The sequence below is a fragment of the Quercus suber genome, unplaced genomic scaffold, assembly GCF_002906115.3.
Source record: "Quercus suber isolate HL8 unplaced genomic scaffold, Cork oak 2.0 scaffold_21, whole genome shotgun sequence".
NCBI classification, from domain to species: domain Eukaryota; kingdom Viridiplantae; phylum Streptophyta; class Magnoliopsida; order Fagales; family Fagaceae; genus Quercus; species Quercus suber.
Window position 1 is genome coordinate 1,240,049 of NW_027069486.1, and position 60,948 is coordinate 1,300,996.

A 60,948-nucleotide genomic window follows, 5' to 3' on the forward strand; every position below is an offset into this window, starting at 1 on the left:
TTGCCCTATATTACTACTTAATTAGTCTACATATAACACGCCACATGCGCACACACTTGCAGCAGCATTGATCATTATCAGCCAAGTTTCTCAAAAAAAAAAAAAATCATTATCAGCCATTGAGCACCCCTTTTTCACTCCACCATTTACGTGTTTTCAAGGATCACAAATCAACCAACTTTTACTCATGTCAGAAAATTTCGAGTCTGAGTCGGATCCAATTTTGCGAGTCTATGAAATATAGGCAACTATAACATAAAATGGACCTAGTAGTAGGTACATTTTCTTCCCTTTTGCTACAACATAAAATGGACCTAATTATTCAAATCCTCAAGGATAAATGGGCCTTCAAAGGATACTTCTTGTGAACCCGATTGTAGGTGCATTTTTTTATTTATTTTGTAGTCGTTGATAATTCCATAATTATAACGAGGACTGAGGAACTCCATGAAGTGCTCTTCTAATCATGCTTGATTGTTTTATTTCTATTTTATTTTTTGATAGATAAAGATAAATATATATAAAAGAGAGCAAGCGAATCTCTCAAAAAAAAAAAAAAGATAGAGCAAACGAAGGACAATCATACTTGATAGTGACTTCAAAGCTTAGCAGCACCATTTAATACAAATACCAAGTACAATATATTTTTATAATATTTTATAATAAATTACATGTTGCTAATTGATATTGGTTTAAATTTGAACTTAAATTACATTTTTGCTTCAATAATAACAACTAATAATAATTACCACTTAAAATTTATTGTAAAAATATTAACATATTATTTCTCTTCAATACCCGAAAAACATGGTAAAAGAAGTTTATGCAACAAACTCACTTTACTCCTAGCTAAATAGAAAACATGACTAACCTTGACATATCCCCCTCGTAAGAACGAAGAGCTTCAAATGACTGACAACAAATCTCCCTCAGCAACAAGAATAACACCAAAATCATAAATTCATTACCATTTCGTTTCAAGTATATTCACTATACTGTACTGATTACCAAACTAGTACTTCAAATGAAATCGCTTAGAAACATTTTACTGAAAATTCAATAAATACAGCGATAGTCTTTATTTCGAAAGAAACACTAGCATCTTATCTATTGATTTTTGTACTGAAGTCTTCAACTAAACCTTTCAAAGCCTTAGAGATAAGTGGGCCTTGAGAGGATTCTTCATCACCATAGTGAACTCCTGCTTCTCTGTCAAATCAACATCACCACCCTCCACAGCTTTCCACTCAAAACTCCAAACCAAATTGGCCACAAAATACTCCAAATGCAGCATTGCCAAACCAGAACCAGGGCAAATCCTCCTCCCCACACCAAATGGCATCATCTTAATCTCTCTACTTCCAGTTATATCAAACACTTCTCCTCCACCATCACCGCCACTCCAGAATCTCTCAGGCTTAAACTCCATAGGATCCTCCCACACTTTTGGATCCCACCCCATTTCTGCCACCATGAAATTCAAAGTAGCATTCTTTGGCACCAAATAGCCATCCAAAACCACATCCTCAGTCACTGCATGTGGCAACACAAAATGCCCAGGTGGGTGTCTTCTTAAACCTTCCAAAATCACTGCTTTCAAATAAGGCATCTTGTTCAAATCTTCCTCCTTTACTGTTTCTCTCCATCACCAACAACCCCTTTAATCACCATAAAAAGCCTCTCTTGGATTTGGGGGTATTTCACCAAATTCGCCATAATCCACTCCAATGCAGTCGACGTAGTATCTGTACCCGCGTTGAGAAACTCAGAGCACAAACTAACCATTTCCCCATCCCGGAGTTTCCGCTTCTCCCCTGGTAGCTCCAAATCCAACAACGTATCCACATACGACACCACAAACTCATGGTCATTATCAACATCTTTGTCTTCTTTCGCTTTGCTCTGTCTTTCTTGCTTCACTTTCCTTCTCGCTTCTATCAAAGGCCTTAGCACAGCTTCTTGGTCTCTCCGAAGATCAAACAACTCTTGCCAAAGCTTACGAAATATAATCTTCCCAACACTCCCACAAACATTAAGTATATTAAACCGAGGAAGCTCCAAAAGCAAGCGACGCTGGACATCTTCGATTTCTTTAATCTGAGTCTCACCAAGCTTGTCACCGAAACACATAAGAACCAACAAACAAAACATGGAGTATTGGAAATGTTCCTTAACGACGATTGGCACTTCACTGGACTTGGACTGAGAATCACGAAGACGATTGCAGAGGATATTATAAACCCAGCTGCGCGCGTGAGAGTAGGATTTCAAGCGCGAAGGGTGAAGAATCTCAGAACTGAGATTGCGGCGAAACAGGCGCCACGTGGGACCGTACGAGGCGGAGTTGATGTTGGTCGAGTTACTTGTGAACACTTTGTTGGTCGGAGGAGCCTGTGGCCGGTCAGCAAAGACGGCGCCGTTTTGGACGAGAGCTTTGTGAGCGATAGAGCGGTTGGCAACGAAGATAGCAGGGCGGAAAGCGATGTTGAGGGTGACTATGGGTCCGTACTTGGAATGGAGTTTGCGGAGAATGGGTTCGAGGTCGGAGAAAGATTTGTGGATCCATAGGAAGCTGTTTAGTTCTGAGATGGTAAAGGGTCCAGGAGGAAGCTTATTGTTTTTCTTGTTGATGAAAAGGTTGAGAAGTGGTTTTAGGAGAGCTGAGATGCAGAGAGAGATAAGGACGACGAACCAGGTTTCCATTTTTCCTGGTTTTTGTGGAAGAAAAAATAGTGACCAAGTAAAACCTATTACACTGTATGCACTTAAATAACACTGAAAGCGTGAGTTATACCCACGATTTTTAAGTGTTATTACACTATTGTGTGAATGCGCACTAGTGTATAAGNTAGGCAACTATAACATAAAATGGACCTAGTAGTAGGTACATTTTCTTCCCTTTTGCTACAACATAAAATGGACCTAATTATTCAAATCCTCAAGGATAAATGGGCCTTCAAAGGATACTTCTTGTGAACCCGATTGTAGGTGCATTTTTTTTATTTATTTTGTAGTCGTTGATAATTCCATAATTATAACGAGGACTGAGGAACTCCATGAAGTGCTCTTCTAATCATGCTTGATTGTTTTATTTCTATTTTATTTTTGATAGATAAAGATAAATATATATAAAAGAGAGCAAGCGAATCTCTCAAAAAAAAAAAAAGATAGAGCAAACGAAGGACAATCATACTTGATAGTGACTTCAAAGCTTAGCAGCACCATTTAATACAAATACCAAGTACAATATATTTTTATAATATTTTATAATAAATTACATGTTGCTAATTGATATTGGTTTAAATTTGAACTTAAATTACATTTTTGCTTCAATAATAACAACTAATAATAATTACCACTTAAAATTTATTGTAAAAATATTAACATATTATTTCTCTTCAATACCCGAAAAACATGGTAAAAGAAGTTTATGCAACAAACTCACTTTACTCCTAGCTAAATAGAAAACATGACTAACCTTGACATATCCCCCTCGTAAGAACGAAGAGCTTCAAATGACTGACAACAAATCTCCCTCAGCAACAAGAATAACACCAAAATCATAAATTCATTACCATTTCGTTTCAAGTATATTCACTATACTGTACTGATTACCAAACTAGTACTTCAAATGAAATCGCTTAGAAACATTTTACTGAAAATTCAATAAATACAGCGATAGTCTTTATTTCGAAAGAAACACTAGCATCTTATCTATTGATTTTTGTACTGAAGTCTTCAACTAAACCTTTCAAAGCCTTAGAGATAAGTGGGCCTTGAGAGGATTCTTCATCACCATAGTGAACTCCTGCTTCTCTGTCAAATCAACATCACCACCCTCCACAGCTTTCCACTCAAAACTCCAAACCAAATTGGCCACAAAATACTCCAAATGCAGCATTGCCAAACCAGAACCAGGGCAAATCCTCCTCCCCACACCAAATGGCATCATCTTAATCTCTCTACTTCCAGTTATATCAAACACTTCTCCTCCACCATCACCGCCACTCAGAATCTCTCAGGCTTAAACTCCATAGGATCCTCCCACACTTTTGGATCCCACCCCATTTCTGCCACCATGAAATTCAAAGTAGCATTCTTTGGCACCAAATAGCCATCCAAAACCACATCCTCAGTCACTGCATGTGGCAACACAAAATGCCCAGGTGGGTGTCTTCTTAAACCTTCCAAAATCACTGCTTTCAAATAAGGCATCTTGTTCAAATCTTCCTCCTTTACTGTTTTCTCTCCATCACCAACAACCCCTTTAATCACCATAAAAAGCCTCTCTTGGATTTGGGGGTATTTCACCAAATTCGCCATAATCCACTCCAATGCAGTCGACGTAGTATCTGTACCCGCGTTGAGAAACTCAGAGCACAAACTAACCATTTCCCCATCCCGGAGTTTCCGCTTCTCCCCTGGTAGCTCCAAATCCAACAACGTATCCACATACGACACCACAAACTCATGGTCATTATCAACATCTTTGTCTTCTTTCGCTTTGCTCTGTCTTTCTTGCTTCACTTTCCTTCTCGCTTCTATCAAAGGCCTTAGCACAGCTTCTTGGTCTCTCCGAAGATCAAACAACTCTTGCCAAAGCTTACGAAATATAATCTTCCCAACACTCCCACAAACATTAAGTATATTAAACCGAGGAAGCTCCAAAAGCAAGCGACGCTGGACATCTTCGATTTCTTTAATCTGAGTCTCACCAAGCTTGTCACCGAAACACATAAGAACCAACAAACAAAACATGGAGTATTGGAAATGTTCCTTAACGACGATTGGCACTTCACTGGACTTGGACTGAGAATCACGAAGACGATTGAGAGGATATTATAAACCCAGTGCGCGCGTGAGAGTAGGATTTCAAGCGCGAAGGGTGAAGAATCTCAGAACTGAGATTGCGGCGAAACAGGCGCCACGTGGGACCGTACGAGGCGGAGTTGATGTTGGTCGAGTTACATGTGAACACTTTGTTGGTCGGAGGAGCCTGTGGCCGGTCAGCAAAGACGGCGCCGTTTTGGACGAGAGCTTTGTGAGCGATAGAGCGGTTGGCAACGAAGATAGCAGGGCGGAAAGCGATGTTGAGGGTGACTATGGGTCCGTACTTGGAATGGAGTTTGCGGAGAATGGGTTCGAGGTCGGAGAAAGATTTGTGGATCCATAGGAAGCTGTTTAGTTCTGAGATGGTAAAGGGTCCAGGAGGAAGCTTATTGTTTTTCTTGTTGATGAAAAGGTTGAGAAGTGGTTTTAGGAGAGCTGAGATGCAGAGAGAGATAAGGACGACGAACCAGGTTTCCATTTTTCCTGGTTTTTGTGGAAGAAAAAATAGTGACCAAGTAAAACCTATTACACTGTATGCACTTAAATAACACTGAAAGCGTGAGTTATACCCACGATTTTTAAGTGTTATTACACTTTTGTGGAATGCGCACTAGTGTATAAGTAACACTATAATTGGAGTAGCATGATTGGAAATTAGAAACACGCGTGAATGCGCACTAGCATGATTGGAAGTAGAAACATGTGAGTTGTGCTCGTGGGTGCACAAGCCAAAAAGATCTGAAAAGAATACAAATATATATATATATATATATATATATATTATAGTGATTCATCAAAAAAATATAATTTTATTAATTATAATATGTACTATAATATGGTTCATCAAAAAAAATATTTACTATACAGTGAGAGAGGAGCAAGAAAGATGTTTGAGTTTGAGGTGGACCGGTTGGATTCCGCATCTTGTCAGATTGGTTTTCTTTTTGGATGGAACATAAGATTGTTTTGAATATGAATGAATGGATGATGGATTTATCTTAATAAAAAAAATTAAAAAATTAAAAAGTTGAGTAATATAAAACTCTCAAGTTGGTTGGTGGGTGTTAATATTTAGGCAAAAATTTGTTTTATCTTGAGTTTTTTTACGCACACAAAAGATTTGTTTAGAATCCGCTTATTTTGTTGAAAATAAAAACTTTTTGTTGAAAGTACTGTAGATAGAGGTAAAAGTTAATTAAAATAGTACGGTGAGACCTATGAAATAATACCAAAAGTGCAGTGGAACTCATGAATAAAAGTAAAAATAAGTTGAATAGTAAAATAAGTTGACAAAATTATTCATGACAAACAGGTCCCACTGCACTTTTTGGTACTATTCATGGGTCCCACTGTTCTATTTCAGCTAACTTTTACCTTTATTTACAGTACTTTTAGCAAAAAAAAATTCCAGTTTCAGCAAAATAAGATCATCTCAAACGAATACTAAGAGTTAGCGCATTTGCATCAACTCATACAAATTTTTTTGTCTATTTTAGTATAAGAACTATAGTTATAAAAATTATACTAAACACCAATTAAACCTCTAAAATCGTGAACCAAAGCATTATTCATAATGATTTGGTGTAAAATACTCAATATGCAATGACCCATTATCAAATCATGTAAATCAATGAATTGCACGGGTTAATTCTTTTAACCACGGATTAAAAAAAAAATAGCGTGTATATTTACTAAACTACTGAAAATTGAAAAGATAACTTGATAAAGACTGTAGAGAGGGAAAATTCCGACATATCACAAGCTAACACATCATATTACAAAGTCCATAAAGTACAACCAATTACAAAGCGCAAAGTGCAATGTACTACTACTAGGTTCTGCTATCACTATTCAGAAATTAACAAAATTTGCCAAGTGTCATGAAATAAAAACATTAAAAAAAATGCAAAATGTCAATCACACATTGGCGCATATTAGCAATGACGTAAGCAGTTCGACGCATGTAAGCAATGATATAAGCAACCTGGCATGTGTAAGTAATGACATAAGCAGTCTAATCGGGTGCTGACATGTAACGCCCCAAAATCATAAATAATAAATGTCTATTCAATCTAAATAATCCATAAAAATATTAAATAAATGTAACCAACAACCTAAAATCTCATCACAATCGTCAAAGCTCTAATTTCACCAACTATAAAATATCCTCAAAATAATTTTCCATTACAATATTCAATACCATAAAAATAATAATGAAATTCTCAGTTTCATAATATAATTTGTACCAGTTGTCTTCCAAGAATCTCTATTCCAATGATCCCTCTAATGTATCTGTAAGGGGGAATAAAGAGGGAGGGGGGGGGGGGAGGGTGAGATAACTCAATAAGTAGAATTCACTAACATTGGGGTGTGGGAACAAACCTTTTTAAATAAATAATTCATATAGCAAATTCATAACTTGTAACCCATCAATATTTTAACATCAAATATTTCATATAAAAATATCATTATATTGTGAGCCATCATAACATACCAACACTATCATATAAACAATTTCCTAAACTTTTCTCGTGGTCAACGTTTACGCCCCGTTGATAAGGTTGTGATATCCCCTTTTAGGACTGGAACCCCCTTTTCTTAAGGGTAGTTCCTTTGGAATCTGAAGGTGCACTCCCTTGCTAAGGAGCTCCCTTTTAGGATCCTTAATGGTATACTCCCTTGCTAAGGAGTTACCAATTGTGCACTGTCCCCCTTTTCTGGGACCGTCCCTTACTAAGGACTAGCTACAGCATGATTGTCTCTTGCTAAGAACTAAATACAATACTAAGCTTTTAATCACGACTTGCCATAGGTTTTCAAAACATATTCAATATGCTCACAAAAATAATTCATTCATAATTCTCAAAAATATAAAGATATATTCACACATACAAGTTTAAATAAATTTAGGTTCTCCACAAGTTTTTCATATAACAAATAGTCAATGTTTCCACACAATATGCACATCAAACATTTATAGGATATCAATATATTTATAGAATATCAACATATTTTTTTGATATAAAATAGTTTAATAATCAACATTTAGTAAACACCACTTACCTCTTATTTGCAAAAATATGAAACTAACCTCCCTTGAATCACAACAAATCAATAGAATTAGAACCTAGTAACACCAAACATAGGTCCATCAATACACAAATTTCCCAATTATAATTCTGTTCTCACACTTAAATGGTTTTATCTATCTATATAAGCCTACGGAGATGTTAGATTCTTTGAGATACACTTCAGCTTTGTTAGATTTTTGGGCTTACAAATATTGTTGCATAATCAGATTTTTCCCATTAATTTAATCATAGATATTCATGAAACTCCAATATAGCAAAATGATAGATATTTGATCAATCTAATATATAGTTGAAGCTAATATTATATCTTAATTTATCAATCCCATAGCTAGCCCATTATTCCCTTAATACTGCCAAACTTAATGATAGAGCTGGACAAGTTTTGAACATTGGCAAGCCCATGCGACAATACATGAGATGGAATTGGCTTGAGCATGGTCAGCCAATCCGAAAGAAACAAAACCAGCATGGCCATATGTAGAAACTAGAGTTACAAGTGCTTGTCACTTATATCTTTTCGTTGGCAGAGTAACCATACTTCTAAGGTACTATATTTTATCTATCAAAATTAAAAGCTACAAAGTACCCTTCCTGCCATATAACTATTTACATCATTCCTAATCTAATATAATAACAATATAGGACATCTCAGTTTCGGAAGAAGGCAGAGCACAGGTAATAGAGGAGTGTTCTCAAAGCCTGATGGGAAAGCTTTTGTCAGACAGAAAGCAAAATCTGCGGGCCCTAAAGAACACCTTAAGGACTGCTTGGAAAATTGGCCAGGACTTGAAGATTGTGGAAGTTGGGAATGATATCCTCCAATTCAAGTTTGCTAATGAATACCAGCTAAGGTGGGTTGAAACAAATGGGCCATGGAACTTTGAAAATAATCTTTTGTTGCTCAAAAGATGGGAGAGGGGAATGACGGCAGGTAATATTTCTTTTACTCATTCTCCCTTTTGGGTACAAATATGGGGTTTGCCTTTTGATATGATGACAGAGAAGATAGGTAAGGAGATAGGCAGCAATTTGGGAATTTTTATGATAGTGGATACAATATCATGGATGTCAGAGCAAGCAAAATTCATGAGAATAAAGGTGAATCTTCCACTGGAGAAACCTTTAAGAAGGTGTGGTAAGGTTGCTAGCCCAGAGGGGAAGAGTTTTTGCATCCAATTTCGGTATGAAAGGTTGCCGGTTTTCTGCTTCAGATGTGGAGTAATGGGGCATGATGAGAAACATTGTAAGAAAAGTGGCCAACCAAACCAAGCTCTGCAATATGGTGAATGGTTAAGGGCTCAAGGTGGAAGCAAAGCCTGCTGGACAAAAGAAAAACAAAGAAGGAGTCCTTTTAACCAACAAGTTGATGATATGGCAATGAAAGAAAAGATGCAGCTTGAGGCGGAAGACGGTGGCTACTCCACTTACCTTGGCGGTGCACAAGCCGAGGAAAAGCTTGGAAATGCAAAAAGTGGAAGTCTTGTCTCAGTGATGTCAGTGGAAGGTGAGCAAAGCCACGCAAGAGGTACGTCAAATTCATTTTCAAATTCAAAATATTAGACCTGATGGGATAGAAGCAAGGAAAAAAGGGGAAAATGTCCACGGTGAAAAGGGGAAAGGAGAAAACCAAAATATAGGGCCGGCCCATAACTCTATATCAACAGTAGAATGTGAAAGTGAGGTGAGTGAAATAGCTCACATGGGCCGTGAAGAAGTTAAAAATATGGAGCTTCAGGAAGTCACTAGCCCAGTTAAAATGGATATTGGGCTCAGTGTAGAGAAGAAAAATAATGATGAGGAAAATAAAGCCCAGAAAAAGAAAGGTAAATTGAAGAAGCTAGCCTGGAGTCAAAATAAAGAAAATGAAATGGGAGGGGATGTTGCTAACAGTATGGTGGGTGTAAAGAGAACTCTCTTGGCAGATGAGGAAGAAGTTGATGCAAGAAGGAAAAAAAAGCTGTGTGGTAGTAACTCAATTCCTTTCGACCTATCGGCGGTGTCTGCAGAGCAGCACCGCCGGGAGCCATGAATACCTTAAGCTGGAACTGCCGGGGGCTGGGGCACCCCCGGTCAGTTCGAGCGTTGCGCGAGCTGGTGCAACGATGGTGCCCCAAACTGGTATTTTTGATGGAGACAAAAGCTGGTATAAGTAGAATGAGGAGAATAATGGTGAAGGTAGGCTTATTAAATGGAGTTATAATTCCTAGTAAAGGAAGAAGTAGCGGAATAGCAATGTTATGGGAAAGGGATCTAAATGTGGAGCTTAAAAGTTATACTAAGTATCATATAGATGCAGTTGTGACTGATCCTACGTCTGGTTTTAAATGGAGAATTACGGGCTTCTATGGCAACCCGGATACAAATAGGAGGAAGGAGTCTTGGGAGCTACTACAATTTCTAAATGCTCAATTTCAGATGCCATGGGTCTGCATGGGGGATTTTAACGAAATTTTATCAAGCTCTGAGAAATGGGGAGGCCCAGAGAGACCACAACAGCAGATGGAGGGTCTTAGAAGAGTAGTTAATGTTTGTGGTTTTCTAGACCTTGGATATGAGGGTCCTGAGTTCACTTGGTGTAACCAAAGGTCAGCTGGGGAAAGAATTCAATTAAGACTTGATAGGGTGTTGACTACAACAGATTGGAAAGATCAATACAGAGATGCTAGGGTTATCGATGTAGTGGATTCAACTTCAGATCACTGTGCTTTGGTGCTAACACATCTAAGAAATGTCAAAGGAAGGGAAAAGAGGAGATTCCATTTTGAGGCAACATGGGTTAGACACGATAAATGCAAGGAGATAATTCAAGATGCTTGGAAAGATCATTCGGGGTTTCATACGGCTAGTGAATTTACCAAGGGTTTGAGAGTTTGTGCGGAGGGATTAACAAGATGGAATAATTCAGACCTTAGGCATGATGCTCGAATGATAAAGGAGAAGAGAAAGCAACTGCAAGTTCTAGTCCAAGCTGACAGAGATGGAAGCAGGGGAGAAGAAATTAATGCACTAAGGAAGGAAATTAATGAAATGTTAGATGATGAAGAAATCAAGTGGAATCAAAGATCCAAAATACAATGGTTGACCCTTGGTGATAGAAACACAAAATACTTTCACTTCAAAGCATCTCAGAGAAGGAAGAAGAATGAAATCTGGGGGTTGCTGGATGGAGAATGGAACTGGTGTGAAGAGAAAAAAGATATAGCAAACATTGCTGTGAATTATTTCAAAGAGTTGTACTCTACCTCTTCTCCAACCAGAGTGATGGAAGTAGCAAATTTAATACCAAGAAGGATCACTAGGGAAATGAATGAAGACCTAACAAAAGAGTTCCAGAAGGAGGAGGTTATTCAAGCTATCCGACAAATGCACCCAACAAAAGCACCGGGCCCTGACGGTATGTCTGCTATCTTTTATTGAAAGTTTTGGGATATCATTGGGGATGATGTGATAAAAACTGTCCTAAATATTCTTAATTTCAATGCCCCCATAGCTGAGCTAAACCAGACAAATATAGCTCTCATTCCTAAAATAAATAATCCAACAAAGATAAGTGAATTCCGACCAATAAGCCTTTGTAATGTTTCATACAAAATTGTGTCAAAGGTTCTTGCAAATAGATTGAAACCCCTTCTCCCTTCTATCATTTCTAAAAGCCAAAGTGCTTTTGTCCCAGGTAGGCTCATAACTGACAATGTCCTGGTTGCTTTTGAAATCATGCATTATCTAAAGAAAAAAAAGGAGGGCAAAGAGGGGTACATGGCAATTAAATTAGACATGAGTAAAGCCTATGACAGAGTAGAATGGTGTTTTCTTGAAAAAATCATGTCAAAAATGGGCTTTGATAATAAATGGATTAAGTTGATTATGAGCTGTATAAACACAGTATCCTATTCTATTCTCATAAATGGGGAGGCCCATGGCTGTATAACTCCTACGAGAGGGCTTCGCCAGGGTGATCCCTTATCTCCTTACATGTTTCTTTTATGTACAGAAGGGCTAACAGCTTTGATTGTGGAGGCAGAAAGAAGTAGGCTGATTTCTGGCATTTCTATCTGTAGGGGCAGCCCAACAATAACCCATCTCTTATTTGCTGATGATAGTGTGATCTATTGCAAGGCAACGGAGCAAGAAAGCAGAGAAATCTATGAAATCCTGCATAAATATGAGGAGGCAGCAGGCCAACAAATAAACATGAAAAAATCATCGGCTTTTTTTAGTAAGAACACTAATGAAGAGACAAGAGAAAGGGTGAAGGTTGTGCTAGGCTCTATGCAAAATGTTCAACCAGGAAAATACTTGGGCCTACCTTCGATGATTGGAAGATCAAAGAAACAAGTATTTAATGAAGTCCGGGAGAGAGTGGGGAAAAAGAGGGCTGGTTGGAAAGAGAAGTTGTTATCGATTGGTGGAAGAGAAATCCTTATAAAAGCTGTTGCGCAGGCTCTTCCCACTTACACAATAGGGTGTTTCTTACTTCCTGAAGGCCTGTGTGATGATATTGAGGGGATGATGCGGAATTTTTGGTGGGGGCAGAAGAACCAAGAATAAAAACTGGCTTGGGTTAGCTGGTCGAGAATGTGCAAATCAAAGTTAGAGGGCGGAATGGGGTTCCGTGATCTTTATGCTTTCAATTTGGCTATGCTGGCCAAGCAAGGATGGAGGATGTTGGAAAACCCCACATTGCTTATGGCGCGCATGTACAAAGCAAGGTATTTTCCCAATGGGGATATTTTAAATGCAAGCATAGGCAGCAACCCATCTTATGCTTGGAGAAGCATTCATAAGAGCATAGAGATTCTTTAGCAAGTAACAAGATGGAGAGTAGGAGATGGGAAGATAATCCATATTTGGGATGATAGATGGTTACCTACCCCAACAACTTATAAAGTCATTTCTCCAAGGAAAGATTTTGGAGACTTCCCTATGGTATCAGCTTTAATTGACCATGACGCTAGAAGATGGAGAAAGGACATTCTTGATAGAGTCTTCCTTGGCTTTGAAGTGGAGAAAATTCTAAGCATCCCAATTCCTCACTATCCACAGGAGGACCGATTAATATGGGTGGGAAATAAAAAAGGAATCTTCACGGTGAAAAGTGCATATTTTCTGGTTAGGGAAATTATAGAGAAGCATGAAAGAGGTGAATCCTCAGTGGGAGACGTATGTGCTCCACTTTGGAAAAAGATGTGGCACTTAAAAATCCCAGCCAAAGTAAGAGTTTTTGCCTGGAGACTATGCATGAAGGCTATCCCATCTATGCTGAATATGAGCAATAGGGGAATTCAAGTGGATCCTACTTGCCCAATTTATGGTGGGGAACCTGAGTCAACTGAGCATGCAATCATCTATTGTGCAGCTGCTAAAAGAGTGTGGAGCAAATGGGATGAATGCCCAATCTGTTTGAATGAAAGCAACAGGGAGATAGTGGATTTGGCCTTACTTTTGTTAGAAAAGGGAACTCAGAGGGACTTGGAGATTCTTTTTGGTGTTGCCTGGATGATTTGGTATAATAGAAACCAAATTGTGCATGAAGGAAATGGTGTTTTTGAGGATCATATTTGGGAGACAGCAATCCAAATGATAAAGGATTTCAAGGAGACTAAGAGCTAGGATATAAACAGTCCTCAGGGAAACGAGAAAGCTTGGACACCTCCACCTGTGGATTTTTTCAAAATAAATGTGGATGGGGCCATTCCCTCTGTTGAAGGCCATTCTGGAGTGGGTGTGATAATTAGAGATTGGGAAAGGAAGGTGGTAGCAGCAAAATGTCTCCCTCTATCAGGTCGAATGGTTGTGGAGGAAACGGAAGCCATAGCTATGGAACAAGGAATGATCCTAGCAAAGAATCTGTGCTTGGAAAGGACCATTTTTAAGGGGGATTCGTTGCTGACAATTCAAGCTATTGAGGCTAAGGAAGTGAGAAGTGTGATTGGCCATATTGTGGGGAGCTGTCTGCAAATTATTCCTAGTTTTCAGGAGGCAAAAGTCAGACATATCAGTAGGGAGGGCAACAAAATAGCCCACGAACTTGCACAGCTTGCTAAACAAATTGATGAGGAGCAGGTTTGGACGTCATCTTTTCCTGATTGGATTGAAGACATGGCTAGAGCTGAAGGAACAAGCTAAAGATTGCTAAAGTCGTGGTCTAAGTTGTTGCTGTTTTCCTTTTTGTTATGCCCTGTTTTGTCTGTAGTTGGTTTCTCTGTTTCTTTCAGTGTATTTGCTTAGCTGCTTTGAATGAAAGTTCAGTTTGCTTTTCAAAAAAAAAAAAAAAACAATATAGGACATCTTTTCCCTTAATGTAAGGATAGGTGGAGATTCATGAGATCAACGTCTCTTAGCTCCATTCCATGACACATGCCTATATGTACTTGCCTAGTCAAAGTATGATAACAAACATAGGAGTCCTTTTTCCATTAATATAGACATAGATTTAGATCCACAACAGCAACACCTATTTTCTATCAGGCACACAAATAATAAATGCTTCCTATAAGAATGGGAATAAAAGCTGGCCATTAAGTATTTCAACTTTCCTAAGTTTAGAGCAGAAGAGAACCGTACCTGTAGTCTCCACTCACAGCCACAGTGAAGAAAAGCAAAGTTCAATAATGTGTTGCAGCTGAAGCAAAAGGAAGCCTCATAAGTATATATACGTATAGCTTAAGAGGTAAAAGACTAGGGGTTTTTTTTTTTTTTTTAGCTTATCAAGGCCCATATATATATATATACTTATGCCATCTCACTTGAGCCTCTTTTTCCATAACAATTATCAAATTTAAATATCTTATGTCCAAACCAATTAAATCCATTTAATTGTGGGCCTCCTTTTTAATTTACGTATAAGAATTAAATTGGTATCAAAATTATGGGGTGTTACATGACATGTGTCACCTTGAAAATCAAGACATTTCGGCCAATCAAAAGACACCACGTGTCTTGGAGAGAAAGTCTTAAAACTCCTCTAATCAGACTATGACACATGTCATCAATCAGACGTCACCACGTGTCACTTACCCTCCCCCAAACTCCTATAAATAGAAGCTTTCCTAAGATATTTCTACAAACCAAAACACACCAACACATCTTGGGACACACACCAACACATCTTGGGAGAGATCTTGGGAGACACACCAAGACATCTAGTGCATAAGCAACATCAAATAAAATTCAGAAATACAAAAGTTCTGCTGGAATCAAGCCCTGAAGCCTCCAAGAACTTCAAGATCTTCAACCTCGAATACGAAGAACATTCGAAACACAGAATTGTCCAAACTACTTGCCTAGATCTTAAAGTTTGTTGGAATCAAGCTCAAAAGCCTTCAGAAACTTCAAAAACCCACAAATTAGCGAAGCTCTAAGGATTAAGCCCCGAAGAACTTCCACCACAAACCTCCAAACACAAAGAGCACACGAAGAACACAAAGAACATGAAGAACAAAGGATTTCTAACAAGCTTATAGCCAAAAATTCGTTGTAATTCTGTTTCAAAGACCTTCGATCCATTCTTCAGCCAAATTGAAGTATATTTGGTGTTCAAATCAAAATCACATTACCATAATTCCAATCAACAAATCTTTCAAGGAAATCGAATCAAAGGATCACTCTTTTATAATCATAGAGAATTGTACCACATATTCATCAATACAAATACGTATTTATGAAACTATTTTACTTGTTTGACTTTATTTCAAACTCGAAATTTAGCCTTCCACAAAGACATAAAGCAATAAAGATTAAGACTAAAAGACTAAAAATATAAAGTAAGAATTGTGCCACGAGATGAGAGTTGAGATTGACATTGCTAGAGATGGAGATAATTTATGGACTTTGGCACTAATGGGTCTGCATGGAACACAAGCAACCAATAACACCTGATTGATTTTAATCATCAGTTGTATCTGGAAATTTAAATAATTTTCTTATGCTCTAGTGTCTAATGATTAAGCTAAAAATTTATTTTGAATTTCTATGAGATATGTTGTGTCAAGACTTTTGGACTATATAACTTGGTGTTAAGGTCCAAAATATTACAAGTATTGAAATCCAAAAACTAATGGGCCCTCAAGGATAGAAAAGCCCCAATCCATGAGCCAAGGCCCATTTAAAATTGGTAAAAGGAAGCCCAAGCTCATGAATGGGTAAGCCTTGGGTCTTAGAGAAGGAAGAAAAAACAGAGGAAGCTTGGCCCGGCCTCTGTGAGAAGAACCCCCAAGGAGCTCAAAAAGAGACTGGACCAGGATACCTAGGAGCTGCCAGAACCAGGGAGGGGATCCACGGGCATTGCAGGAAAGAATCAGCTGGGAGTTGGACAGCTTAGGAAAGCACGCTCATGAGCACAAGGAATGAAGAAAGACATGTCCCATTAGCCGCCTACAACTCAGAAGAAAAGGATTTGGAAACAAATGATGACTTAGGAACCAACACCTATGAAGGGAAGCCTGGTACCTCGGGAAGAGCAGCAAGGTGAACCATGAAGGAAGGTGGCTAGGGATTTTTCAGCTTGACAGGGGGGAATCTACCTATTTAGAGAAAAAAGACAAAGGATGAGGCAGCCAAAAGGGGGGGGGGGGGGGGGTTCTAAAAAGTCTCTCTTCAAGCCAGGATGAGGCAGCCAAAAGGGGGGGGGGGGGGAGGTTCTAAAAAGTCTCTCTTCAAGCCTTGGAAAAAGATATTACAAGTCAGCTCTTAGGACCCCCTAAAAGAGAAAGGTCAGCTGGGGACTTTTTGGAGGGAAACCTCAAAAGAAGAATATAGTGAGAAAATGAGGAAAGGACCAGCCACCAATGTTGCTGACACAACATTGGTTCTAGTACTTAAAGCAGCAAATGGAAGGAATCAATGGCAACTAAAAACCCTAGGAAGGTACTATAAAAGGGGATCAAGTCATTAACAAAATTCATTCAGCAATAATTAATCAAAGCAAAAAGAGCCTTTGAAAGACTTATTTAAACCTCAAAAAAATAGAAAATAGGGAAAACACTGTAAGAGATCCTAAGATAAGTACTAGAGGATACACTTGAATTTAAGGAGATTCAAACCTCACAAGTCTTGGAAGCCAACAAAGAGATATCTAAGTCTGTAATGTTTAAACTTATTTGAACCTGGTGACATATCCCAGTGAAAAGTAGGGTCCAATGTATTAAGAACTTAAAATAATAACATATCACTTTATTTTCTGAGGATCCCTAACGTCCTTACTTGCTTTTTCTTTATTTCTTTACTATTCCTCAGCCATTTACTTTACAATATGTATATATTTGTATGTATGAATATGTATGTGTTGTAGGATCCATGTTTTGTGCACAACTTGGTTCGTAATCAGCTCAATATAAAACTCTTTGGGGCCCAGGATCCTTGATTCCACTTGAGCCTGGGTACTGTCCAAAAATAAGAACCCACACTTGGTTACTGGATGATTTATTTGAATAACATGTTTATTTTTTATTTTTTTATTCTCTAACTTTATGTCATATGATGCAATTTTTTTTATAACTTATTAATGTACCTAAATGGAGCATTTTTATTTTAGTTTAATTGATTTTATAATTATAAAATATATTATTTAATTAATTAATAAACCTACAATTCAACCAATGAACTAGTGAACCAATTCTTCAACTAAGTCAACCTCTAATACAGTTTTGATAACTATGATTAAGAACATACTTTTTCTACTTTACATAGCCACTTAACAAAACACCCCACATCATATTATCTATTTTACACTACATTTCATTAAAATATCAAATTTCCTTAATTTATTGTTTCTCTTTTTTCATAATAAATAATCATCATTCAATTTCTTCCTTCATCTTTGAGATACGTAAAGAAAAAAAAAAAAAAAACTAAATACCAAATGAATAGTGCCAGTGTAAATTGACATGGTTATTATTTTTACACAAATTTGCATGACCTAATTTAAGTGAATTTGGGGCTTGATTAGCTAAAATATAGTCATTTTTAATGCAAGTGCTCTAATATCAGAAAACATGATTTAACGTCATGTTTTTAAGTTATAAAAATAGGGCATATATAAAACACACCATGTAAAATAACACCATCCTAATATTCAATACCATCATTGATATATCATATACGGAGTATAGAGTAAAGAAATTATTTTAGTATGGATTAGAATATGGCTCTTTTGACATGGTGAAAGTAGAGACCGCCCATCCCTCTTCCTATTCATGGGCTCACAGATCTCTCAAGAGTCAAGACTGTTATGATAAAAAGAGTAAAATTAGAAGGAAAAGTAAAGGAATAGGATATCAAGTTATCACTACCACCTCTTAAAAAATAGGGGAAAAAAGTTTATCACCATCAAGTCGAAGTGAAAGCCATAAAGCACTACTAAAAATGAGCTTTATAGCCACGTTTTTTTTAGTCGCATTATCAAAAAAAGCGGCTACAGCTAACCTATAGCCGTGTTTTAAAACCACAGCTATAGGTTAAGTTGCATTTCTTAAAAACGCGGCTACAGGTTAAGTCTATAGCCGTGTTTCTAAATGCTTTTAGCCATTTTTTTTCGAAAATGGCTATTGCAGCGTTCAAGAAGCGCGACTATAGATCCATCCAAAAATTTAAAATCAAAATCAAAATAAAGACTACCTATTATGGCGCTTTTGAAGCGCTGCAATAGATCCCATGGAATTTTAGACCTATTAGAGCATCCACAGCAGTGGAGCTAAAAATTTAGCTTTTTAGCTCCACCAAAAGTTATTTTATCTATTTTACCTACATACATGCTACAGCAGTGGATCTATTTTAGCTTTCAACACAATAAAATAATATAAACATCACAATAAAATAATATAATCACTACAATAAAATAATATGTTCCACTACCAAAAAAACATCCACAGCCACAACCACCTCTACCATCAGCCACACCCACAACCACAACCACACCCACAACCACCACCAACACCACCACCACCACCGGCAGTAGTCCATAGCAGGCAAAAAAAAAAAAAAAAACCCAAATCTCCAAGTCAAGTACCCAATATCCACAAAGGGGCTTAGAAAGTGCCACAATAGGTGCTGCCCAAAATATATACATATATATATATATATATATATTTTTTTTTTTTAAATTGGAACGAATCTACCTATTATGGTGCTTTCTAAGCGCCACAATAGGTCCCTTAAGGATTTTTTTGTTAAAACCTATGTTTTCTTGTCTAACCCATATTTTTTCTTCTCTCTAACCCGCCGTTCACCCTCTCTCTAACACCATCTCTCACTCTTTCTCTCTCACTAGCTCCCACCTAGTGAGGTTACTTTTTCCAGAAGCTAGAAATCTGTGGCTTCAATTTGAGCATAAGAACGAGACAATTCCGATCAAAATTGAGTAAAATATGATTTTTTGAATTTGACTCTACAGATTGTTATAGTATTTACTTGAAAATCGAATTTTGCTTGCTCCTCACTCCTACCAATCTCTACATTTAATGCACTATATTTCCTTAAAGTCTAAAATAAGGTCTGGGTTCATGATTTTTTTTTTATCCTTTGTCAACCCTCATTAAATGACCTTCTATTCATATTTTTTCTACCATTACTATATAAACCCTCCCTTTCCTCCATTCCAAAGCACACGGAGACACCCTTTCTTCTCTTCTCTTGAGTTCTAGTGAAGTTGAGTAGTCTTGTCATATCTTGGTCTTCTAGAGACTTAAGGTATTGAGTGAGACTTACTCTCCCTCTCCTAGTTCTTCTTTTCTAATCCATTTCTTAGGACTTCTACCAAGAGCCTCCTCCTCCACTGTGTGGATCTTGCATGCAAGTATAATCTCTATCCTTAACTCGTTTTTCATGTTGCTATAATGTTAATTTAAGATTAGAGCATGCTAGTGTTTATTAAAATTCCTTGAATATGTTTGAATGTTCTTAAATGTTCTTATGTGTTCTTCACATGTTCTTGGTTGTTCATCACATGTTCATGCATAACACTAGTTTTGATCTTAAATCCATATAAATATATATATATATATATATATGAAAAAGATGTTTGTTTCATAATTTTTTCAAATCCTTGAATCTAGGATATCACCATCCACACACATTCACTAAAATTTATTTTTCAATAAAAATGCAATACTTAATAAGTTGAATTAGGGTTTATCACATGCATACACATTAAATTCAACATGCAAATTGATTGACATATTGGATGATATGATATGAATGTTGCCTATCATAATCTAGATGACCGGTTTCACCGGGCAAGGTGGGTGCATAACACCTTCTCACCTTGTAATATAACCTCCGAGCTTGGATCAAGGGTTGATAAATCAATGTTTATCTATGTAATTTACAATTTCTAGATTGTAACTAGGAAACAAAGTCATGTACTTTATCTTAGATTGTATTTAGGACCAAAGCCATGTAATTTCCTATGATCAATGTAAATTCAATTTCAAATTAATAAAATAATGAATTTTTCAATTACGGTTTTCTTATTTTTTCTAATAATTAAATAAGTGGCAACTTCATTGTAAAACTCTTAATCTAAAGGGAAAAATATAATCAGTTGAACCTCAATTTTGAGAGGCAATAACATGACTCCACCCATTCATGTGGGTTTGGCCTACCACCAAAAAGAGGGCTGGGGGCGTGGCCTCTTACACTATTATAATAAAAAGAGTAAAATTAGAAGGAAAACTAGAGGAATAGGATATGAAGTTATCATTATCAACTATCTTTAAAAATAGGGGGGAAAAGTTTATCACCATCAAGTCGAAGTGAAAGCTTGAAAGCACTAATAAAAATGTGCTCTATAGCCGCGTTTTTTTTTTTTTAGCTAACCTATAGCCGCAGTTTTAAAACGCGGCTATAGGTTAAGCTATGTTTTTTAAAAATGCGGCTACAAGTTAAGTTTATAGCCGCATTTTTTTGGAAAGGGCCTATTGCAACGTTCAAGAAGCGTGACTATAGGTCCATCCAAAAATTTAAAATTAAAATTAAAATCAAAATCAAAATCAAAATTAAAATCAAAATCAAAATCAAAATTAAAACTACCTATTACGGCGCTTTTGAAGCGCCACCACAATAGATCCCATGGAATTTTAGACCTATTACGGTGCTTAGAAAGCGCCACAATAGGTGCTGCCCAAATTTTATTAAAAAAAAAAAAATTGAAACGAATCTACCTATTACGGCGCTTTCTAAGCGTTGCAATAGGTCCCTTAAAAAAAAATTATTAAATCCTATGTTTTCTCGTCTAACCCATATTTCTTTTTCTCTCTAACCCACTGTTCACCCTCTCTCACTCTTTCTCTCTCACTAGCTACCACCCATCACCATCAACCTCTTCACCGTGGATGATATTCTAATCTAATCTACACAAATGTTGATGAATCCCAAATCTTGGAATTTTCACAAAAATACTAGAAAATAAATTAACTGTATTAATCTTATTTAGCATGAATGCTCAAATTTTTTTTTTTTTTTTTTAAAATTTGTGCATTTAAATTTTAGAGTGTCTCAAATTATAGGATTGTGTGTCTATGTGCGAGCCCGTGAAGGCTACCAAGTTAGGATTACCTAAATAATGAATGATTGCAAATGATATATTTTTGGTCTCTCTGCATAAAAAAATACATGGTCATCCAATGAATTTAATTCTTTGTTAGTAAGATGTTGTTGGTTCATTATGAACATTTTAATATTTTTATTTTTATTCTTCAAAATCTTTACATTCGCTTCCAAATAAAGTGAGCTAATTATAATTAGCTCGAGCCTGGCTCATGAAAAGAATTATACATATAAAGATTAAAAATATACACTGGATATTTTTATTTATATATGTTTAAAAATATACTTATACAAAATTGACATTGGATAGTGTAAGTTTGTAAATAAGCTAATAAAAATATTAAAATATTAATTATAATTTATTGGTAATATAAATAGTCAATTTTATAGTAGAAATGATATATAATAGCAATATAAGGTTGGTAGAATGTAGATGTAATTTTTATAAGTTTATAAATAAAAATCATTCTGTATGTTATAATTTGGTTATTAATTATTAGAATAGATTTATGGTAAGTAACAACTTTTGGTCATGGTTTTTCTAACATATGATAAAAGAATAAATTAATAAAATAGTTCATGAATAAATTTGAGCTTGTTTGACAAGAAAATTAACAAACTTTGAATATATAATCAAATTTTGGTGATAAGTTCGAGCTCTTCTTGTGTTTAAAATAAGATTAAATTACATCAATCTCATTTTGTGTTAAGTTTGTGTAAATAGAGAGATGCAAGTGTTCTTGCTAACAAGGCAACAGAAAAGAGAAAGTTTGGCTTGTTTGTCCCTCTTTCTCTAAGAGTAATGCTTCAGCCATAAACTATTTTACAACATTCATTTTTAATTAAATTGTTGTTATGGACAATTTTTTATTATTTTCTTCTAGACTCACTATTAATATCATTTTTTCATTTATTAATAATCACTCACCACATTAACAATTTATAAATTTTTTTTGTAAAAAAGTTTGTATCTCTATTATTATTCTTCCTCTATATAACATTAAAAAATAATAAGAAGAAGAACCATGAAGAAGTGGGATTTCTTTCCATTTTTTACTTTTTTGTTAGTTGGGGGTAAACACGATGTATTGAGTTTAAGAATGTGAAATAAGTAAACGTGGGGACAAAAATGAAAATATGTAAAATTACAAGGACAAAAACGAAATAAAGCAATAAAAAAAATTCAAATTTTATATAAGCTTGTTAGCCTTGTTCCCTTGAGATATTGTCATATTGAGAAAGAGAGAAACAAAATTCAAAATTCAAAAATTTGAGAGAGAGAGAGAGAGAGAGATGGCAACGACATCAGGAAACATCAAGGAATTCTACAGACAGAGGAAGAAGAGCGGCGTTTCAAAGCCCTCCAACTCCAAGATTTCCACCAAGAAATCGCTCAAAAACGCTGCCACTTTCGGCTCCGATATCACCCAACCTTCGGCTCTCATTTCTCACGGCTCCCCTGATCTCAAAGGTCTCTCTCTCTCTTTCTCTCATAAATTTATAGGGTTTTGTTTCAGATTCTTATACAGATTCATTCTTTCGTTAGGGTTTCAAATCTGTTTTTTTTTGCCCCCGAAAACCCGAAGAATCTTCTATGTGATAAAAACTTAGTACGACGTCGTTTTGAAAAAAGAATAATTAATTTGATAAATACTGAGTAGTGAGTAATTTTTTTTGGTTTCCTAAATTCGTTTTCCTTATGTAGGATTATTAATTAAGCAATGTGTTTTGCTCTCAAATGTACTAATGTGTTGATGTTTTTGGTTTTTGTGGGGGGTGATAGATGACCATGACGAGAATGAGGACATGTTGCGAAAATTCGACATGAACATGGCATATGGACCGTGCCTTGGGATGACTCGACTGGCCCGTTGGGAGCGCGCTCGGAGTCTAGGTTTGAACCCTCCTGAAGAGATCGAGGGCCTTTTGAAAGCCGGGAAAGCCCGGTCGGATTGCTTGTGGGATGGCCGCATATAGATATGATTAGTATGTTGATATAATGTGTTCTTTGTGCTACGATGGTATCACAGTGTAGTTGGTAGTGTATTGACTGAAAGTAGTGGTGCTGCTTGTTTCATCTCAAAGTGTTGAAGGTTCAGCCTCTGGCTGTGCTGTGCTGTTCTGTTCTGTTCTGTTCTAGATGATGTTTGTGTGCTTTGATTTGCTAGACAGTTTGGTAGTGTTAATTCGGGTTTGTTTTAGTTCATGTTTGTGATTATGGTTTTCATTGCTTTTGCTAGTTGTGTGCTGCATTGAGTGATTGACAGTTTGAAGCAATGCATAGAATGTTGCAAGTTTTGCAATTGTAGCCTGGAATATATGCTTATGCTTTGCTTGTGTGTGTGTGTGTGTGTCAAAACATTTGAGAATATGTCTATGGATTAAGATGCTTTGGGTAGTTTTGGCTAGTTTGCCATTTCGTTGTATGTTATGTTGTTTGATTAAGGTAACCAAAAAGGGCATACCTAAGTTGATGCTCTTTACTTCACAAGTTTAAAACATAACAATTCCAATTGGGCAATAATGGTTAGCATTATGTCACTAATTCATAAAGCTAAAATATGTTTGCCTTTACTTTTTGATGATGAGATGCTATATCAATTTCTGCTGTTTGTTGAGCAAAATAGACATTGAATGTTTAGGCCAATTGTTTTATAGGTCATGTTAACAGATAACCTTAAGGCATTTGTTAATTGTTAATAGACCATTTTAAGAAACTTTTAATACTACTTTTATGATAAATATATAAAACTGTCAAAAAAAGCTATATATATATATATATAATTTCAAAAAATTTATCATAAACTAATAAACCAATATTTTTAGAACATTCATTAATTTTTTCCCTTGCTATATAAATTCCTTTGGAAAAAACAAAGACGAAATAACTTATGTAGCTAGACCATTTTTTCCCTATTAAACTGTGTTAAGGATTAAGGATATCCTGGACAGATTGGATGAAGTTTTCATCTACTGCTGCAAAAAGCATGACATTATTATCTGTGAGAGAGTGCCACCTTAATCTAATCACATCTGATGCAATTTAAATACTCAATATTTTTTTATGTAATTTCCACAATTACAATAAAGATGTAGAGTGATAATTTAAGGGTTCACCCTACCCAAGGCCCCCTACCACCTCAAATTATTTACTAAATAATCATAAATTACTACTTAAAAACTTTGGAGAAATGATGCAAGATACAATCTAACCAATCAATCTTTAAAGGAATACCAACAACAGCCAGTATTATAGCAGAATTTTCCAATTTATTCAGTCACATGCTTTCACTGGGTTCACTTCAATGGTGGACCTTAGTAATAAACAGCGTTTTATCATCTATCATCTATTTTGTTCTTCCATTTCAATTATACACGCGTAGCTAATTTCCATGTAATTTTCATTTGATCCTTACAGACATACCAGTAGTACGAATAATGACTATATATATATATATTGAAACAAATGACAAAGAAATAGTTTTACAAAAATCATACTAATAACAGATAAACCCCCCTAAAATAGAAATAATTTTTAAATAGCTGCTAGGATAAACCTCCATCTCTTTTCAAATCAAGTGTTTACTCCTTTTTACTCCTCGATTTGGATTTCACATCATCAGGTATACATGATGACCAATAAATTGGCAAAACCGTGCACACAGCCTGTATTAGGAGGCCAACTGGAAACCTTGAAAAATTATTTCCTGTAACCCCAATGTATGATGCAAGTGCTACACCAAAGTATCCACTCGCTATGAATGCAAGGGCTATGGCAGACATCACAAATGCCATTAGAGATCCTTCACATCCTGGAGGGCAGTACTGCGCTATCAGAACACTGAATGGCAGAATCTTAAAAAAGAAGAGAACCTCCAAAAAGCCTGAGAAAATCACAACATATAGAGAGTCTGGTACACCCATATTTCGATAAAACCCCTTTACAAACAAGACATCAGATATCATAAGTACCGCCATCAGCACCTGAATGGCTGAAATCAGTTTCCTCGGTGGGACCGACTTCAAGTGACTATTATAAATGATGCTCCATAGAAGCATTGCTGCCTGACCAAACACCTTAGAGAGACCCAATACCGTTGAGTCGATCTTCAAATGTTCTATCTGGTAAAAGAACATGGTGCCTGTTAATGCTGGAATTATGGCATAAGATGCTGCAAACCATGCTATTGGGTAAGCAATCTCGGGTTTTTTTAATACAACTGCAAGCTCTGAAAGTTGTTTTATAATCCCAGCATTAGCTGTGCTCTTGGGAAGGTTAAGAGAGCTTTCACGAACTGTAAGTGTTATAAAGAACTGGAGGGCAAGGAGAAGGCCAAAAAACAGGAACATAGTTTGGGGGGAGGTTCTATCTATGACAATACCACCTAATAGGTTTCCAAGGACTCCACCAGCAGAGGAAGCCATCCAAACATATGCTTGGAGCTCTCCTGAGGAAGATGATTGAGAGCTTTTGGAAGAGGAAGTTGGTTGTTTACCTACCTCTGCAACTATAGCATCATTTGCAACCTCAGCTATTGATGCACCAAGGTTACTAAGAAGAAGAAATAGGGAGATCGTGTAGATTGACATGCTTGATGGGGAGAGGGTTGCTACAGCTAGCCATGACACTACTTGTAACAAAGCTGCAACAGCAAAATTGTGGGATTAGTAAGAGACCAAATAAGAATCATATTGCACTGGGGAAACAAAAAATAGACACATTAAAAGAGAAATAAAAAATTCAAGTACATCCATCTAGAACTCTTTAGTTCTGAATTATAAGGGATCATAATATTAATCAGACCTTACGTCTACAAGCACAAGCAAATTAGCTGGGTGTAAGTTCAGAGAATCATTTTTAAAGGTAATAAACTTTATCTCTTGCAAACATCCCTTTCTCTCAGTGTCAAACTCTAGCTTTATAGAAAATTTATAAGGTTGCTTTTGGATACTTGAATTTGGATTTGAATTTTCAAGAAATAGATTTGAAATGTCTTAATTCCAAATCCAAATATTTAAGTATGTTATACGGATTTTTAAAATTCTATAGGTTAAAAAGTTATTTCAAATTAAAGGACTTTAACGGATTTGTCAAATACTTCCTTGACCCTTTGCAATCTATCCAAACAAGGTATTTGGATTTTAATCACCCAAATCCTAATCCTAATCCATGTGCCCAAATCCTACCATCCAAACACACCATAAAGAGAGCAATGCAGCTCCAAAACTCACCAAATTCTGACCCATATTGCTCAATTTCTCATTTCCTCATAAAAGGAAAGGCAACCAACAAGTCAAGCCCAAAATAGCTTTTGAATGTGTCAAAAGTTGACTGACTAAGAGTTCTCTTTCTCTCTCTCTAATGACCGAATTCTCATTTTCCTTTAAAAACAAAAGTAGATCAAATAGCTTCAGTTGTAGGGTCAGATGTGGATATTCTGGCTCTTCTGGGCAGCTGGTTTATGGCTTAATTTCTTGTGCTGCCTATTTGTTCTATTCTCGTTTTTCATGAGTGTCCTTAATATACTCCCTGTGTACTTCAGCTCGGCCTTCTTTTTCTTTTTTCTTTAATAAAGTTCTTCACTTACTGATACAAAAAATAAAAAAAAAATTAAAAAAAATTCTGAGTGAGACTTTTAAGTTGACACAAATTTGGGGATGTGTAAAAGTATAACTCATGCAGACTTTCATCAAATCTTTTTTGAAAGAAGGAAAGACTACATAAATTTGTACTTACTTCACATCAGCCAGTATAGTACTGAAACCAAGATGAGTTAGCAATATTAAACATGTGAAATAGGCACAACAGTACGTTAACTAATTGTTTCATGTTTTTATGCAACAAAAAAATTAGCCTAGGAAGCAAACATGAAAAATGCCAAGGATACATGAGATTAATTGTTTCAAGCAAGAAATTTATTGGATTGCTTAAAAAACTATGGACAGTGAAAAAGAAGTACAAATTGAACTAGATATTAGAGAAAACACATGATAACTTAAGAGGAGATAAAATTTCTTCGATAAGTTCTAATGAAATTTGTTTTTGTTAAGTATTAGACAATGCTATGGCCCAATCAATGCTGCATAAGAAATCAAAAAAGTCATTTTTATGATGATAAATTAGGCCTGCTTATTTTTACTAATGAATGGAATTACAACACAATCAGTTGAATGAAGTCAGTCTCTCCACCAAAAAGTTTCCTATATTGTTAAAAAATGGCTACCCAAGAAGTACTCCATTAAAGAAGCTTTTACGCAGCATGTTGAACAAATGCAGGCATCTTATCAATAAAGTATTGTTCTGCTGCAATAAATGTGGTAATGTGTTTTTTTTTTCCTTTCCCATTGTTATGAATTCCAGGATTTTCTTCATCCAAGGGCCAAAAAGAGTATACATGTTGTCAATGAGCTCTAGCTCAAACAACACTCTCTCTTTAATAAGAATGGATAGAAGGTAAGGTGTGGGTTTAATCCTCAGTGGTGCGTGTGTAACTTACTTAATTTAATCAACCTTGCTTCTCTAAACATTAAAGAAAAATTATTGTAATGTCCTATAGAACATAATGGTATCCAATCCTTTGGCTTAGGAAAATTATTCATAAAATAGATGCTTACAAAAATGTGAGCTAATGTGGCTCTTAGATTTTTGCAACATCATGCACTCACATGACCTTGCATGCAAGTGTCCACACAATGGGTTGATTGAATTATAAGACCCTGATAATAACTACCCTAATAACTTGATATGTCAAAGGAACCATAGAACCAATAGCCAACTCTACTCTGCTCTCCCTCCCTCCAAATTGGCCATAAAAGCAAATGAAAATTTGAGACAAATGTTGACTAAGATTAAATAAATCAGACATAGACATTACAAACAACAATTAAAGAGTTAACAACTAGTATACTAGATAAACGATTAAGGCTTATGAGTTAAGAAAAGAATAATAACAATGTGCTTTCCACAAATAAAGCAAACAGCTTTCAGGCATTATCGAATCTCTACTACTTTTGCTTTTGCTCAGAGCAGAAAATACAAACTTTAAAAAACATTAAATAGCATTACATATGAAAAACCCTCCACCTTTTTAAAAAAAAAAAAAAAAAAAAAAAAACCAAGAACATTAAGAATTCATAGAGTACTAAAATTCATTTTTATCATATCCAAATCACCATCACTGTTTCCATTATCTTAAAAAATGCCACCACTTTATTAGTGTCAGCACAAAAAATATTCAAAGTCATATTGGGAAATTCAGAATAACAAAATAAAGTAGAACTTAGTCAATTTACATTCACTAATCTCAGCGATTCGTAGAGGTATTACCGTAATAACAAGGCCTCAACAATGGCAAAAATAATAAAAAAATATATTTATATTTTATATTATATATAATTTGGTGTACCTACCTCCAATGGCGATGTAGGGAATGCGATGCTGACCAGAGATATACACCGCATCAGAAACGACGCCGTAGAAGGGCTTAGCGACCATGGGAAGATTGGCCGAGTTTTGAAGAAGCTGGAGAGTAGAGGGTCCACATTCAGCCCATCCTTGAGAAAAAAGTTCACAGCCATCCATGGAAAGCACCTGAAACCCTGTACAAAGAACCCGAACCCAGAATTTTCCGGGTCGGGTTCTCGTTGTTACGATCCGACGAGACCATGAATCTGCTGGTGAGACCTGTATAACGTTAAAAACTCGAAAGGGGGTTCTGGAATCTGGGACTGAAGGTGTTTGTAGTTTAGTTTAGTAGTAGCCTTTATAGTGCTTTTTTGGTGGAGTTGTTGAGTGCCACGTGTTTTTTAGTACTGGTGACGTGTCTTCTTTTTGGCTTGTCCTAGAATTTTTGTTTTGCTTATTCTTTCTTCAGTCTGATTCTTTTGCTTTTATTAGTTTTTTTTTTTTTTTTTGTCAGTTGCTTTTATTAGTTACGTGTAGAAGTAGAATATGTAAAAAAAAAAAAAAAAAAAAGGAAAAAAAATTTGGGTGTAGAATATTCTCTAGGTTCGATCTTTTACTGATATTTTTTTTTTTTTTTGTTTTAATAAAGATTTTTATATGATAATGATATGTTGCAAGGAAATGATGATTGTAGATGAGAATGAATTTGCTGATTTTTACATGACAAAAGAAATTGACTCAAAGGGGTCACCCCCAAATACACTTGAAAGGAAAGTTAGAAAGAGCTTTGGGCACTCACCTATAAAAAATTGGTAAAAGTATTATATCTATAAAATGTATTTAATTAAATAAATAGATAACATTTATTATGTATACTTTTTTTTAAAGGAAATTTTTTAATTTTGAGCATACTTATTGAAAATATTATATTTAATTATTTTTTATGTGCTTTTTCGTAAAAGAAAATTGGTAATAGAAGATTTATGAAATAGAATTGATATCATAAAAAATATTATTATTACTGTGTTAGTCTTTGAACTTTTAAGTGTATTTTATTTTTTTAATATAAAGATAGTTGGTGTTGAAAGAATTTAGATTTTGAATGCTTCATTTGGAAACATCAGGAAATATTTGTTGAATTACAAGACTCAACTATAACGAGAGGTTAATTATTCAACTTTATGAAATGAAATATCATGATTTTCTAAAAAAATTAAAAATTAAAATTAGATAAAAAGGGATAGATCTGGATTTAAGAATATTCTGTCACATGTATAAAAAACATAGGAATATCCCCTTTACAATGGTGGTACAGCTAGCAATCCTTGGTGATTTCCACATTAAATTAGGAGTCTAAGAATGCAATAGTCACAAAGATGGATGATAAAAGGTGAGGTGAAGAGTATAATATACAAGTCCAAAGGCCCCACAGAACTTTACCCAAAGCGATATTCCTATCTTATTTTTCTTTTTCTGTACAAAACAAAGAACTTTACTCAATGTTCAAGAAAAGGTAACAGATTGGCGATTCCATTGTAGCCATGTGACACGTCCAAGGTCCACCTTATTAAGTTCCAATATTCATACACAGATTGAATTTACATATGAACCATACCTAGTCCATTCCGACTACTAAATAACAATTGTCCAAAACTGATATCTATGTACATCCACAAACACAGGCTATATGCATGGATTGAGACTCATTGTTTGATTCGTGATCTAATCAGATTAAAAATAATATTTCGGAATTAAAAAACATAGGAATATCCCCTTTACAATGGTGGTACAGCTAGCAATCCTTGGTGATTTCCACATTAAATTAGGAGTCTAAGAATGCAATAGTCACAAAGATGGATGATAAAAGGTGAGGTGAAGAGTATAATATACAAATCCAAAGCCCCCACAGAACTTTACCCAAAGCGATATTCCTATCTTATTTTTCTTTTTCTGTACAAAACAAAGAACTTTACTCAATGTTCAAGAAAAGGTAACAGATTGGCGATTCCATTGTAGCCATGTGACACGTCCAAGGTCCACCTTATTAAGTTCCAATATTCATAGACAGATTGAGTTTACATATGAACCATACCTAGTCCATTCCGACTACTAAATAACAATTGTCCAAAACTGATATCTATGTACATCCACAAACACAGGCTATATGCATGGATTGAGACTCATTGTTTGATTCGTGATCTAATCAGATTAAAAATAATATTTCGGAATTAACTTTTTCTGCTAAAACAGCAACACCGACATCCAAGCAAAACTTTCCGAAATTTGTTCATACTCACTTTACTCTCCTAAAAATAATAATTATTGGAACCTCATTTCAAAATATGAAACAAGTTTGCTCAAGGCCATTAGTAATACATATTTCTATCCATTAATTAAAAAATAATAATAATACTAGAGATACAAATTTTTTTACAAGTTGCTGATGTGGTAAGTAGTTATTGGTAAATGAAAAAATGATGTTAATGGTAGGCCTAGGTAAAAACCAATAAAAAGTTAATCACATTAACAGTTTGTAAAAATGTTATAATATAGTTTATGCTTGTAGTATTACTAAAAGAAACACATTTCTAGCTCAATGGCGTTGTCTCTATTTAAATTATTCATCACGTTATTGTAACTTGTAACTATTAAATTATCAAAAAATAATAATAATAATACATATGCACATGTTTTACAACTTACGTGTGATTGATAGGTGAGCCAATTAACATACGATCATCCATAATTAATGTTAACAACAAATGATCTTCCAGCCAAAAAACAACCGATCATCCACGATGAGTGTTCGTGTTTACAAAAACTAAAGCTAACAATATCCATATTACTTTACCAGGCATTTTACCAAGAAACCAGCTAAACCTCCTGTTGCCTAAATCATTTATAATTATTTATCCCCAAGGTCTGAAAATTTCTTGTTCTGAGGAAATTAACTAGCCTAAAGTATTATTAAAGAATGCATTGTGGGTGTAGCTGCAAAACATTGTATCTGGAGAGTTCTTCCTGTTGGGAGATTCAACATGGCAACATGCCTTTCAGAACTTGATACTCAAATAGGCTTTTTAAAATTTCCTATTGAAAGCCTACAATTTCAATTTAACAAGGCCTGTGCTTAATGATATTTAAAAGGTATCTTAAAAACGCACTTATAACCATTCTGACATAGTTACATATAACAAGAGTGATACTATTAAAAATCCAAGTTTTTTGAAGGAAGGGTAAGTGGGGGAAGAAAGATTTGAAAGATTTCCCCAAACATTACCATTCCTAGCTTATCTAATGAGGCAATGAATACTATTCCTGTTCTCCATTTCCAGGAAAATTACATTTTATTACCTTTAATTATACTTTATACCCTAAATTTTTCGAATATATGTTTTGCATCCTAAACTATAACATTGTTACACTTTACACCCCGACATCAAGTTTACCATTAACTTGGATAGAAAAATACAACACCACGTGAAAAGACCTAATTGTCCATCTTCTCAATATTTTAAAAATAAAAGATAAATTATACTTTACCACTCTAAACTATACTCATAAATTACACTTTGCACCCTAAACTTTGAATTTCCATTAAAGTTAACAACGAACTTAACATCATGGTGTAAAGTATAACAAGAGTCATAGTTTAAGGTGCAAAGTGTACATTCAAAAATTTTAAGGTGCAAAGTGTAATATAAGGTATAGTTTAGGGTGATAAAGTGTAATTTCTCCCATGTGATATTACATACACTAACCAAATCATATTCTTTTCAATTTTGCAGGATGAAGTTAAAATTGAGTCTATTATCATTTTTTTTTTTTGGTAATTTGAAAATTTTATTCAACTAGCAAGAAGGAACAAACTCAGGACAACGCCTGTTACAAGAAACACCATTACGCTTAGCTTCAACAAAGGAAATCAATTCCTTGGAATGAACATAATGAATACTAAAATCTAAGTCTTGGGAGTGGCCAAAATTAGCTAAACGATCCGCACTAATATTGGCCTCTCGGTAGATATGCCTGATACGAACAAGGGAGAATTGGAAAAAGAGAATCTTATAGTCATCAAAAATAGGAGAGATCACTGAGTTACTGTAGCTGGTAATATTGCTTAACACATCAACAAGGGCTTTAGCATCAAGCTCAACATCAATAGCAGGGAGCTTCATTTGGTGACATAACATCAAACCATCACGAAGAGCCCAGGCTTCTACCGTAAAACTGTTCACACTACCCATTTTCCTTGTAAAACCAACCACCTAGTTACCCAAACCATCTCTAATCAACCCTCCCCCTGCTGCCTTTCCCAACGTTGCATTCCAAGACCCGTTAGTGTTCAATTTTAACCGTTCAGTTTTAACCACCCTTGCTCCGGCTTCTCTAAGCACCATCCTATTAATGCGTCTTGGCTGGGAGGCACACAGGAAGAACTCCGAGCCTTGAGAAATAATAATCTTACAACATTTATTTGCAACAAAAAGTCTACAACATTGCTCCCCTTTATCTTGCTGGTAAAAATGTCAGCACAAAAATAGAGAAAGTAACAGTAGTGGCAAAAAATAACTACCGCATACAAGGGTTAAAAAAAACAATTGAACAACTAAAAAAATTTGGCATTTTATCATCTAATATGTAAAGGAATACAACCCTCTTTTAGATTCGAGGAAACATAAGTACAAAACGGTAAGAATTGCAGTTGACCCAAAAATGCAACCCTATCACAGCAAGTACTTCTCAACAACAGTTCGGCCAAACTTTTCTTGAACATCCTTTGGAGTTTCAACCTGAAAATTCACAGATAAGAGCAAATCAACATGAAATTTTGAAGAATATACAGGTTTAAAGCATCCATAATATTGAAAGATGGGCAGCTTACAGCATTCAGAGCTTTGAAGAGAGCCTTAACAGTGTTGTGAGGATTCCTTGAGCCAACAACCTGCCAAGAGTTTTTGTTGTCAGAGCAAATACCAAGATATCATGATATAATCCTTGGATTCAGTTTGGTAGTTAATTACCTTAGACTTGATATTTTTAAAACCAGCTAAATTCAAAATGGTTTGGACAGTTTTTCCAGCTTTCATACCCGTCCTAGTTGGTGCAGGCCAGAGATATACCTAAAAGATTATGCAGGTTAAACTTAAGGTAATTGCACAAAGAAACCAAGGAAAGAGAGAAAAAGAGACAATATAAATAGAAAAAGACATGGAATCTGAAATAACCAAAAACACATATACCTTGGTCTTCTTATATGCTGTTTGTACTGCATGTGCAATCGTATGCTCCTCATGCCGTTCCACATAGTGGAGATTTTGAAAGCATTTCTCATATGCCTGGTTGATTTTAAATCAAAAAATTAATGCATTCAAAAATATCATGTGAGTAACATAAGAGAGGGCACCAGCAAACCACCACAACATTGTCTCTTGGGATTGAAATCAAAATTCTTCATTCATTTAGGTTCTAACACACAAAATACAAATTTTGCATGCAAGAAGCATGGTTAAAATATTCAAAAAGTAAAAAGGGATGGCAATGGTTACTACCCTCACAGGGTTTAATAATTTTTCCTTCTTGAGTGTATGATCCTATGCAACCAACCACACTTTGTTCTACAGAAAGGGGACAGTCAAGAAAAAACACCAATAAAGTGGGCTTCACTGAAATAAGAATAGAACAATGTAAATGGCAACATAATATATATATATATATATGCATTTCCCAAGAAGTTCAGTCCTTGCATGTAGCACCAAAGGACATGAGAGGAAATCAGCTGAAATGATAAAAGAGATTAAATTCTATAAGTGATTGCCACATTAGCATTTTACTTAAAATTTATTAAAATTCAATACATCCTACCACACCTAATAACATCTCGATAGATTCCCAATTTGGTTGGATTTATATATGGGTATTAAAATTGATTGAGTGTGATTGTGTTTATTCTTAAATATGTGATAAGATGATGTGGCATGTTAGGATTGGAGGAGTAAAACATGGGTTTTACACCACGTCCTTATAGAATTTAATCTCATGATAAAAATGTTGGAGCTTTTCCCTATAAAAGACTAGATTAGATAATATTAAAATAAAAAAAAATAAAAAAACAGATACAATCTCATGGGTATCAAGAGCTAACTGCATCAAAATACCTTTTGATATTTCTTATACTGTATTGTTATTGTACAAGATGAACACAAGAGTATCTGTGTATTGTACAACATATATTGCACATTATTCATAGTTTGACTTATATCCAAATCCTGAATGTAATATGGTAATCAAATCAAGTAATTTTGAAACAGTAGGAAGTTAGAAAGCAGCAGATAAACAAAAAGGACCCCAAATTCATAAAAGAACTAATAGAACCAATAAAAATACCTTTTGAAGAGCAATAGGAATTGCAGGGCCTTTGGCTTTAGCAAAACCAACAAGACCATGATAGTTTCCACATGCTAAAATAGCAGTGTATTTGACCACTTGCCCACCCTACAGTAAATATGATTAAGATATAAATAAAAATTATATAGACATTATTTTCAATAACGAGAAATTAAAAAAGGGAGTCAATACCTTAGTAACTTTACAAGTTCGATTGACATCAATCAATTTCACATCAAAACCCTGCAATTAAATGATAACAGCTCATTGAATGAAGGAACATAGGTAACCAAGAACAAACGCTGCATGGAGAAAAATATAAAACTAATTGAAAAAAGCTGGAAAACACTGCAACATATCTATAATGAAGATAACTGCAGAATATAAAATATAAAAGTAATTACACGAAGAACAAATTTTGTTAAGTACAGTCAAAATCATAAAAGGTTTGAGTAAAAAAGAACAATTTATCCCAGGCAAATCAGCTTAAAGATTTCAGGACAAGGCAGTCACCATGTGCTCTGTGTGTGTGTGTGTGTGTTTTGTGTGTTTCATGACAATACCTAAACTCTTGACCTCTAACTGGCTTCCACATCAACCAAGTTCCTTCAAGAAATGAGACACTGAATGTAGAGGAAATGGAAATACATTTCGTATTTTAAGTAATGGTCTATTAAACAAAGATCAATCTAAGAAATGGAGGCATTAACCTACAAGCTAAAGATCATATTGAAGTTCCAAAGATTTTATTTTTTATTTTTTATTTTTTTGTGATAAGAAAGTTCCAAAGAATTTTTTGAAGCAAACATGGTGCCATCTACGCATTATACATGGAAAATACTAACGAATACCCTTAGGGCATTAGTTAATAATCTATTTAATGAAAGTTTTTATGGGAAAAGGAAAAAAAAAATTAATGCTTTGACAGCTTTTTTTATTTCTCATAAAAGTGATGTCAAAACTTTTCTAAAATAGATTATTAACTAATGCCCAAAGGGTACTCATTAGCATGACCCTTTATACATATCTAAGAAAAACACAAACCAATGAATAGAATCACACTCCAGTAGGACATGATTTTCCTTGATATGACTAGTGAGGAATGAGCTTAAATTTAGACAATTTATAATCATGCCAATGAGCTAAAGCTCAATGGCATTTCCTCTTCCCATAATAATGGGATAGAAGGTGAAATCCTGGGCTCCTGACCCACTGGGTGCATGTGTAATTTACCAATAAAAATGACAATTTTAATCATTTCAAAATGCTACCAATTATGGTCATATTTAATTCTATGAATTGAAAAACCAAGAAAAGCAAGAGAAACTTCTCCACAAAAAGACTCAAAACCAAATGAAATTGTACAATACTTGCATGACAAAGAAAAGAGCAAAAGGAAAAAAAAAGAACAAAAGCTACAACTTACAGAATTTGTATTCTCACATCACAATGTTAACCAGATGAATTTTGAATATTTAGGACAATAAAAAAATCAGAAATCCTCAAGTATGCTGAATTTTATCAATTAACAACGAAAAATGGAGCAGGATGATGCATGCACTTACTTTCCTGTACAGAGGTCTTCTTTTCTTCTCTGTCAAATCATTTCTCTCCTCGGCCAGATCTCTGATCTCTTCCTCTAAAAGCTTCCCCTTCTTTCCAAATGTATGGTCCAACTCTGCTAGCTTCTCTTCAAGTTTTTTGTCAATGGAATTAATCTTTGCTATCAGTATGTCATCCCTCTCTTTCATGTCATCAAATTCTTCCTCGTCATCGTCATCCCCTTGTATCAATTGCTTTGCCTTCTCAAATCCAGGCTGGTCCAAGAGATCAGCAGAAGCCCCAACTTGTTCATGGTGAATAACTCCATAATTGGCAGGATTGTTAGGATCATAAGCTTCTGTCCATTCCACCAACCTCATAGCCCTATTTAGTTTCTGTTGAAGAATGAATTTATCCTTTCCCTCTGCTACTTTCAAACGATTCATCAACTCACCAATGACCCGATACTCAAGCGGAGTCGGAAATGCTTTTGCTCAAACTTGTCTATTTTATACATCCACTTGAATGCGTCATCAAGTGTATCTGTTAGATATACCAAAAATAATCTCACATCAATTTATATAAAACAACACTTTCTTTTTATTAATAAGTAACTCACACACTATACAAGAGTTCAACCTATGACCTTGTCCTCCATCCCATTCTTATGGGGAGTCAAAAGAAGAAAACACAAATAAAGAACATGAACCCTCCATTGTGTTGATCAGAAACTTAGAAATGGATAATAAAAAAATAAGAATAAAATGTTTGAAAACAAAAATGTCAACATTTGAAGTCATTTTTTTCAAAAATTTTACAGTTTCTCTTCCTTACATAGCAACCCTAATAGAATATTGGACATGAGCATTAGTTTGCGAAAGAACAGGAAATTTTTATTAACTAAATTAAAATTTTCTGCTGAGTTACAAAGAGCACTTCATATAAAGCCCATACTGAAGGGAAAGACGACTGCAGAGAAGACATTAATTGAATTATCTTTGTAATTCAGCAACATTTAGTGCTCCCTCAATTTACAGAATGGCCAAAAAGCCAGAGAATAAAAAAAAGAAAGCAACTCAGAATGAAATACAAACGTATATTAATTTATGTTACTTCCTGTATGCATGGTGAGCGTGAGTGTGTGCGCTGGGGGCACATGAGCTGTCAGGCAAAACAAAACCCAACAACTGTGAAGACTGCAGGGCCAGAAAAACAAATTAATGTCCCCTTCCCCCACCACCCGCAGCTCCCCTTCTCTTCTATCCACACAGAACTTAAATGGAGTTGGGAGCATCTCTTCCACTATCTTTTTATTTTTTATTTTTTTGATAGGTAAGAAAGAAATATTATTGATAATAAACAGAAAAAAGAAAACAAAGTGTTCACGAGATGAACACCTTAGATATGCAGTAGTATGAACACCTTAGATACAATAACCAATTAAAGTTAAATGTAGTCTTTAGAATGTGAATACATACATATATTTGTTTCAGGCTTTCTATAGATCGTGATGACATTACCATATCAAAATGGCAATGAGAGGGAGGTTACTGGCAATTCTTCCAAAGTTGAAATGATGCTCCTTGACCCAATTGTAAAGAATCCAAACTCAGAAGTCTATCGAACATAACTTCCAATAGGATGCACTAAGAACACTTGAGGTTAGAACTTTTCTTCTCTTTTTAATAGTAAAGATGGGATTATCCTTAATTACTCATATTTATCTAACATGGATCATCTTCTACAAAGCTCTTCAACTGTCATCATATCAATTGAGAGCTGCTGAATGTACCTTTTCCCACAACCCACTAGTTGCAAAAAAACCTATGCTACTCAAAAATAAATTAAATTATTAAGAAGAACAAAAATGTTCATTCAATCCCCACCCCCAAAACCCAAAAAAAATGATAATTACATTTCTAGTGCAAAACTGTAATTTAAAAAGTTGCACTTTACTAACTTGAGCTAAAATTTCTTAGTAAAAATTAGCAAACTTGCTGATAAAAAGAATTCCATTTTCTATACTATTCCCACTCCCATACTTCCTAAGACACATCATCCCAAACTCTTCTACAGTTTTACTCAACGACAACGTTACAAACAAAACCATGAGATAACTATAAATCCAGTATTAAAAATTAATTCTTTAGTCTTTTCCTGCACTTTTCAAGCATCCAAACATATCACTCCAATTCTATTCAACACCAAAAATCATCCAAAGAAGCAAACAAACAAACAAGTGGAAGACATTCAATACCAGCTTCAGTGAAGTTCTTAAGCAACTCCTCGTGCCGCTTGAACTTCCTATCAAACTCATCCTTCCTCTTCTTCACTGCTTCATTGCTAAACCTCTCGTCGTCATCATCGCTATCAGAGTCCGAACGCTCCTCGTAGCGGTTCAATTCCCCAGTGTCCTTAAGCTTCTCTTTCTCAAGCCTCTCTATCAATGGCATAACACCCATGTAATCTTCCTCATCCTCAGCATCAATGTCTTTGGTGTCCAAGCCAGCCCTTTTCCTCTGCTCTCTTTCTCTATGCCTCTCTTTCTCCACCTCGGCAAGGAGGTCATGGACCACCCTTTCGGAGACTGTGGAGTAATGGGTCTTTGTTAGAAATGAGAATTTCGGTGTTTGGGAGGTGGGAAAGTGTGTGAAAGTAGAGATTTTCCGGGAAAAGTGGAGTGGGGGTTTTGTGGGTTTATTCAGGACTTGATAGTTGAGGAGGAGACGTGACCATGAGAATGGTTGTGATTTGGTGGCCATTGTTGTTGTTGTTATTGTTTCATTGCAATGGAAATGTGGATCAGAAGAAATGCCTGAGGTTTTCCCAGAGGAAAGGAAAGTAAGAGAAAATGACAGAAAATTTTGAAGTAGGGGTTAGGGTTTTGGTTTTTTTATTTTTTATTTTTAATTCATGGCCCAATACATCACGTAGTGGATCTAGAATCTAGATGGACTTCCTATCACATGATTTCGGCCTGAGAAATTGGGCCTACTATTTTTTTTTTTTAAAAGAATTAACGGCAGAGAGAAATTGGGCCTACAATTAAGGCATAGACTCGAGAGGAAAGTGTGGAAACTAGAGATAATAGCGCAGATTTTGGGTATAAAAGAGAAGCATTAGGTTTAAGTAGCAATGCAGGCAAACAGTTAATGGTAAGTTCTTAGGAGTGATTATTAGGTGCTCTCAAAATATAGTTGATTCATAAGTGTCATTACTATACTTGACTCACTTAAATTTTGACTTATACATAGCGTGTGACTACCCATGCAATAATAAGATTTGTCATTACTCGAACTCATAACTTCTAAACTTACAGGTAAAATAGGTTACTGAAGCTTTCTATTACTAAGCCACTAGTGATAGGATTTCAACTTACAAACCTATAACTCCTAGGCTTGCAGGTGAGATGGGTTATAAAGGCATTCTATCACTGAGCCATGGGGATGGAACCATGTCTAACATAAGAGAGGCCATGCCCCTACAAAATTTTTAAATATTAATTAGTAGTAGGTAAATATAAGACTCACCAATTATTTATTTATTTATTTTTATATATAGACTCTCCCTTCCCAAGAAAATAATTGGGCCCCTAATTATGACATTTCTGTGGAGTAAATTAGAAAAATTTTGTATACTCAATAGAGTTTAGAAAGATGTAAAACTTTCGTATAAGATAAATGTTTAGAAATATAACTTTTGTATGCAATATATATGAGTTATGTGTATATGATACTTTCCTTGAATTGTGAATCAATGTGATAATTAGTCTCTTATATCTCAAAGTAAAAATTCTGGTTGTGCCAGTAACGCCACCTCTATAGTGGTAATAAGATTTTAACTCATGGCATTCGGTTTTTATTTATATATATATATATATATTTTTTTTTATCATTAGGTCATTTTAGATTCAAACTTCATACCCTTCTCAAAAAAAAAAGATTCAAATTCATAATCTCTTATTCCTCTTCAAAAAAAATATATATATATATATATATATCTCTTATTCCTCTATAAATATAAGAGATTAGGATTACAGTTGAGCTAGGTGAAAAAAAGACCCCCCAAATCTACGGAACTAGCCAGTTACAGAAGAAAAAAAGAAGACAGTGGAACAGAAAGGAGAAGCATAAATACTTAAGGAAGCAGACTGCAGATAGAAGCAGTCAATAGAAGCTTTACCTGAAAGGTGATGCAGCACTTGAAGAAGCAAACAAAGAAGACCCTCTTTCACTTCACATCTCTCTCCCAGTCCTTCACTTTCTCATCCTCAACTAAGCATCCAATTCCAATCCATCTCTTAAACCTTAAACCCCATCAAAACCCTCTTCCCTCTTCCCATCCAAAATATGAAACCAATGCCATCACTTTCCCACCTCCAAAGTCTCATCTCTATGCCTCATTCTTCTGCACCCTCATCCACCTCTACTTGTCCTGTGGAAGATTTTCCAAAGCCTCAGACTCCTTTTTCCATATGAGAAGTCACGGTATTATTCCCATTTTGCCGCTCTGGAATCGGCTTCTATACGAATTCAATGCTGCTGGCTTAGTTTCTCAGGTATGGGTTCTTTACAATGAAATGCTCTCTTGTGGGGTTCTGCCCAATGTTTTCACTACCAACATATTGGTTCATTCTTTATGTAAAGTGGGTCAGTTGGGTTTGGCTTTGGATTTGCTTAGGAATGCTGAATTTGATACTGTTACCTATAATACTGTCATCTGGGGTTTTTGTCAACAAGGATTGGCTCATCAGGCTTTTGGGTTTTTGTCTGAAATGGTAAAGAAGGGTGTTTGTATAGATTCTTTTACTTGCAATACTTTGGTTAACGGGTTTTGCCAAATTGGGTTGGTATTAAATGCCGAGTGGGTTATGGATGATTTGGTTAGTGGGGGGTTTTGTGGAGATGTTATAGGTTTGAACACATTGATTAATGGGTATTGCAAAGCTGGGGAAGTGACTCGTGCACTCGAATTGATGGAGAATATGAGAAATGATGGTTTTTTGCCTGATATTGTTACTTATAATACTTTGATAAATGGGTTTTGCAAGACGGGTGATTTTGTTAAGGCCAAGAGTCTTATGGATGAGGTTTTTGGGTCTTGGAGTGACAAAGATCATGCACTTCTGAATATTGATGATAGTGTGGATTTGAAACCAAACCTTATTACACACACTACCCTCATTAGTGCATACTGTAAGCAGCAAGGGCTGGAGGAAGCATTTTCTTTGTATGAGGAAATGGTTATGAATGGGTTCTTTCCTGATGTAGTTACTTACAATTCCATTATATATGGCCTTTGCAAGCATGGGAGATTACCTGAAGCAAATGTACTTATGAGGGAAATGGAGAAGATGGGTGTGGATCCTAATCATGTTTCATATACTATCCTCGTTGATTCCTTATTTAAGTCAAGGAGAGCTGTTGAGGCTTTTATCCTTCAAAGCCAAATGGTAGTTCGTGGCATTGTTTTTGATGTGGCTGCGCTTACTGCTTTTATGGATGGACTTTTTAAGGTTGGGAAAGCTAATGAGGCTGAGGTCATGTTCAGAACATTTTCAAAACTTAATCTAGTTCCAAACTATATCACCTATTCTGCATTAATTGATGGGCTCTGCAAGTTAGGAGACATGAATACTGCAGAGTCTATATTTGAAGAAATGGAAGAGAAGCATGTTTCTCCAACAATAATTACATATTCCTCTATAATTAATGGCTATGTGAAGAAAGGCATGCTTGATGAAGCTGTCAATTTACTGAGGAAGATGGTGCAAAGAAATATCCTGCCGAATGCTTTTATATATGTAACACTGATTAATGGCTATTTCAAGGCAGGCAAGCAAGCAACTGCTCTTGATCTATATAATGAAATGAAAACCAGAGGATTAGAGGAAAACAATTTTATCCTTGATGCTTTTGTGAACAACATGAAAAGAGGAGGAAGCATGGAGGAGGCTGAGGGACTGGTCAAAGATATGATGTCTAGGGGCTTGTTGCCTGACCGTGTTAATTATACGTCCTTAATGGATGGCTTCTTCAAATTTGGAAAGGAGTCAGCTGCTCTTAAGATGGCCCAAGAAATGACAGAGAGAAATATAGGGTTTGATGTTGTTGCATATAATGCTTTGATAAACGGTCTATTGAGGTTAGGAAAATATGAACCAGCATCTGTTTATACTGGAATGAGAGAGCTGGGTTTGTCTCCAGACCATGCTACATACAACACAATGATGAATGCATACTGCAAACAAGGGAACTTGGAAAAAGCTTTTGAACTCTGGAATGAGATGAAGAACCAAGGCTTTCTGCCAAATTTAATCACCTGTAACATTCTGATTACAGGGCTTTGTGAAGTTGGTGATATTAAAACTGCGGTGGACATCTTGAGTGAAATGTTGGTTCTGGGGCTTCACCCTACTTTAACCACTTATAGAGTTCTGCTTGATGCATCTTCAAAGAGTAACAGGGCAGATGCAATTTTGCAAATGCATGAGAAACTCCTAGATATGGGGCTTAAACTTGATCAGTCAGTTTATAACATTCTAATCACTACCTTATGCAGGCTAGGGATGACCAGGATAGCCACTTCAGTATTGAAAGATATGAAACAAAGCAGAATTTTAGCAGATACTATTACCTACAATGCCCTTATACGGGGATATAGTGTAAACCGCAATGTAAATAAGGCCTTTGATGTGTATTCTCAGATGATGCTTGAAGGAGTTTCTCCAAATATTGCTACATACAATCTCCTTCTAGGGTGTCTTTCAGCTGCTGGTTTGATGACAGAGGCAGACAAATTACTTGGTGAAATGAAGGAAAGAGGATTTGTCCCTAATGCTTCTACTTATGATACTTTGGTTTCTGGACATGGTAAGATTGGAAATAAGAAGGAATCAGTAAAGCTTTATTGTGAAATGGTAACTAAAGGCTTTGTTCCCAAAACTAGCACCTACAATGTGCTTATTAGTGATTTTGCTAAGGTGGGAAAAATGGGCCAGGCTAGAGAGCTTCTAAATGAGATGCAGGTGAGAGGGGTGTCCCCTAATTCTTCAACTTATGACATACTAGTCTGTGGCTGGTGCAATCTATCTCTGCAACCAGAGTTGGACAGAACATTGAAAGCTTCATATCGAGCTGAGGCCAAAAGTTTATTCGCAGAGATGAATGAGAAAGGGTTCATCCCATGTGAAGGTACTATTTTATGTGTCAGTTCCACCTTTTCTACACCAGGAAAGAAGGCTGATGCTCGGAGGCTGTTGAAGGAACTGTATGAGAGAAAAGAACAGATGAGAGATGGGATGATAAGCAGAAGACAGGAAATCTCTATCATGGATAGCCAGCCGCTCAAGGCCAATAAAAGTATATGTTGCTGCAACATTCCAATTCATCAGTTGGATGCCAAGCATGAAGTACTTCAAATATGGTATGCCTTCTTGACGCCTTGGTCTTGGCCTGTGGTGTTCATATTTTCATGCTATACTTTTCACCAAACTGATTAAAAGTCTGTTTCTATATGAAAAGAGCATTAGAATTCAGCCATTAGCCATTCTGACTTAGCATTTTTTCCAGATTAACACTGACAATAAGGTTGAAAGCCTCCTGTTTTGGACTCGCATGTGTAAATCCTTGCTTTGAACTTGGGGTTCTAAATTGCATTCGTCAGTTTTTAATCATTATTTATGATATGATAGAGAACATTTATTTATGACCTGAAACCTACAACTTGTAGATCCTGTGGTAGCATAAGAGGCTCATTTACATTTCTAATCTTCTTTTTTCTCAATAATAATATTCTTTTTCTAGGGAGGCATCATCACTATGCCTCTTTAAGTCTTGGTGCACTTTCAGCATCCACAGAAAGCATTCTCTCTCTCTCTCTCTCTCTCTCTCTCTGTAATTTATTTTGATACTTACTTTCAGAGAAGAAAGCACCAATTTTTTAATCCGTCATGAGGCTTGGAGTACAATCCATATAGTGTCTATTTGGTTTAATTACTTGTTGATTCCTTGATATTTCCAGCTATTGATATGATCTGTGATTTATTTATTTATTTTATAAAGTAGACATTATGTAGTACAGGGAAAGAGCCATTTCTTCTTTAATTCCTTTAAGTTTGGTTCTCAGAGACATGGTGGATCATTTCAATTTTAATCCTGAGTTGCAATGCCCAGTTACATTTAAGTACTAATATTTTTAATGTTTACTTCGCAGAATTTCTTCCACCCTTTGTGGCAATCTATAGACATAATGACATTTCCATTTTCCTGAGTGTTGGGAAATACAGGGAAGGAAGAAATGTTGAACCCCTATTCAAAGCTTCAAAGCAGAAAGAGAGGTTGGTTTTACTCTTGTAGGAAATAATGAAGGGAAAATATTTATAAGTAGAACATAAATTTCAAATCAAAGATAATAATTTCTCATACTGTATTTTGTGACCATGCACAAAAATAAAAACAGAAACAGATAATAAAGGAGCTCCCCTCATGCTCTATCCTGGCCTTAAGAGTCTCATTTATTGCTCTCTTGGATCCAGTTAATGGCAATGCCCTTTTGTAAACTACAAAATATAATCTCTCTTAATTTCTTAGTAGTAAATGTTCCCTGGTGAAATCTTTACTATATTTCCTCTTTTTAGCACTTCAGAAGTTTTGTTCTTTATTTCTTCACTCTGCTTTAAGTCATTTATTCCCTTCCAGCATAAGCTTTACAAACGTGCCCTGCTGATTGAACCATTGGAGTGGAAAGATGGGCCCTGAAAAGGAGCCATAGACAGCCTGATTTTGTGTGTCTATCAACTGGGACATTCCCACTGTTCAGATAAATGATATCACTATTCTGCATGTCATACCAAAGCATCAAGCAATGCATATTTGTGGAAAGCAGTTTAACTTTATTATTTTCTCCCTTCTCCTGTGTTTAATTTATTGCTTTGTTAATGGTAATATCAGGGTGAATATGTTGGAGGCTATCATGTTCTGGACAGTTTGATACTAGATCCTATTATAAAGCCTTCAGAGGAAACTGGGATATTGGGTTTCCATGGAAGAATATATGGATTAAAGGGTTCCACACAAGATAGGATTTTTTGGCAGCTGCATCAAGGATGATTTTGAAAGGGGAAAATCTTTTTGAGAAGGGTATAGTTATAGTTAATTGGTGTTGTACGAGCAAGAAAAGTGCAGATACAGTATTTTGGCCTCTTACTTCAGTGTTTGGTGGTAGGAGAACTTTGGGTCGTTAGTCTTTTTTTTTTTTTGGGGGTGGGGGGGAGATAAATGGGGATGCCAAAGACAATTGTTGATGCTCCTCTTATTAATACAAAGATTATTTACTTACCAAAAAAAAAAAAAACTACCAGGCTGCCACATTGGAACATTGATTCTATTCATTCTTTCCTTTTAACTGTTACTTAATAAAACACAACAAACATTTAATTTTCATATGCTAATCCATTTTTTTAATTTCCCAATGTGAAGATATTGATCTGTGCTCCTTGAATAGTAAAACTCTGCAGTTGCATTTAGTTGGCTATAACTATAGATTACTGAAAGTACATTTGCAAAGATGCTACTGTGGAAATGCTCTTTGAAAGGTGAACTCTACTTTTTATCTTATGCTTACACATTCTCAACTGTTTGATATCCTTACTAGGGTGGTCTAATATTTTGCTGGAGGAACATGGAAGCCAGGAAGCTGAAAGAGCTTTCGAGAATCATGAATTAGGTAACTTTTAAATATGTTATCATTTTTTTTTTAATATAAATAATAAACTTCATTGAAATTGAATATGATATCACTTTTTTTGTATAAATAATCATTCATTTTAAAAGAGGGGAATGCTCGAGTTTTATACTCCTTTATCACTTGCATACCTTCATTAAAAAATGGTTATTAAAAACTGGAAATCCTGTTTTTTTCTCTTGCATACCTTCTGACGTATCTATTCCAATATGACAAACCACCTACTCTATCTTCTGATTCTCTACCAATAAAGAAACTCTATCTTCCTTTCCCTCACCAATTTATTTTCTCTTCCTAATAAAATTACTAATTCTCTACATTCATTTTATTACTTGAAATCCATTGAATTTTCTAAACTTGATTAAGGTTTATAGTTGATGACAACTGATTTTTGTGGAATAATCTCATCCAAATTTCTAGTTCAACAGGTAAAATTTATTAAATCTTCTCCACAATTCATGAATTCTCTTTAATTCACAGTCCTTAAGTGCGCCGGGACACCCAAAGCTAATTCTCAATATAATAACAAGACTTTACTAAATCCAGTGACTCGTTAAATTCAAATCATTATTGTAAATTTATAACTAAGATTAAATCATATTTCAGTTGAGTTTATATGAACTTATAATTTCAATCTTCAAATTTATTGTTTGATATTTTCTCTTTCTGTATCACTTTAGGCATCCATGGATGTTGCTTGGCATCATATATTTTAGGTTGAAATACGTTGTTTTGCAGAATCAATTTACTTTGCACTTTGGGCCAAGATCAAAAGGTCTTGAAAAGTTTGATGCGTGGAAAAGCCATGACTTGTTTGTTCAAGAGATACGGGACCTAAATGTTCCTAAATGCGTTCCAAGTTTGTTAAAACGTCAATAGCCACTTGTCCATATCTTTTGAAGGGATTTGGTTTCCATTTAAGTGCACCTGGACCAAAGAGAGAGAATCCTGAGACTTTTTCTGGTCCTATATAAGGGACGTGTTGAAGGCTTGGAGCTCCCTTTTTCCAAAATGTTGGAAGACTTTGTTTCAAGAGATGAGAGGAAGACACTACAAAATCTTATACATGGCCCCAGCTGGATATAATTGACTTGGGCAGTTTTCTTTCATTTTTAATCATATTATATTGGTAGGAGACTAACTTCTTTTGTAAAACTTTTGTCGTTCCAAATGAAGGATATGTTTTCCTCTTAACTTTTTAGGTACTATTTCCATACCATTCCAATCCAAATCAGCATAATCAAAAACTGCGCATTCAATTCTAAATTTTTTTGATTCTGATAGGATGATTAATGGTATTTTGAGCTTTCTTGCTATTCCTTTTAAACTCCCATACTTACAAGCATTTCCGGATAGTTTATTTTGCTAGTTTTTTCATACATTTTTGTTTCTGTATACTTCTTGTATGTGAAACTTCAAACTAGTTGGCTTGCTTAAAATGGTCATGTAATAGTTCAAACCTTTTAAGAAATGAGCTGAATTACTAGATTGAAACATCCAAAAATTAAGGAGAACCTCCTCTCCTAAGAATGGGATGGAGGATGAATTGATTCAAAATTCAGTGCCCAGTTGGAGGATGAAGTAATGGATTCAAATCTCTGATACACGACTTACCAATCAGAAAAAATGTTCCAACGGAGATGATTATATTAACATCCCTTGTAGCCTTATTTATTTTTGAACAAATTACAAATAAGTTGGACAAATGAGGGCATTTGACCCTAGAGAGAAAGAACACTATTAAACAAGCAGTGATTGAAAATTGGACAAATTATTATAGGAGATTATGCTACATGCAGGACTATTTTGGAGCTGATTTTATACTATCATTTTAAAAGTTACACAATGTGCTATTTCGAGTTCACTCCATAGATAAAAAGCAGTGGTAATATGGTGAAAATGCTGTATGATTGAAGCTTGTAGGGTGGCACACTATTGCCACAGATGCTGCACCAGCATCCCAGCAGAAAAAGAATTGTTGCATTTTATGCTTAGGATCTGAGACCACGTCACTTCTACATCAGTTGAGCTCCATTTGCAGCATCAACTTGGCTTCAAGTCAAGAACCAAAAACCAACTCTTTTAAGGATCTCAAAGGTGAGTTGTATCCATACGCTATGGGGTCTCTCCACAGAGCCATTCCTGTTGTAAGGAAAATTATATTAGAGGGTTTTTTTCTCCCATGTTCAAGACTAGAATCAAGTTTAGAGCAAGAAAAACTTGATGGTCGGCTCAAGCACATAAAATAAATTAAAAAAAGAAACCCAAAGATTTGTGGGGGGGGAAATACAACACAGATTCAGTTGAGATCAAATTGTCACTCAGTAAACATAAAAAAAAAATATATATATATATATATATGTATATATATGTAGAGATGGACTATTCATTAGGGATTTCTTACCAGTACAAGCATAGAATATTCCCATATCCATAAAACAAAGTAGCCCAAGTTGAACCAAGAAACCTGCAGTCACAATTGAACCAACTTTTTACTAATATATATAGTTAATAATTCATCAAAGCATCAATGAATAAAACTAAAACATCAAAGAATCAGGTCAACAAAAAGCATGTTAAAACCAGGTCAGTAAGGAGTTCACTAAAATTTATTAGTTGGTATCTAACTCCCTGGAAGTTAAATGATATATGTTCAAGAATTCTATGATACTTAACATTCGTACCTAAAAATGTTTAGATATATTTGGTATAGGTCATAAATATGTTATATAGAAGATTTCTAGTGAGTGGAGATAGCCACTTGGACAGAAAACTCCACCTCCCACACCCCTTCAGATAATGGAAACTGATAACAATCAGAGTTACTTCATAGGAATACCTTCTTTTCACCCAAGAACTAACTTAGATGGTAATCTTTACATTATATAGCATGGTGGGCATTGTTAGAAACAATACCATGATAGATGATACACATAATTATTTTGGCAATGTAGTGTTCAAATGCAAGTTAGAACAAACTTATTCTTCTAGAGTTGAAATGCAGTGGGTTAATCTGTGGAACATTAGCAAGTTAAACAGACCTATGAATATCTTATTCAACATTGAAATCAAAAAGAACATAGAAGGACAAGGGCATTACCACATAAAATCACGAGTAAAGAGGGCACGTGGAATCATAAGTCCATTTCCCATCATAGCGAGTAACATTGAGAAAGCTGATAAGCCTCTGATGTTATCAGGATTCAGGAAATTTGTCCACTGAACAGGAAGCACAAATTGTTGTCAGTGTATGTACCGGTGAACTACCAGCTAACTTGAAGCTTAATCTTGTATCATTTAACCATTATTCTAACTCTCCTTTTCACATGAGTTTGATTGTTCAACTATTGATCTAACACATACAAAATAAATTTTCCTATTTAAAATGTCACAATTCTAAGACAGCACCACAAGATTAGATTACCATTTGTGAAACTGGCATCCACATGAAGAGAAGTGTAGCCGTCCACCCAGATATTCCTCCAACAAATTTGACACCTTCCTCAGAAAGTTTACCCATTCGTGCCTGCAAATATTAGCAGCTTCATGTTAGGGGGGAAAAAAGCTGAATCAGACTGCCCATTTCTTGGTCTTAATCTAAAAAACATTAAAAAGAATGACAAAACTTTTTTTTTAAAGGCATCTATTGCAGATAATGAACCCTGAATTAGTCACTTTTATGTTAATGACAACAAATTAATCTCACAACAATTTTACAAAAGAATTATGTCTGGATGGAAGGCAAAAGGATAGGATCTTTTCACTTCAGTTTGGCAATTTTAGAGTGAAAATAAGTGACACAAAGGAAATTGATAAGAAGTGCATTGAAGTTTGTAGTAATTTATTTTTGTTTAGCATTGGAAGGAAGAAAAGAGAAGATTTTTATTTTCCTAAATAGTTTCTATTGATTTTGTGTCATAATTAAATTGTAAATATGCTTTAAATGTTGTACATACATGAACACTTCCAGTTTTCACCAATTCCATTCAATTTTGGACTGAAGTACAATGAGAGCCTAGTTCCTTTCATTTCTGTCTTCACTTTCTTCTCATTAAAGATCCAAACATAAGTAGTAATTAAAACTTTGAAATACTTCACTTCTCTTCCTTCCACTTCTCTCAATCCAAACACACTGAATTATGTAAAACCTCTAAGGTTTGAGACTTACCACTTAACATGCTTGGTCAAGGCTATAGCAGGATTAGAATTAAAAAAAGGCTTAATTTTTAAAAATCATCAGCATGTTATTCAATTATTTGAACTGTGATAATATCATGAATAAAATGTCCTGTACATCAGAGGCTTGATCCCACATTACTCAGGTAATGGAGACCTTTAGGTGGATCAGGCAAACATATAGAGAGAAAAATCATCAGAGATCAATTTGGTGCTCTTGAATACAAAAGTAAAGATCAACACATACACCTGAATGATATGTTTTAGAACTGTACATGACAAGGCCAGATCACTTTAGCATGGACTTGATTTGGCTCAGTAAGTGAAGTTCAAAAAAAGAAAAACCATGTAAAATGAATTGTAACATTCTATTATTATTGAAGTTATTGTTTGTATTAAATTGACCATGTTTTGACACAGAGCAACCTTTCTTTATCATTTTCTACAATGCACACATACTTGAGTTGTCTAATATTAATTTTGATAGGTCTGCTCAGGCCCAAGGATTCCAAAATTAAGGCAATCACTGATGCTGCTGTGCCTGGAGAAATTATAGAATGCATCCTGACTCCTAGAATGAAGAGATTGACCCATGATCCAGCACGCAGACTTTAATCATGTTGAAAGATTCCGTGCACATTGTTCCCATCAGGTATATTTGCCCTTGTTACAGTTCTATTCTCCCTTAATCTACCAACATAAGAGAGAGAGGAAACTTTATGCACCTCGAACTAAACTGAATGATTCATGTTCTAATGCTTTCACCACATTTAGGACTCATATCTTATCATAGTAACATGAATAAAAGTAGATAAACAGCCCACAGGTAGGTAAAGCTTACCATAATAACAGCCGTGACAGCTACAACAAAAGCTATTGCCCCTGGCAAGGTACTATTCGGTATATATGGTACAAATGTAGACCACATAATCTGCATCCAAACATGTTTAAAAGGATCAGAATTATAAGTGCCAGATATAAATAAATATTTTCATTGCCTAAATACCAAAAATAAAATTTAGAATAGATGTTTGTGTTTGGGCATGCAAATAGAGAGAGAGAGAGAGAGAGAGAGAGGGGGTGCTGGAGGAGATTACTTGGGGAAGGACAGATAGCCCGCCAACAGTGATAAAATCTTCCCAATAGTGCCAGATTCCGGCATCGAGCAAATTAAAATAATTCGTGAAATTCAATATAAGCCCGGCTGCAACAACAACTGAAGTAATCACAAAATAAGGTAGAGGCATGGCTTCTGCGATTGCAAGCTGCAGGAATACCACATATTGTGATACTACGCCCAATGTTTGCACAACAATCACCTCCTTCTCCCTCTTCTTTGTAAAGTATGAGAGCAGTGAAAGGTTTCCAAGTAAACCAGTGAACATTCCCTGCATTAACAACATTCAGTCCCTTAGGTTCCAAAGGCAATGCATTGTCTGGTTGATAGTAAAAAGTGGCCAGGGGGGGGGGGGGGGGGGGGTTGGGGGGGAGTGGGGGAGTAGGGACAGTTTTAAGTTTTGAATCTTTTCTCCATAACATAAAAACAGAAAGAGGATTGAAACATCACTCAACAAAGCCTAAGAAAAGAATGTCAATTCTAAAACTTGATATTGTTGATTTCAACTTTTGCCTGAATGTTTTCTAAGAGCCTAAACTGAGGACATTAAACAATAATAAATCGAAAGATTAAAAAGAATTTAAAAGTTTGCTTTAAATGATTAAGAAGCTAGAGCAATGCTGTACCAGCCATGGGACCGCCAGAAGGGCTGTTTTGTTCCCTGCCAAAAGATTGCGAGCATTCAGGATGATCTGAGGCAGTTGCATCAACAGAAATGGGATATTTGATGCTCCAGCAAACTTTGCTGTCAATGAATCCCATTGCTCAAAGCTCTTACTGCTCCTTAATCTCACTGATCCCTTTCAAAACCCCCAAAAGAATCCATCAGTACATTTAACTCAAACCAAGGGCTTACAATTCAGCTTACGCAAGCTAATAGAATAATATATATAATAATAAAATCTGAGACATTATAGGAGAACAATGTTCTTGGTCCTCGGAATTGTGGGGATTAACTGAGCTTCTGAAGTATTTAATCAGCTGAATGAAGTCAAGCTTTTAAGAACCAGAGAGCACAAGATATAAGAAATCAAAATAATTTACCACAAAAGACAGGATTAATGATTAGCAATTCATTGAAATCTTAGACAATAGATGATCCAAAGAGAAAGCAAAGAACCAAGCCAAATAGTTATATATACAACAACAACAACAAGCCGTAGTCCCAAATTTTTGCGGTCGGTTATGAATCATAACCTTAATAGATTAGTCGGATTTACCCACATGAATTATTTTCCGTCATTCTATTCTATCCTAAGTTATACTCTTTTTTATTTTTATATTTATATTTACTAAATTCATACTCTCTGTTATCTTCGTCATTAACTTGTCACTTTTTACTACTTCTACAAACATTACTCTTTGGTCTTTCCTCTACCTTTTTTCACTCTCTCAACTTGAATCTACTCACTCTTTCTCACTGGCCCATTAATCGCTCTCCTCTGGCCAAAAACTTAAATATCAAAGCCCAAAATAATGGAACATTTATTTAGCCAAAGCTTTAATTGTCATACTACTCACATGTGTGGTTTTTCCTTAGCCCATTTGTTGACAACAAAAACAAAAACAAAAAGGAGAAAGGGAAATGAAATCTTTTGAAATATAAGATCCAAGTCAAATAAGTGTTCCTAAACTAAACAAGTGCCCCAACCTTTCTGCAACCACAACCACCAAAAAGAAAATCAGAAGTTTGCTGAGGTATGCATTTCTTGAGATTAAGAATCATATAACGAGAAATGAATTTTCATTGCTAAAATAAATAAAAGGCCAAGAAATTGAATCTTTAGGATAAGAATTCTACACCCCAATTAAAAAAATAATAATAAAAAAATAAAAACAAAATGATCATTTGGAAAAAGTCAAATCCAAGTCAACAAAGTGTGCAACAATTCTACAACCGACAAAGAGCAAAACTTTAGTCTGTCGTTCATTTTTTGGCAGACCCAGAACTTGTTAGTGGGGGTTTTCTTACTTTCATTGGTAAAGACATACTATTTTCTCAGCTGGCAAACACAGCATTAGTTAAACACTTAACACAACGAAACTAGCACCAATTCGTTAATAACAATCATAATATATAAAACAGAGAGCTGGGATTGCGGAAATACCTGGTGAAGTGGATGTGGGACATCCGAGTCAAGAGCAGCAGTAATCGGAGAACTGACTCGTCGGTTTATCAAAGTAGTGAGCGAGTTGTATTTCAAAGATAGAGGCTTTTGGTTTTGGTTTTGGTTTTGAAGGGTCAAAGACAAGGTGGTCTTTAGCGGTGGAAGAGAGTGGCAATTGTTTGGATGCAAAGTACGATGTTGAAGACTATGTGGTACCTTGTTACAACCATAGGAAACTACTAGAGACTTAGCCATTGAATTGGGATTGGATTTTTCAACCTTTTGTAGTAACAACAAGACTTTCAGAAGAAAAGACTCAAAAAGAGAGTGAGAAAGAGATTGTGCTTTGTTTAAAGCAAAGATATATATAGGACTCAGAAGAGAGTGGCAGTGACAGTGTCTTTACTTGGTGAAACGTGAATCGAAAAAAGTGTTACAGTGCAGATTGGGTGGTGTGAGATGTGGTGAGTGTGGAGAGGACACGTGGAAAGTTCAGTGATATTTGCTGCATTTGTAGGATGGGTTTTGTGTGCTTGTGCATTGGATGCGATGCAATGTGTGAGATATTTAATGCAACAACTAGACTAGAAGAAGTACGAGACGCCAGAGAGTTCGCAGGATCCGAAATCCAATCCAAGTGAGCAATTGTCCACCGTCCAAGCTCGTGAGCTGTCTGCCTATGAGTGTTTGACTTAATTTCAGAAAAATTATTAGCTAATCCTCAGCAATAAGGACTTGATATTCATTTCTAATCGTTAAGAGATATTATCCTATCATTGTACTTTTGAAATAGTAAATATTTACTTTCTGGTTATCAAAAAAAAAAAAAAATTACTTTCCGACTTGTATGGTTGGTTTGAGATGTTTTCATTTTCGCCCCCATTTGTATAATTTTTTCTTTTGATTCTTCTTGTAAGTTGTAGTTATGTTTGAGACAATTTTTAAATAGTCGTTTTGTCTACATGTGTGATAATTGATCCATTTAAAAAAACGATATAAAGTTCTACATGTGTGATAATTGATCCATTAAAAAAACGATATAATGATTTAAAATTATATGGCAACAAATTTTAAAAGAAAAATGTTCTCCAAATTGAATTGGAGGAATCTACTAATTACATGAAAATTTATAAAATAATACATAGTTGTATGGGCTAAAAATCCGAAAGCGTAAGATGTAATGGGGTTTGGATTGAGGCCCAACATAATTAATTATAGATATGGGTGTTTGGACCAACAATTGAACTTTTTGATAACAATTTTATTCAAAGATAAAGATATGACAAGATATTAGCATAAGGATTGTTGTTAAGGTAATTGTGTTTAACTTATCTTCCTCAAAATGGTCAAGTAACCTTTTACACTAAAGGATCTCTTCCTTAGTATGAGTATCATTTTTCTAATATTTGAGATCCGATCCATGTTTATTGGGATCTCTTCTCTTTTATAATGTTTTTGCTTTGATCTTAACCTCCACATGGAGGGTTGTTGATTCTCCCTTAAGATACTTGTCTCATCCCTTCTTTTGAGGTCATGCTAAATAAGTAACAGGCTGTGTTAATATTGTTCATATGTTATTCAGTCATTAATAAATAGGTTTGATTGTTGCAGTGAATTCAATGCAAAGGTGATGATAGCTTTTTTGAGAAGTTCCCCCCCCCCCCTTTTTTTTTTTTTGTCTACACTAGTCACTGTTTCCTCCTTCATATCATAACTCTCGGCCTCATGTAGTTTTCCTCTCACCTTCTTTGGATCGTTTTTGTCCTAACGCCTTCCTCAGGCTACTTGTTCCTTTGGTCAAGACTCCTCTTCAATTTGCTTGGGCCTATTTGGATTAAATGGGTTAATGGTTGGGCCTTTATGCTCCTTGAACCAAACCCAATAGGGCCAATTATTCTGGCCTCCCAAATAGTGTATTTTAATCACATGATTTGCTAAAATATTTTAAAAAGTCATGTAACTTTTAAATATGTCAGATGATTAAAAGTATACATAAAATTGTTTTTCAAATACATAATGAATTGGAGGAACATCTTATCCATATTAAAATTCTATCTTAAAAAAAAAAAAAAAAAAAAAAAAAACAAATCTTAACACCCATTCATTGATGTCAAAACATTCACCTAATCTAAGTTCATCTTTGGGTTATGAGTGGCAATTTTTGTGTCATATCGAGGTACAACTATTGAGGTACAGCTATTCTAGTGCTCAAGTTAATGAAATATGACCTATCAGGAGTTGCTTGATGTATTTGAGGGCCTAAGACAGAAATTAATTATCTTGTTTTAGATGCAAAATTACTACTAATTAGCATAAACTATGTAGAATTTTTTTCTTTTTAAAAAAATTTTATAGACAGAAAAATTTGACAAATTTTTTTTATACTTGTTGATGTAGCAAATTGATAGTAATAAGTAAAAGAGTGGTGTTAGTTGTAGACTTAGATAAGAACTAGTAAAAGTTTGCTAACTAAACTCTTATTATTATTCTTTTTTTTTAGAAGTGCAACATTCACAATATTTTTTACAACAAATCCTAGGTTTTAAGTTGTTTTTTGTTTTCTATTTGCAAATATCACTATAATTTTTTTTTCCATCAATAACAAGCTGTAACAGCCTGCTACTTAGTATTAGTTGTAAAAGTGTTATGAAAAATATTGTGAATGTTGTATTTTTCTCTAATTTTTATTTGTTTTTCATTTGGTAAAAAAAATTGTTTTAATTATTGATTATAAATAACCATATTGGTTAAAATTTGGGGGCCTTTTTTTTTTTACTACGGGCCTTAGGCGACCACATCTCTTGCTCCACCATTCAACTAGCCTTGTGACCTATTTAACAGATATGATTTATTTTTGATATAGGGTTGGCTAGGTATAGTTTGAAACCTAAGGTGATAAGTTGAAGAGTGGACTTTTATTTAAACATTAATTTAATAATAACGAATCTCAGGTTAATTTGATGAATTAATACTAACTAAATCAATTTATATTTATATAGATAATTAAATATTATAGTTCAAGTACAATTTAACAAAAGTGTTTTTTTTTTTTTTTAAAGAAGAAGTTTACTTCATCTTGGATATAAGACAATGCATGGTTAAGTAAAATTGCAATCTAATTTTTAAATGTATATTTTGGTGTTAAGAGAGAGCTAGAAATTGTTTGGTGTGTGGTTATGTGAGAGACTAGATGGCTAATGTTAATAGTCTATCATATAGGATATTAGTTTACAAGAAATAAAGTTTCAAGCTATTGAGTTATGTTTCTATTAGTCTAATATTTGGAGGCCTTGTTAGAGTTGAGAAAAGAAAAACTAAAAAGTTACTACAAAATATTTATAAACTAATGTAATAATGAATGTAATTAGTGAACTTAAAATACCTAATTAATGAAAGTTTCATATCAATTTGTAAGCCTTATATAATAAAAATTTTAGTATCTCAATCATCACTCATCAAAAAAATGGTTCACAACCTTTAAAAAAAAAAAAAAATTATACCATAAACATTTTGGGCTTTTTCAATAATTGGGGTTGGTTTTTGGAGGCCTTTTTTTCTAAAAGGGTGAGAACGTTTTTGTTTTGGGAGGACTTGGGCCGGCCCTGTTTGGTTAATACTATTATATTGTGCTTCTCTTTGTAACCCACATGAGTTATGTCGGCTCAACGGGTCTGTTTTTTTAAGACTTAATTAAGCTAAACAAAAATTTTTAGTAATCAAATTCAAAAGCTCGAATCTCTGGTCTTCTCTTCTTCTGTGCACTCTCGGACTCGCACCCAGTTGCGAGCTTTGGGTCCCAACTGTTGTTTTTTGAAACAACACCAACTACTACTGCCACACGGTTAGCTTTCTAAGTCTCATTACTACAAATTCGAAAACCCTAGTGTGTTTTTTCGGTTTTGGTTTTGGTTTTGGTTTTTGATTCTTGCAAATTCGAAACTCGAAACCCTAGTGTTTTTTTGTTTGTTGTTGTTGTTGAAGATGGATGATTATCAAGAAATGGAGAAGTTCGGTATGGAGAACGATTACGAGGACGGACAATGGATCAATGGCGAGTTCTACTACCGGAAGCGCAAGGAGAAGCGTTCTCAAACCAAGGATGATGTTCTCTATGGCGTTTTTGCGGACTCGGCCTCCGATTCCGATGACTACTCGTCCTCCAAAAAGCGTCGCAAAAATCGCGATCTTCACAAGAAACCCGACCTCACCAAGCCGGTCAGTTTCATCTCCACCGGTACCGTCATGCCCACCCAAGAGATTGAAGAAAATTCGAAGGAAGATATCGCCGACGACAGGCCCGGTCTTGGCCTCGGGTTCAACTCCGGGTCGGGTCTAGGGTTTGGTTCGGGGACCAATGGAGTTAGGCGGAACGAAGAGGAGGAGGCGGAGGAGGAGGAGGAGGAGGAGTTTTTGCCGACGGCGTTTGGGAAGAGGATTAAGGAAGGGGCGATGAGGAGGGAGAAGGAGAGGGCTGAGAAGGTGAAATTGGATAAGGGGAAGAGAGCGAAAGATGAAGGTTTTGTGAGTGGTACTGGTACTGGTAATTCTGTTGGTGGGTTTGAGAAGCACACGAAAGGGATTGGTATGAAATTGTTGGAGAAAATGGGGTACAAAGGTGGTGGGCTTGGGAAGAATGCGCAAGGGATTGTGGCTCCCATTGAGGCGAAACTGCGGCCGAAGAAAATGGGCATGGGTTTTAATGATTACAGGGAGGCGGAGAAGTTTGCTGCTCCGGTGGGAATAAAGGAGTTGGAGGTGGATAAGAAGAAGGGTTTGTTGGGGAGTGAGAGTGCGGGGAGAGGGAAAGGGAAGCGGTGGTCGAAGCAGGCGAGGAAGAGGAAGGAGGAGGATGAGGAGTTTCTTACTGCGGATGAGTTGTTGGCGAGAAAGGCGGAGCAAGGGGGGGAGAAGGTTGAGGTTGTTCAGAAGGTGTATGATATGAGGGGACCGCAGGTTCGGGTGTTGACGAATTTGGAGAATTTGAATGCTGAGGAGAAGGCGAGGGAGGATGATGTTCCAATGCCGGAGCTTCAGTACAATGTGAAGCTTATTGTGGACTTGGCAGAGCTTGAAATAGAGAAGATTGATAGGGATTTGAGGAATGAGGAGGCCACGGCAGAGCGATTGAAGGCAGATAAGGAGAGGTTGTTAGTTGAGGCTGAGAGGCAGAAGAAGCAGTTGTATAGCATGGGAGAGATAATGAGTGTGTTGGATCAATTGGGGGAAGAGGATTCGGCGGGGAAGTTGACATTGGATTCACTTGCGGAGCGTTTCAGTGCGTTGAGGAGCAAATTTGCTGAGGATTACAAGTTGTGTAACTTGTCCTGTATTGCCTGCTCGTATGCTCTGCCTTTGTTTATTAGAGTGTTTCAGGGATGGGATCCTCTTCAGAATCCCTTCCACGGGTTAGAGGCTGTATCTTTGTGGAAGAGTGTACTTGAGGGTGAAGAATGTCATGATATCTGGGATACTGCTTCGCCTTATTCCCAATTGATATCCGAGGTTGTGTTACCGGCCGTTAGAATTTCTGGTGTCAACACTTGGCAGGCTAGGGACCCGGAGCCAATGCTTCGGTTTATGGATTCTTGGGAAAAGTTGTTACCTCCATCAGTTCTCCATTTTATTTTGGATAACATTGTGATGCCTAAACTGACTGCTGCAGTGGGCTCTTGGGAACCATTACGGGAAACTGTTCCAATCCATGTTTGGGTGCATCCATGGTTACCGTATTTGGGACACAAATTGGAGGGTATTTATCAAACGATACGTGTTAAGTTGAGTCAAATTCTTGGTGCTTGGCATCCAAGTGATGTGTCTGCATATACTATATTGTCACCTTGGAAGACTGTGTTTGATTCAGCGAGTTGGGAACAGCTTATGCGTAGATTTATAGTTCCTAAGTTGCAGCTTGTTCTGCAAGAGTTTCAAGTAAACCCCGCAAATCAGAAGCTTGATGAGTTTTATTGGGTTATGAAGTGGTCTTCTGATGTACCAATTCATCTTATGGTTGATATGATGGAGAGGTTCTTTTTTTCCAAGTGGCTACAGGTCTTGTATCATTGGTTACAAGCAAGCCCAAACTTTGAGGAGATAACAAAATGGTATTTGGGTTGGAAAGAACTTCTTCCGAAGGAACTTCTTGCAAATGAAAGTATCCGGTATCAGCTTAATCGTGGTCTTGAGATGATGAACCAGACTGTTGAAGGTTTGGAGGTGGTCCAACCTGGTTTGAAAGAGAACATTAGCTATTTTAGGGTACTTGAGCAAAGACAGTTTGAGGCTCAGCAGAAAGCAGCAGCACAACAAGCTGCTGCGAGTTTCAGTGGTGCGACCTATATGGATGATACGAGTGGTGCTGAGATGAGCTTGAAAGAAGTTATTGAAGCCCATGCCCAACAACATGGCTTACTATTTAAGCCAAAGGTGGGACGAATGCACAACGGGCACCAGATATATGGATTTGGGAATGTCAGCATTATTGTTGATCACTTAAATCAAAAGTTGTATGCTCAAACTGAGGAAGGGTGGTCCCTTGTATCCTTTCAAGACTTACTGGACAAGCAGCATGGTTCTCTTTCAAAGAGACGATGAACTCTGTGTTGAGGTGGAGCAGTGTTTCTGGTTTTTAGAGTGTATTCATTAGGCATAGATTCAGATTCCGAAGTCACAGGTTAGCTTGTCCTAATTGTTCCAGCCTGTCATGACTGGAATTTTTGTTGTAAGAATTGATATCAAAATTTAATTTTCCTTGACATTAACATAGTTTTCCATTTTATTTTCTCCTATTTTCTTGTTTTGTAAATACGTCTTGCCTTTATACTTATACGTTGTTAAAAATATTAGGTCTTTTCACTTAGATAGTTGGCACTGAAAGGTAGCTTGTTCTGTAATACCAATTACATTTATTGAAGTGCATACATAGTTGTGACTCATCTTTGCAGTTATCTTTTGGGAACTTGTATAATGGAATTCTTGGCATGGAAATTCTAAATCCTCTGCAGTTTA

At 35.6% G+C, this 60,948-nt stretch overlaps 7 protein-coding genes and 1 pseudogene across 8 annotated transcripts; 3 read left to right on the forward strand and 5 right to left on the reverse strand.

Annotated features, from left to right (window-relative positions):
• Positions 1-942: 942 nt before the first annotated feature.
• Positions 943-2,830, reverse strand: LOC112015396 (cytochrome P450 89A2). The gene is given in 2 exon segments (XM_024047802.2): positions 943-1,635; positions 1,638-2,830. Coding segments are annotated over 2 exon segments (1,557 nt in total). The 5' UTR covers positions 2,704-2,830; the 3' UTR covers positions 943-1,144.
• A 719-nt stretch (positions 2,831-3,549) lies between these two features.
• On the reverse strand, positions 3,550-5,518 carry LOC111997224 (cytochrome P450 89A2-like; annotated as a pseudogene).
• Positions 5,519-22,669: 17,151 nt separating this feature from the next.
• Positions 22,670-23,780, forward strand: LOC111988029 (uncharacterized). Its single transcript, XM_024019784.2, has 2 exons — positions 22,670-22,935; positions 23,248-23,780. Exons 1-2 carry the CDS (start codon positions 22,758-22,760, stop codon positions 23,439-23,441), a joined length of 372 nt encoding a protein of 123 aa, XP_023875552.2. The 5' UTR covers positions 22,670-22,757; the 3' UTR covers positions 23,442-23,780.
• A 934-nt stretch (positions 23,781-24,714) lies between these two features.
• LOC136063478 (probable folate-biopterin transporter 7) lies at positions 24,715-29,146 on the reverse strand. Its single transcript, XM_065763927.1, is given in 4 exon segments — positions 24,715-26,107; positions 28,875-29,003; positions 29,006-29,080; positions 29,083-29,146. Coding segments are annotated over 4 exon segments (1,314 nt in total). The 5' UTR covers positions 29,132-29,146; the 3' UTR covers positions 24,715-25,046.
• Positions 29,147-33,317: 4,171 nt separating this feature from the next.
• LOC111997207 (uncharacterized) lies at positions 33,318-39,683 on the reverse strand. The gene is given in 9 exon segments (XM_024029273.2): positions 33,318-33,662; positions 33,755-33,814; positions 33,894-33,992; positions 34,113-34,208; positions 35,257-35,364; positions 35,449-35,499; positions 36,822-37,270; positions 37,273-37,341; positions 39,056-39,683. Coding segments are annotated over 9 exon segments (1,503 nt in total). The 5' UTR covers positions 39,561-39,683; the 3' UTR covers positions 33,318-33,596.
• A 1,153-nt stretch (positions 39,684-40,836) lies between these two features.
• Positions 40,837-47,736, forward strand: LOC111997208 (pentatricopeptide repeat-containing protein At5g14770, mitochondrial). Of its 2 annotated transcripts, XM_065763937.1 has the most exons (5): positions 40,837-44,223; positions 45,013-45,136; positions 45,750-46,019; positions 46,453-46,524; positions 47,281-47,736. In XM_065763937.1, coding segments are annotated over exons 1-2 (3,234 nt in total). In that variant the 5' UTR covers positions 40,837-40,990; the 3' UTR covers positions 45,014-45,136; positions 45,750-46,019; positions 46,453-46,524; positions 47,281-47,736. The 2 variants fall into 2 exon arrangements, with proteins under 2 accessions (XP_065620009.1, XP_023885042.2); XM_024029274.2 differs by lacking the exon at positions 45,750-46,019.
• Positions 47,737-48,169: 433 nt separating this feature from the next.
• Positions 48,170-54,465, reverse strand: LOC111997206 (maltose excess protein 1-like, chloroplastic). The gene is made up of 8 exons (XM_065763943.1): positions 53,944-54,465; positions 52,462-52,635; positions 51,816-52,106; positions 51,560-51,649; positions 49,967-50,068; positions 49,643-49,761; positions 48,947-49,009; positions 48,170-48,761 (listed from the first exon to the last, which is right to left on the reverse strand). Exons 1-8 carry the CDS (start codon positions 54,196-54,198, stop codon positions 48,602-48,604), a joined length of 1,254 nt encoding a protein of 417 aa, XP_065620015.1. The 5' UTR covers positions 54,199-54,465; the 3' UTR covers positions 48,170-48,601.
• A 3,184-nt stretch (positions 54,466-57,649) lies between these two features.
• LOC111992842 (septin and tuftelin-interacting protein 1 homolog 1) lies at positions 57,650-60,701 on the forward strand. The gene is made up of 2 exons (XM_024024695.2): positions 57,650-57,784; positions 57,925-60,701. The coding sequence occupies exon 2, from the start codon at positions 57,925-57,927 to the stop codon at positions 60,532-60,534; it is 2,610 nt and encodes an 869-aa protein (XP_023880463.2). The 5' UTR covers positions 57,650-57,784; the 3' UTR covers positions 60,535-60,701.
• The last annotated feature ends 247 nt before the right edge of the window (positions 60,702-60,948 follow it).

Excerpts from the sequence above, each read along its gene's own strand:
- LOC111988029 (XM_024019784.2), top strand. The coding sequence starts at position 22,758 with ATGGCAACGACATCAGGAAACATCAAGGAATTCTACAGACAGAGGAAG. Across the intron at positions 22,936-23,247 it reads CGGCTCCCCTGATCTCAAAG|ATGACCATGACGAGAATGAG; the intron begins GTCTCTCTCTCT and ends GGGGGGTGATAG.
- LOC111997208 (XM_065763937.1), top strand. The coding sequence starts at position 40,991 with ATGCAGCACTTGAAGAAGCAAACAAAGAAGACCCTCTTTCACTTCACA.
- LOC111997206 (XM_065763943.1), bottom strand. The coding sequence starts at position 54,198 with ATGGCTAAGTCTCTAGTAGTTTCCTATGGTTGTAACAAGGTACCACAT. Across the intron at positions 50,069-51,559 it reads CTGTCACGGCTGTTATTATG|GCACGAATGGGTAAACTTTC; the intron begins GTAAGCTTTACC and ends TAATATTTGCAG. Across the intron at positions 49,762-49,966 it reads GGATGCCAGTTTCACAAATG|TGGACAAATTTCCTGAATCC; the intron begins GTAATCTAATCT and ends CTTCCTGTTCAG.
- LOC111992842 (XM_024024695.2), top strand. The coding sequence starts at position 57,925 with ATGGATGATTATCAAGAAATGGAGAAGTTCGGTATGGAGAACGATTAC.